Source organism: Zingiber officinale, chromosome 1B (assembly GCF_018446385.1).
Source record: "Zingiber officinale cultivar Zhangliang chromosome 1B, Zo_v1.1, whole genome shotgun sequence".
NCBI lineage: Eukaryota > Viridiplantae > Streptophyta > Magnoliopsida > Zingiberales > Zingiberaceae > Zingiber > Zingiber officinale.
The window spans coordinates 153739315-153811403 of record NC_055986.1 but is presented as its reverse complement, the minus strand read 5'-3'; the positions used below and the strand labels follow the sequence as shown (position 1 = coordinate 153811403).

General features: G+C 36.1%; 2 protein-coding genes across 3 annotated transcripts in view; both read right to left on the bottom strand.

Annotated features, from left to right (window-relative positions):
- Positions 1–24403: 24403 nt before the first annotated feature.
- On the bottom strand, positions 24404–51837 carry LOC121985480 (pre-mRNA-processing protein 40C-like). 2 transcript variants are annotated; one of them, XM_042538964.1, is made up of 17 exons: positions 51692–51837; positions 49191–49590; positions 48949–49095; positions 48604–48855; positions 47856–48519; positions 47626–47789; positions 47484–47521; positions 46558–46636; positions 42499–42960; positions 42176–42259; positions 38306–38446; positions 38080–38186; positions 37839–37950; positions 36268–36411; positions 35982–36128; positions 35566–35688; positions 24404–24901 (listed from the first exon to the last, which is right to left on the bottom strand). In XM_042538964.1, exons 2-17 carry the CDS (start codon positions 49581–49583, stop codon positions 24575–24577), a joined length of 3384 nt encoding a protein of 1127 aa, XP_042394898.1. In that variant the 5' UTR covers positions 49584–49590; positions 51692–51837; the 3' UTR covers positions 24404–24574. The 2 variants fall into 2 exon arrangements, with proteins under 2 accessions (XP_042394898.1, XP_042394906.1); XM_042538972.1 differs by having other exon boundaries at positions 47856–48516; positions 51692–51836.
- A 3652-nt stretch (positions 51838–55489) lies between these two features.
- The window catches only part of LOC122043510 (pre-mRNA-processing protein 40C-like), a 19054-nt gene continuing 2454 nt past the window's right edge, over positions 55490–72089 (bottom strand). The window contains exons 2-13 of the mRNA XM_042604146.1: positions 66870–67269; positions 66628–66774; positions 66283–66534; positions 65535–66198; positions 65305–65468; positions 65163–65200; positions 64241–64319; positions 60183–60644; positions 59860–59943; positions 55990–56130; positions 55764–55870; positions 55490–55634 (exon numbers count right to left, since the gene is read on the bottom strand). Of these exons, the coding sequence (XP_042460080.1) occupies positions 55490–55634; positions 55764–55870; positions 55990–56130; positions 59860–59943; positions 60183–60644; positions 64241–64319; positions 65163–65200; positions 65305–65468; positions 65535–66198; positions 66283–66534; positions 66628–66774; positions 66870–67262 (2676 nt within the window). The 5' untranslated portion in view covers positions 67263–67269. The remainder of the gene's footprint in view (positions 55635–55763; positions 55871–55989; positions 56131–59859; positions 59944–60182; positions 60645–64240; positions 64320–65162; positions 65201–65304; positions 65469–65534; positions 66199–66282; positions 66535–66627; positions 66775–66869; positions 67270–72089) is intronic.

Genomic DNA, 72089 nt, shown 5'->3' with positions numbered 1-72089 from the left:
GAACATAGTCGATCGAGAAATCACTTGAAGTGACCCGGACGAGCCTTCTTGGGAAGAACCGGAGACTTTAAACTAGCATGAACACAGTCGATCGGGAAATCACTTGAAGTGACCCGGACGAGCCTTCTTGGGAGGAACCAGAGACTTTAAACTAGCATGAACACAGTCGATCGGGAAATCACTTGAAGTGAACCGGACGAGCCTTCTTGGGAGGAACCAGAGACTTTAAATTAGCATGAACATAGTCGATCGGGAAATCACTTGAATTAACCCGGACGAACATTCTTGGGAGGAACCGGAGACTTTAAACTAGCATGAACACAGTCGATCGGGAAATCACTTGAAGTGAACCGAACGAGCCTTCTTGGGAGGAACCGGAGACTTTAAACTATCATGAACACAGTCGATCGGGAAATCTCTTGAAGTAACCCGGACGGGCCTTCTTGGGAGTAACCGGAGACTTTAAACTAGCATGAACACAGTCGATCGGGAAATCTCTTGAAGTAACTCAGACGGACCTTCTTGGAAGGAACCGGAGACTTTAAGCTAGCATGAACATAGTCGATCGGGAAATCACTTGAAGTGACCCAGACGGGCCTTCTTGGGAGGAACCGGAGACTTTAAACTAGCATGAACACAGTCGATCGGGAAATCTCTTGAAGTAACCCGGACGGACCTTCTTGGGAGGAATCGGAGATTTTAAACTAGCATGAACATAGTCGATCGGGAAATCACTTGAAGTGACCCGGACGGGCCTTCTTGGGAGGAACCGGAGACTTTAAACTAGCATGAACATAGTCGATCGGGAAATCACTTGATGTGACCCGGACGGGCCTTATTGGGAAGAACCGGAGACTTTAAACTAGCATGAACACAGTCGATCGGGAAATCACTTGAAGTGACCCGGACGGACCTTCTTGGGAGGAACCGGAGACTTTAAACTAACATGAACATAGTCGATTGGGAAATCTCTTGAAGTGACTCGGACAGGCTTTCTTGGGAGGAACCGGAGACTTTAAACCAGCATAAACATAGTCGATTGGGAAATCACTTGAAGTGACCCGGACGGGCCTTCTTGGGAGGAACCAGAGACTTTAAACTAGCATGAATACAGTCGATCGGGAAATCACTTGAAGTGAACCGGACGAGCCTTCTTGGGAGGAACCAGAGACTTTAAACTAGCATGAACATAGTCGATCAGGAAATCACTTGAATTGACCCGGACGAACCTTCTTGGGAGGAACCGGAGACTTTAAACTAGCATGAACATAGTCAATCGGGAAATCACTTGAAGTAACCAGGACGAGCCTTCTTGGGAGGAACCGGAGACTTTAAACTAGCATGAACATAGTCGATCGAGAAATCACTTGAAGTGACCCAAAAGGGTCTTCTTGGGAGGAACCGGAGACTTTAAACTAGCATGAACACAGTCGATCGAGAAATCTCTTGAAGTAACCCGGACGGGCCTTCTTGGGAGGAATCGGTGACTTTAAACTAGCATGAACACAGTCGATCGAGAAATCTCTTGAAGTAACCCGGACGGGCTTTCTTGGGAGGAATCGGAGACTTTAAACTAGCATGAACACAGTCGATCGGGAAATCTCTTGAAATAACCCGGACGGGCCTTCTTAGGAGGAACCAGAGACTTTAAACTAGTATGAACATAGTCGATCGGGAAATCACTTGAAGTGACCCGGACAGGCCTTCTTGGGAGGAAACAGAGACTTTAAACTAGCATGAACACAGTCGATCGGGAAATTTCTTGAAGTAACCCGGACGGGCCTTCTTGGGAGGAACCGGAGTCTTTAAACTAGCATGAACATAGTCGATCAGAAAATCACTTGAAGTGACCCGGATGGGCCTTCTTGGGAAGAACCGGAGACTTTAAACTAGCATGAACACAGTCGATCGAGAAATCACTTGAAGTGACCCGGACGGGCCTTCTTGGGAGGAACCAGAGACTTTAAACTAGCATGAACATAGTCAATCGAGAAATCTATTGAAGTAACCCGGATGGGCCTTCTTGGGAGGAACCGGAGACTTTAAACCAGCATAAACATAGTCGATCGGGAAATCACTTGAAGTGACCCAGACGGGCCTTCTTGGGAGGAACCAGAGACTTTAAATTAGCATGAACACAGTCGATCGGGAAATCACTTGAAGTGACCTGGACGGGCCTTCTTGGGAGGAACCAAAGACTTTGAACTAGCATGAACATAGTCGATCGGGAAACCTCTTGAAGTAACCTAGACGGACCTTCTTGGGAAGAACCGGAGACTTTAAACTAGCATGAACATAGTCGATCGGGAAATCACTTGAAGTGACCCGGATGGGCCTTCTTGGGGGGAACTAGAGACTTTAAATTAGCATGAACATAATCGATCGGGAAATCACTTGAAGTAACCCGGACGGGCCTTCCTGGGAGGAACCCAAGACTTTAAACTCGCATGAACATAGTCGATCGAGAAATCACTTGAAGTGACCCGAACGGACCTTCTTGGGAGGAACCGGAAACTTTAAACTAGTATGAACATAGTCGATCGGGAAATCTCTTGAAGTAACCCGAACGGACCTTCTTGGGAGGACCGTAGACTTTAAACCAGCATAAACATAGTCGATCGGGAAATCTCTTGAAATAACCTAGACGGGTCTTCTTGGGAGGAACCGAAGACTTCAAACTATCATTAACAAAGTCATGCAGAATTGAGTACCTGATCAAAATATGATAGAGCACAGGACTCTATTGACTCAAATCGATCGGGATTACACGCCCGATTGAAAACTCAAAGGTTGATGAAGTTCTTCATATTAAATCGATTAGGATTACGCGCCCGATCCAAAACTCGAAGGTTGATGAAATTCTTCATATTAAATCAACTAAGATTATACGCCCGACTAAAGGTTGATAAAATTCTTCATATTAAATCGTTCGGGATTATATGCCTGGCCTAGACTCAAAATTACCTGGATTTCTTTATAAAGATCACTCGACATTACACTCCCAACCAGGATTCCAAGTTCAAAGGGATATATATATATATATATATATAATCCTTCAAAATTACATTCCCCATCAAAAGTCACGATCATATGAAGTCCTCTATTTAAAATCGTTCGGGATTGGACGCTCGACCAAGAATATACAAATCCTATGGAGTTTTTCATATAAAGTTGCTCGGGATTACACGTCCCTCGGAAACACTGAGGTCTTTAGAATTCCTTATATACAATCAGTCCTGAGTAGAGATCAAAGAGTTTACAGAAAAGCCTTATTGTTCAGAGCTATATGATCAATTAAGAGACCACAACAGGAAAAGCTTTTAAGCAAGACAGTACTTATTCTCAAGAAACATCAACTACATAATGAAGGTCGGAAAAACAGGTAAGTACAAATTTTTACAAATATTGCAAGTACTTAATTACAAGTCTTTTAATGTCAAGTCTTTTATGAATACATAATCATGCTTACTCAAAATGCCTCGTCAAATTTTCGGGTAATTCCTGGTTAAGTTTGCGACGGTTTATGAATAGAGAGGGGGGTTCTCGAGATAGATAACTACCTTCCCTCAAATGCTGGATAACCCCTGTCACAGAATGATTCAGAGTCCCTATGATTCGACGAACATATTCTTTAACAAACGCTGGAGACCTTAAATAAGTTGAGCACCTATCTTCCCATCGGTCTTCCTCCTGCTCCTTATAACTTTAAAATTCAGTTTGTAGTTTAGTATTTTGATCTTTGAGAGTGTCTCTCTCCAATTTAAGTTGTTCTAGTTCCTTTTGGAGTGAGGATATCTCTACATCCTGAGCTTTTCTTTGTTCTTGCTCTTGTAGAAGAGCAAACTGTTTTGAGGCAGAATCTTGAGCTTGATCAGAAAGAAAGATATTGTGAAGCCTCTCCACTTTTTCTAAAATAGTGTTCTTATGAGAAATATCTGAAATAGCTTTGTCTTTCAAAGCAGTTTCCACCTAGAGGCTGGAATTTCTCCGATCCACCTGTAGCTCCAGGGTTTTTCTTTCAAGCTCTTTGTTTTTCAAAGACTGTTGCTGATGTTGCAATTCCTTTTTCATAATCTCTATTTGTTGAGTCTGTGAAGCTATCTTCTCTCGTAATTGAGTAAGCTCAAGGTGGGAAGGAGGAAGATTGGCTTTCAGTGCCTCTACTTGAGCTTTTAACTTGCTATTTTCCCTTTCCAGAGCAATGAGTAGCTGGTCTAGATGAAGACTTGAGGTAAGGAACTAAAATAATATTGCAGTTAGCGGGAAATAATAATGCGTTAACAATACATAATGAAAAAAACTTACGGCAACAGCTTGACGACTATGACTGTCAACGCAGTTTGAAATACTGGTGCCCCTTAACAGCTCTTGGCTATGTAGCTTAGCCAATGGGCCTTGTAGCTGTAGAAAATCGTAACTAGGAGGATCTGAAGCTTGTCCCATTTGAGAGGGCAAACCTATAGCTTGTCTAAACAGAGGTGAAGGGACAGAAGGTGAAGAAGGTCGGGTGGAAGAAGAAGGAAGAGAAGGATTGGAAGTGGTAGAAATGAAAACAATAGAGGAAGAGCTAGAGGGGATGGAAGATGGCAGAGCAATGAAAGTGGATTCAGTTGTTGAGGCACGGATAGATGATGGTCCTGGACTCGGAGAAGATCTCCTGCAAGGTGTTCTTTTAGCTCGTGGTCCAGAAGTCAGAGGAGGTAAGGCTAAGGAAAGGGGTTGAGAGGATGCAGAAGTAGTAGTAGTCATCTGAGAAGCAGAAGTAGTTAAAACAATAACAAAAGATGAAGGAATAAGTAGACCTGGTCTTATCATATTAAGAGAAAGGTTGGAGACAATGTGAGTAGGAGGCATTGGTTCTTTACCTCTCTCAAAAGAAATAGGAGAAGGAACAATGAGGATCTACACAAAAGAAACAAAAGTGTCACGAAAGGGAACTTCCTCAGTAAGCCTGGGTTTCTTGTGTATGGCAACAAAAGGTTGTTCTTCTTCCTCTTCCAAAGAAGCAATAGCTTTTGCTGCTTGTTCTTCCTTAGATAATAAACCCAGAGTAGAGGTAGTAGGATTAGCTCGACGAGCTTGTAACAATTTTCCTCCAAGTTTATTCAAAAAAGACTTGGTCACAGTTGGGTTCTTGTACATGAGAGCAGGTAGAAGAGCATCAGCTGAAATATAAAAATTAGACGTTATTATAGAAAATAATTAACAAATGGCTAATAAACATAGTCGAGAATGTCTGAACATACCAAAAGAGACATCCAAGGGGGTTTCGATGGAGCTTATTCCAAAGGAAAACATTAGACCTTCTACAATCAAGGCTGGTAACTAAAATTTAGCCCCCTTTAACTTGGGTAGGGCAGAAGAAACTGAGGGATCAGTAAGGAAGCCATCAGTGCTAGGAACTGGAGGAAGGTCATATATCCAGTTGGTAAGAAAAGGAGGGGGAGAAGGAAGACGCATAAAAAAAAACTTGTGATGTCATTCCTCTTGAGGAGGAATCCCACTAAACAAAATAGCCTTAGGGCGAGTCTGAAATTTAAAGACACCAATGTCTACTTGGTGGGGAATGAAGAAGTAGTGGAAAAGGTGAGGGGATAAAGGAAAATCTAATAGTTTAGATACCCCAACAAAACCCACAAGAATAGAAAAAGATTGAGGAGTAAGTTGATTAAGAGGAATCTCAAAGTAGGTACTAACATCAACAAAAAAGGGATGAAGAGGGAATCGGAAACCTTGTAAAGCTTGATCACAAAAGATAGATACACTTCCTAGAGGAGGAAGATGCGGACCACTCTGAGAAGTAGGGCAAACTATATAAGAAGGAAAATCATAGTTCACTTGTAACTCCACCTCCTCTGGCTCGATAAGGCTAGAGGCGCACGAAAGAAACCACGCTGGGGAAGGAGTGGCCATGGCTGAATAGCAGAAGGAAGTTGAACAAAGGAAGAAGAAGGAGTAGTCGGGGAGCAGAAGATAGCGTCTTAAACCTTTGCTTTTCTTCTGTGCCCTATACCAAAAACCCTTAAAAAGATAGGGAAAAATCGGAAAAGAAGAAACCCGAAGATCAATAATAATTTGTGAAAAACTTAAGTACAAAAAAGGAGGGGATCAAATTCAAAAAAGAAGACCGAATCCTAAGGAAAGAAAGGTAAGCTTAACAATCATCTTCGGGAAACGCGACAAGTTTTTCTCTCTCTCTCTCTGCACTTGATTTTAAAAAATCAAAAAGGTACGAGGAAAATCGGTCGGGTATAACGACGATCAAATAGCTCAAGACCACTTGCTTGGCTAAACAATAATCCCGTACAAGTATACCAGATCAGATGAAATTTGGCTAAATATAAAGTATTGAACGATATTTGTAAACATAAGGATAAACCGATCGAGATTGATGATGCTATACTAGATCAATCGAGATTGATGATGCCATAGTAAATCGGTCGAGATTGGTGATGCTATAGTAAATCGGTCGGTTATAATAGACCAATCAAGATTAAGAATGTTATAATAAACTGATCAAGATTGATAATGCTATAGTAGATCGATCGAGATTGATGATGTTATAGTAAATCGGTCGAGATTGATGATGCTACAGTAAATCGGTCGGTTATAATAGACCGGTCAAGATTAAGAATGTTATAATAGATCAATCGAGATTGGTGATGCTACAGTAAATCGATCGGTTATAATAGACCGATCGAGATTAAGAATGTCATAATAAATCGATCGAGATTGATGATGCTATAGTAGATCGATCGAGATTAATGATGCTATAGTAAATCGGTCGAGATTGGTGATGCTACAGTAAATCGGTCGGTTATAATAGACCGGTCAAGAGTAAGAATGTTATAATAGATCAATCAAGATTGGTGATGCTACAGTAAATCGGTCGGTTATAATAGACCGGTCGAGATTAAAAATGTTATAAACAGTTCGAGATTGATGATGCTATAGTAAATCGGTCGAGATTAAGGATACTATATTAAATCGATCGAGATTACTGGAAAAAATTGGGTCCTTGTGTAAATAGTAATAGAGTAGTAAATATGACAAGGATAAGGATGAGAAGCCAGTTATGAAAAGGGGATAAATTTAGAAAGGGGGCAGCAAACCACAAATAATAATAATAAAAGCATGGAATAAGCATACAAACCAATTGGTCAGATGAATTCATTAACACAAAAAGATTAAACCTTTCACAAATAAATCAGTTGTTGATTAAAATTGTCATAACCAGCCACAGTTAACTTTACAATAAGCAGAATTAAAGTCAAAAGGTTACTCTATAGATAGTTGAGGAAACAGATCGTCAGGCCTATTGGTAATTAGCTTGCGTCAATCCAAGAAGTTAGGAGGAGGATCACGAGATAGGAAGCCCTGCTCCTGTAACTGCTTAACAACTCCCTCAGCTCCTGCAGTATAAGCTGCCAAAATAGATTTTACAATAGGCCTGTTGAACTTAGTAGATCTGATTAGGGTCGTGGCCCGATCCTTAAAGCGATCATCTTCACCAGCTTTGTATTCAACCATAGCTGTCTGGGAAGACCTCAGTTAAACATTTTTTGTAGAGGCCTCTATCTTAGCTGTATTCAGGGAAGTGTTTAAAGAAGCTATTTCATTATCCTTTAACTGTAAAGCTTTGAGTTTGTAAGCTAAGGTGGACTCATAATCATACTTCAATTTGTCTGTCTCAACAATCTGTTTCTCTAATTTGGAAGATAATTCAGTGTTGAGGTCCGTAGCCGATTTAAATTGAGATTGAAGGCTTTCAAGTTGAGCTTCATATTGTTTCTTAGATTCTTTTGAGTGGGCGGTAGAGGACATCTCAACAACTTGTTGTTTCAGCTTCTCGTTCTCACAATATAAGTTATGCATTAGTCGAGCTAGACCCATATTGGTCATCCATCACTACGAACATAAGAAGGGGTCATCAAGCAGTCACGAATAAATAATAAATGAGTAATAGCAGACATACCTTTGTTTCCTTATGAGAGAATTGATCGATTACCTCGGGAGGGGTAAGTTCTCCAAAGAGAGGGTGAATTTCCTCCCGAGCAGTGGTGAACCTCCTAGCAGTATAGGAAGAATTAACAGGGATAGAAGAGGAAGTGGTACAAAGAGAGGAAGTTGGAATAGAAGAGGGAGCAAAAACCAAATAAGAAGAGGATGAAGTAGGTAAAGACCCCGACTCTAGAAGAGATAGGGGAAAAGTAAAAGAAGTACTACCAGAGGTAGTACTGCTAGAAGAAGGAGAATAGGAAAAAATAAGGGAAGGATAGAGATCAGTCAAAGTAGACTCGGCAGAAGGAAGGGTAGCAGAAGCAAGATCTTCTGAGAGTAATTCCTCAGCAGGAAGAATGAGTCTCCTTTTAGAAGGGGGAGCTCTAGTGAGTTTGCGCCCCAAGCGTTTGCTAGGGGCAATTTCAGCAAGGGATTTTTCTGAGCTTACAAGGGATGTAAGCTCGATAACAGGAAGGGGAAGTGGCTACTGAAGAAGCAACGACCACTGATGAAGAAACAATTGGCAAAGAGACAGCAGGAGTTCCTGCCGAAAGAACCTCAGGAACTTCAAGAACCACTTGAGAGCTAAAAGCTTCAACCAGAGGAACTGAAGCTTCAATTGAAGATGACGGATTAATGGTAGCAAGAAGCTCTTGCTCTTTTGCATAAAGTTCGGCCTCTTTCAGACGTAGTTCTTTGTCAATCAAAGCAGCCTAAAAACCAACCACTACACAAAATGGAAGAAAATGTTTTAGTTAGTAAAAATTGATAGAAAAAGAAACAAAATTTTACCTAAGCAACCGTGTATCTTATATTTGTCTGGGCTCAAACCAAAACAGATACAGAAGATCGCTCCGCATCCATTTAGTAATAGAAAGGCGACGACATAGCAACTTTTCACAATAAAGGGGAAAAGACGGGTGAAGATGAAACTCCTTGATATCAGGTAAAGGGGGTAAAGAAGATCTCCAAGCATGGGACCAAGGAATAGGTCCCGAAAACTTTATAAAGAAGAAGCAGATTTCCAGGCTTTAAGAGAAGAAGGCATGTCATCAATGAGGTGATCTCGGATGCGAAACGAAGCTCATTTCAAGATCCACACATTTTTATGCTTGCCAATCGATTAGCCAATTGATTGGGGGGGGGAGGTCAATTGATCAGCCAATCGATTGGTTGACACGATTTGGTGCAGAAATAGTTTTAATCGATTGGGTAATCGATCAAAACTTCCCCAATCGATTATTCAAACGATTGAGAGAATTTTTAAGTGAACAATGAGCTTCTGAATCAATCAATTGATTGAATTAAACCTCCAATCGATCGGGTAATCGACTGGGGGGCTGAAAATCACGCGATAGAGGCTGAATCAATCGGGCAATCAATTCAGGCACTTTCCAGAGAGCACAGAGGTACTCTGAATTGATTAGCCGATCAATTCAAAGCCTCCCCAATCGATTGAAAGTCATTCAATCGATTGGGATCCGACCGTTGCGTAGGTTATAGCCGATGGCGAGCGTCTTCTTCGCAGTCTTCCTCTCCAGTGAGCACAACAACTTGTGTGCGATCTCAGCGATTCTCTCCGAGATCTCACCGCTAGTTCTTGAAGGTTCTTGGAGGCAAGTGCTGGTGCACTTCCAAGGTTCAAGAGGCAACAACAAGTAAGCAAGAAGAAGGAGCTTTTTCTTTGTATCTTTGTATTTTCTTCTTGCGTGTGTTGTATTATCGTTGTGTGGGTTTGTATGAGGCTTCTCCGGCTCCGGCTGTGACCGAGAAGGAGTATTTCATTAGTGGAGAGTGAGTCGTGTGTGGATCCTTAAACTAATCACCTCTTCTTGAGATGGATACCAAGTAAATCCTTGTGTTAGCATTGTAGAGTGCTTCGTAGTCTTATTCTGCTACCTATCAACAACAACGAAGCAAGCAATCAAGCACGACGAGCTATTCACCCCCCCCCTCTAGCACATTTCGACCCTAACATATGGAAGCTCCAAAAAAATATTCCTTTTCTTCCAACAACACTTGCACATCCTAATAATGTATTTATTTACCTCATCAAAAATAGGTTGAGATATTGGTAGAAATTCATAATTGTCTATTTGTTCAATGATTTCTTTACCTAAAGTATGGACTGTTGGAGGAGATTTTCTAACTACAACAATCTTTAGATTTTTTTTTTTTTTATTTGACTTGAAAGGGTGATCAACTGGTAAGAATTTACCTTCCCATCATAAGGTAATGAAAATGCACAAGACTCTGTCATGCAGTGTGGTCATGCTAATTTACCAGTCGTGCTCTATCCCGACAAATTTGAATATGTTGGAAAATCATTGATTGTTCATAATAAGGCGGCATGCAGTATAAAATTAGTTTTACTCGTAACATCATAAGTAATTGACTCTATATTCCATAATTCATTTAGCTTGGCAATGAAAGGTTGTAAGAAAACATCTATTTTCTCTTTCATGGACATCTATAGCGATAAATTGTAGGGTGTTAATATAACTTGCCAAGATGAATATTATTGTCCCTACTGACCAAATGGCTGAAATCCATTTGCGGAAAGTCTCAATCTCACATTACATGGTTTCATTGCAAAAGAGAAAAATACAGTATCAAGATGTTCCCATGCAGAGGAATCATAAGGATGACACATAATACCTCCTTTGTGCTCATGCTCATGATGTCACATCATGTGGCAAGCTGTAGCAGTAGATGCATACAATCGTTGAAGTCTAATAATTAAGGGAAAGTAATATATCACTTTCCAAGCAATATTTTTTCTTCTTCCCTGGTATACAAGTATGATGCTTATAACGAGGGTGAGTATAGATTTTGTATTCACTTAGTTTGTTGTCTTCATTCTAAAATATTATGCAGTTGTTTATACAACAATCAACTTCTCTATAGGCAAATCTAAACTCTAATCAATTTCTTTGTAGTGTAGAAGCTATCAATTATTATGTTATCAGCACGGAGCAACTCTGACATTAATTGACATATCATCATAATATTTTTTGAAAAATGATATTCTGCTTTCATATTCAATAACCTTGCAATAGCTGATAGTTGGAAATGACCAAAAGAAATGTCTTCCTACACTTCTCTTTCACTAGCCTTTAATATTTCATATAGTTGCTGATATTCATGTGTTGGTATTTCATATATATTGGAATAATCAACTGCATTCATCACATCGTGAACCATTAATTATATTATAATATCATTAGTTGATAATTCCCCAACAATAGTTATGTCAGATGACAAACTACTAGAAGGCTCAATTGGTTCATATAAATAAGGCTCTCCATGGCAGTATCAATTGTAGTAATTTGGCACGAACTCATTTCTACATATATGTACTTTTACGGTATTTTCATCATGGAAGGCTCTATTTTTACATTTAGAATAATTGCATGGACACTATAACTCAGTACCATTCATACATCCTGGATAACTCTTAGCAAAGTTTATAAACTATTCAACTTTAGCAATAAAATCATCTCTAATAAATTTCTTTTCTAATCAATTATACATCCAAGCTTTGTTTGTAGAGATTGTCACCTCATTAGGATACAATTTCAAACAATTTGTTATAAAGCATATGAGTTTCACAAAATAAGAAATTATACTATCTTTCATGTTGCAACCAAAGATAATGAGATCTAAAATTATCTTAGATGTAAATATATCAATACTAAAATAACAAAATGACTATATCATGCATGGTATAGATACAAATACTAAAGTAACATAGGTAATGTTTAATAAATTATAACCTGAAAATGAGTAGTACATATAGTCAGAGAAGAGCAGCAAATATAGCAACCTACATATCAAAACAAAAAATAGCTAAAATTAATCACAAAAAAATGTCAAGTTAAGAAATTCATGGTCGGCCAAGCCGTCGAATGTGGCCGGCCACGTAGGCAGCGACCTAGTTGCTAGTGACGGTTAAGCTGCCTACCGCGGCCAATAGCTACCCATCACCCAAGTCATGGCTTGCTCGACCAAGCTGTCAACCGTGTTCTGGTGATCGACCACGCTGCCAGCCACTACTGATCGCATTCTACCGACCGACCAAGGCGCTAGCCGCCAGCTACCGGTCGCGTTCTACCGGCCGACCAAGGCACCAGTTGTTGGATCGTAGACGTTCGATAGAGGGGGGTGAATATCGAATGTAAAAAATTAGTTCGAGCATAAGCGCAACGGGAATAGAAAAACAATGCTAACACTAACCAATTTTACTTGGTTCGGAGCCTGTGTCGACTCCTACTCCAAAGCTCGCGGTCGTTGACCGCTTTCGGTGGGCAATCACTAGCAATTCGAATTTTATTACAAACTAAGTACAGAAAAAGCTAATGAGAAATGATAGCAATACCGACAACGGAATGAATCGAAAAGAGAAACGTGTGTTGTCGGAGCTTCGTTAGCGTCGTAGGAGCACAAAGCAGCAGAGCAAGCAGTAGAAGATCTCTTTTTTTAGTTGTATCTGAAGCTCCTCTCTGACCCTCCTTTATAGGATGCTCGGGGCGCCTGGATCCCTTCCGGGCGCCCTGGTGTGACGTAGCCCGCCCAACCAACAAGCTCCACGTGTCGACGCACGCCAGGGATAGAAATTGCCTCCCGGGCGCCCGGACCACTTTTTCTCCAGAAGCTCCTTTATCTGCAAGAAAGAGTTAGTCCGAGGCAAACAATATGTATATCCTGTAAAATAAGATGTTAGCACAGTTTATACTTTAATCAAAGAAGATTATGACTTAAATTCCGTCTTTCCGAGACCGGAATCTAGTCACGATCTCGACTTAGATATCCGAAATGGATCTAAGTCGGATCGACGCCTAATGTTCCCTTCCCGAGAACGCGTCCTCACAGTCACTCCCTTCCAGTGACTTACCTTTACTCACCTGCCAGACGTCCGGTCAGCCCTTCGACCCGTCTGGACTTCTCGCCAGCTATCCGGTCAGCCCATCGACCTAGCTGGACTTCTCGCCAAGCGTCCGGTCAGCCCGTCGACCCGCTTGGACTTCTCGCCAGTTATCCGGTCAGCCCGTCGACCTAGCTGGACTTCTCGCCAAGCGTCCGGTGCCAGACATCCGGTCAGCCCGTCGACCTGTTTGGACTTCGTCTGCACACTCGGTCAGAGTATTAGATCACGACAAACCTAACTTAACCCAATTTATCATTCATCAAAACCTGAGTTAGACCGTTAGTGCTAACCGCACCAACAATATTCCCCTTTTTGATGGAATGACAACCTGGTTAAGTTAGTAAAAATATGCGAGTAAAAAAAAATTAAGCATTTTGTTCTAGCATGAGGTTTAAGTTAGTTTGTAATTTTATTTTATTTTTCTAACTTAGCCCCTATCCCTCCCCCTTTGGCATTCATCAAACAAGGATATATTTTAAACATTCAAAAATACAGAACACATAAAAAATATGTAGGAAACGATGTCAAGTTAACTTGGGCGAGTTTGAACTTTCAAAGATTTGTTTAAAACATTAACTTAATTTTTAAGACTAAGTTTTTAGGGTAGCTAAAGCATGTAAAACAGTCTTTTGGAAAATAGCTAAGTTTTGAAAGAGTGGCTAAATATAAAGCATTTAAAGATTTATTTTTGCAGAAGTTAATTTTCAAAAATGACTTTGCAAATTCATAGAGGATTTTCAAATCAGAAATTTGAAAAGCTAATTTTCTAATATAAGTATAAGTTTTAAATGTTAGGATCAAGGTGAATTTTCAAAATATGTTTCAATTTTGAAGTATTTTTCAAACATAAGTTTTGACAATCAAAATTTTAAGGCTAAGTTTTCAAGGTTAAATTTTCCAAACAACATTTTTCAAATTTGAAAAAATTTCAAAACTGAGTTTTAAAAGATATTTACATTTCAAAACTGATTGAAACTAAGTTTGAAAAAAAATCTGAGTTTATAAAATCTAATTGAAGAATTTAATAAAAGCTAGTTTTAAGAAAAATATTTGAAAAATAAGATTTCAAAAACTAAGTTTGAAAAAACTTTTCTTTTCAAGACTTATTAAGTTTGTAAAAATTTTAAATTTGAAACCAAAGATCAATTTGAATACTGAAAAAAATATTAAAAAAAATATTATGTTTAAGGTGGAAAAAATAATTGTTGGAGTTAAGTGTTAATTTAATCCTCCCCCTGAACCGGACATCTAAAGTAGTTGTCTAACCAATTAGGTACTTACTAACTATCAGAAGATAGCAGCTTTCACTTGGTTAGTCAAGTTAAGTTTGATGTAATCAGTTAGTGGTTGACTTAACTGAGTAACTTAGCTTGATCAATGTATGTTTTGTATTTAACGCCCAGACCTATGTCGATGCACTGATATAAGCATCTTAAGTCCAGGCAATCGGCCTATACATCTCACCCCTTTCTATGTTTGTCAATCACAAGCAAGGTAATCTTAGGGTATTGGTGAGATGCTCAAATGCTAGTCCTGGGGGTACATGATTTCTAAGGGGATTTGTCTAGTCTAAGGCTAAAGTTGTTTTGAAATTCTAAAAGTAGGAAGGTTTTAAAAAATAAAACAATTTTAACCTAGAATTTTAAAACAGTCAATTTTAAAACAGTTTTGAATTTTGAAAATCCTAGTCTATTAAATTAGAGTATAACCAATCAGATCTAAAAATGAAGATCAATAGAATAATATGTACTACAAAAGTTGTAATAGTGTCATAACAGTGCCATGTGATAATCACGACTGCTGAGACGATGACGGAGGTGGTCCGGAACCCAATGACCGAAGCAGTGCCAATATCTCAGTGTGACGAGTCCGGTCGTCCTCTCGTAGGTCGCGTCGCAGGTTGGAGATCTCCTGCCGCACAACTCGCCGTAAATCAGAGACCTCCTGTCACACCTCTCGTCGGAAATCGGAGACCTCTCGTCGTATGTCTCGGTGAAACTCGGAGGACTCCTGCTGGAGGCTCGACATAGCTCTCTCTAGCCCAGATACTCGATCGGCTAGAGTGCGAGGAGCGGGATGTGGGGCTCGAGCTGGCGCTGGGGCAGGAGCGGCCTCGTCAGGAAAGAGTGCGAGAAACAACTCATCGACCTCCTCCTGCTGTGCGTCTGGGTCGAGCTGGTGTTGTGCTCCCCTCTGCCAAGTCATGATACCCTCATCATCTATATGAATACTAGCTAGGGAAAAGTTCCTAGATCCTATAACGTCAAACTCGGTCATATAGCGGATGTCACCTCTGGTGACATCAATGCCCAAAGAGGACATATATGCTGTCAGAATGTGACAGTAGGGCATATGAACTCGTCCACTCGTCACATATCCGGCCGAGTAAATAATGGTGGAAAAGATATGCAGGCTAATGTCAATATCTAGCCTATGACACAGACCATAGAGGAGAAAGGAATGGAATGGGTGCATCATCGCGATGTCGTGAGTGCTCAGTGGTAGAATGCAAAAGACTAAGACCCTATAAAGGGCGTAGCCCTGGACTCGAAGGGTAACTGAACTAAACTGGGTCACTGTGGGTACTCGCTCGCCCCCGAAAAAATACGAATAAATCGTATCAAGAGTGATTTGTGAGTAGGGATCTCCAAAGGGTAGCTCCCTGGGAGGATAGCACAGAAAGGGACAGGTAGACTCCCGTAACTCCATAAACTCTCGGATGGTAGTAGGGGACAACGTAATATCAGTCCCAGTTGCTCCAGTAGTATAGGTAAAGTCGTCTACTTTCACTAGGTTGTTGTAAAATTCTGCACACAAACTTATGTTTACTGGGCTAGTACATTCAACAAGGTTCTGAAGGTTGTAGTGGTTTATGGCCTCAATAGCTGGAATGCAAGAGCGTAAAAAGAACGCTTTATCTATACATTTGGTCCTAATGGCCATGTAGATGGTTGACTCAAACTTAATCCTAAGCTCATCAGTGGGAAACCTAGGATCAACACTGGGAGTAGAGGGCCCAGCACCAGATTTAGAACGTTTCCTAAATTATATACCAAAATTATACTAATTAAAGAAAACAAATATGCAATAATATTCTTGAACTTTAAATAGAAGACAAGAATTTTACCGAGGAGCTATTGCTAAAATATTTTTAGAACTGACGACCTCGGTTGATTCGCGACCGCGTATTACCCGTAGAACGAGAGAAAATTTTAACTTTGAATGCTTTCGTAGTAAAGCTTGGAAGAAGTTTGAACGAAAGCTTGGAGGAGGAGGTGCAAGGGTAGGGGGCGCCCCTGCCCCCCTATATACAGGGGAGTCCGGCCGCCCGGACCTGTTCCGAGCGCCCGGGGTCAAGTGGGGAGGGGCGCCCGGACCTGTTCCGAGCGCCCGGGGTCAAGTGGGGAGGGGCGCCCGGATCCCCTCCGGACGCCCCGGGTCCGTATACCAGGGGCGCCTGCCCCTGGTTTTTGACTCCAATATTGTTTTTTTTTTAATTTAAGTTTTTTATTTTTAAAATAAATTTTTAAGTTAAACAAATTTAAGTTTTAATTTTTAAAATAAATTTTTAAGTTAAACAAATTTAAGTTTTAAGTTTTTAAAATAAATTTTTAAGTTGCAAAAGATTTAAGTTTTAATTTTTTTTTAAAATAAATTTTTAAGTTAAAAAAAAATTTAAGTTTTAATTTTTTAAAATAAATTTTTAAGTTAAAAAAAATTTAAGTTTTAATTTTTAAAATAAATTTTTAAGTTAAACAAATTTAAGTTTTAATTTTTAAAATAAATTTTTAAGTTAAACAAATTTAAGTTTTAATTTTTAAAATAAATTTTTTAAGTTACAAAGGATTTAAGTTTAAATTTTTAAGTTCAAAAAAAAAATTTAAGTTTTAATTTTTAAAATAAATTTTTAAGTTAAACAAATTTAAGTTTTAATTTTTAAAATAAATTTTTAAGTTACAAAGGATTTAAGTTTTAATTTTTAAAATAAATTTTTAGGTTCAAAAAAAAATTTAAGTTTTAATTTTTAAAATAAATTTTTAAGTTAAACAAATTTAAGTTTTAATTTTTAAAATAAATTTTTAAGTTAAACAAATTTAAGTTTTAATTTTTAAAATAAATTTTTAAGTTACAAAGGATTTAAGTTTTAATTTTTTAAAATAAATTTTTAAGTTCAAAAAAAATTTAAGTTTTAATTTTTAAAATAAATTTTTAAGTTAAACAAATTTAAGTTTTAATTTTTAAAATAAAATTTTAAGTTAAAAAATTTAAGTTTTATTTTTTAAAATAAATTTCTAAGTTAAACAAATTTAAGTTTTAATTTTTAAAATAATTTTAGTTTAATTTTAATTTAATTAATTTTATTTTTATTTTAATTTTATTTTATTTTATTTTACTTTAATTTAATTTAATTTAATTTAATTTAATTTTAAATGTTCTTAGTCATCTCACCCAATCTATGTTTTCAATCAGGGAATCCTATAATTTTGTGAGATGAATTAGATTCAATTTTGGAGTTTGTTTTTAACTTGTGTTAGATTCAGGTTTAGCTTTGGGTTCAACAAATAGGTGTTCTCTGGATAAACTTCTAGGCTATGGTGAGTCACTCGGATATCATTAAAGTAACCATGCCTTCGAGGTTTTCCAAATAGTTCTATCCACTGGACTTAGTACAAAACCTTGGTCTAACTCGTTAGGATTCATAAAGGGTAGCTTCGATCAGTTCCACTTAGCCAAATGCACCAAGTCGAAGCCATATCTTCCTAGACATGCATAGACTAAGCTTCCCTAACGTACTATCATCCAATATTTCACCAGTACCATTTTTCAAGTTAAACTTGAACCCTTTTTAACTAATCCTAATTACCCTGTCGGGTAGGTTGGTTAGGGTTACCCTGCCGGGTAGGTTAGTTTTGGAGGTGCCAGCTATTCTGGAGCCTCCCCTTGAATTAATTTAATTTAATTTTGTTCTTGGTTTATGTCTATTCCTTTTGTAATTATATTTTACTTGGTGATAGTTTACATTTTGTTGAGTTTTACTATTTTTAGATTTTAAATTTTTTAGTTTAGGTTTGTATTTTGGTCTTTGACTTGATTTCTTCGAGTTTATATAAATTATTTTTTCTTTAGGTATGTAGTATTGATTAAGTCCTACTTGCGTGATTAAACACGCTTTCGGAACCCAAGCTTGTTTTGTTGATTTGTGTTGGGTTATTAATGACTTGAATGTTTTATTTGAGCTTGACTTATAGTCAAGTCCGGTTTTATTATAAATTACTTTTTGATTATTTAATATTAAATCTAAGTTTTTGGATCTTGTTGTGAATTTTTCTAACATTTCTTTTAAATTATTAATTTCTAATTTTAGAGATAAATTCTCCTCCTCAAGTGTTAGATTTTGAGTTGGATTTGAATTTTTTATTTGTTCCTTGAGATTTTGATTTTCTTCAAAGAGCATCTCATTTTCTTTTTCTATTTTAACTAATTTATTGTTTAAGCAAGAAATAATTTAAAAAAATTTCCGGTTTAAGTTTAGGAATACCTCTTCGGAACCTTCGGAAACGAGTACGGACTCGTGGCTCGATTCGGGTTCGGACCCGTCTTCCGATTCTTCTTCACGGGCCATTAGCGCGAGGTAACTCTTGTTCTTCTGTTCTTCGACTTCCGATTCATCCGAGGAAGTGTCGTCCCACGTTGCTTTAAGGGCCTTCTTTTTGGTCGTCCTTGGTTTCTCATTTTTCAATTTCGGACACTCGTTCTTGTAGTGGCCCTTTTTGTTGCATCCAAAGTATGTCACGCTCCTCGGGTCAGTTGGAGAATTGATCCTCTGAAGGTCCTTTTTGCTGAAGCTCCTTTTCCTCCTGGTGAACATTTTCCTAACCAAGTTCACCAGGTGCTCTTCATCTTCAGAGTTCTGATCTGAGTCATCTTCAGGTTTAGACTTGTTCTTTATCTTCTCCTTGGAGGAACCTGTAAACAAAGCTACACCCTTCTCGGCCCCGACGTTAATTTGTTCGTGTAGTTCTAATTCACAAAACAACTCGTCTAATTTGAGTTTAGATAAGTTTTCAGAAATTTTGTAGGCATCCACAATAGATGCCCACAAACTATTACGTGGAAACGCATTCAGTGCATACCTTATTAAGTCCCGGTTCTCCATTTGGTGGCCTATTGCGTGGAGCCCGTTGAGGATGTCCTTGATCCTCGCGTGCAGCTGACTTGCAGTTTCCCCTTCCTGCATTTTTATATTAAATATTTTATTTAAGAATAAGTCCCTTTTTGTTACCTTAGCGTCGCTGGTTCCTTCGTGCAGCTTGATCAGTTTGTCCCACAGCTCTTTGACGTTCTTATGTGGTCCGACCCGATTTAGTTCTTCTCTAGTTAATCCGCACTGTAGGGTGGTGATTTCCTTGTTCTCTGTTGATGCCTTCTTTTTTTAGGTCTGATGTCCAATCTTCTGGATCCAGTAGATTCCCGGAACTGTCTACTGGAATTTTGTAGGGTCTGGTGACGCTCATCCACTGGTCGAAGTCCGTTTTGAGATATACTTCCATTCGCTTCTTCCAGTACGGGAAATCGTCCCCGTTGAAAAGAGGAGGTCGTATTGTGCTGAAGCCTTCAAGCTGAGACATTTTAATCCCTGCACACAATCAAACAAATGGACAGGCAAATTCCCAAGACTTAGTCTTGGATTAGCAGTGCGGGAGGAATTAAAAGATAATAAAGGAACTAAATTGGTGTTGCACCAATTTAGATTTAATTGCAACGAGAAAACTTTCCAAAAAGATAATAGTATCAGTTTGGAATTAAACGTAAGACTGAAAGCGAAAGAGAAAACAAAAACAAAAGAAAATTTCACCCCCTTATCTGATTGGTGGTTGCACCAAATTATAGCGGTACCTGCTCTGATACCACTTGTTGGATCGTAGACGTTCGATAGAGGGGGGTGAATATCGAATGTAAAAAATTCGTTCGAGTATAAGCGCAGCAGAAATAGAAAAACAATGCTAACACAAACCAATTTTACTTGGTTTGGAGCCTGTGTCGACTCCTACTCCAAGGCCCGCGGTCGTTGACCGCTTTCGGTGGGTAATCACTAGCAATTCGAATTTTATTACAAACTAAGTACAGAAAAAGCTAATGAAAAATGACAGCAATACCGACAACGGAATGAATCGAAAAGAGAAACGTGTGTTGTCGGAGCTTCGTTAGCGTCGTAGGAGCGCAGAGCAGCAGAGCAAGCAGTAGAAGATCTCTTTTTTTAGTTGTATCTGAAGCTCCCCTCTGACCCTCCTTTTATTGGATGCTCGGGGCGCCTGGATCCCTTCCGGGCGCCCTGGTGTGACATAGCCCGCCCAACCAACAAGCTCCACGTGTCGACGCACGCCAGGGATAGAAATTGCCTCCCGAGCGCCCGGACCACTTTTTCTCCAGAAGCTCCTTTATCTACAAGAAAGAGTTAATCCGAGGCAAACAATATGTATATCCTGTAAAATAAGATGTTAGCACAGTTTATACTTTAATCAAAGAAGATTATGACTTAGATTCCGTCTTTCCGAGACAGGACTCTAGTCACGATCTCAACTTAGATATCCGAAATGGATCTAAGCCGGATCGACGCCTAATGTTCCCTTCCCGGTAACGCGTCCTCACAGTCACTCCCTTCCAGTGACTTACCTTTACTCACCTGCCAGACGTCCGGTCAGCCCTTCGACCCGTCTGGACTTCTCGCCAGCTATCCGGTCAGCCCGTCGACCTAGCTGGACTTCTCGCCAAGCGTCCGGTCAGCCCGTCGACCTTCTTGGACTTCTCGCCAGCTATCCGATCAGCCCGTCGACCTAGCTGGACTTCCCGCCAAGCGTCCAGTCAGCCCGTCGACCCGCTTGGACTTCGTGTCAGACATCCGGTCAGCCCGTCGACCTGTCTGGACTTCGTCTGCACACTCGGTCAGAGTGTTAGATCACGACAAACCTAACTTAACCCGATTTGTCATTCATTAAAATCTGAGTTAGATCGTTAGTGATAACCACACTAACACTAGTCGCTAGCCGCATGCAGGCAAAGCCATGGTTGGTAGCCAACAATTAAACAAACAATGTACTAGCGACCGACAAAGCTGCTAGTCGTCAGCACGCTGGAGGTTGGGGAAGAGGGAGAGATTGGCGCAGGCTGAGAAATCTTATTGGAGATTACTGGCGGGGCTGGAGAGATAGCGGGGCTCTGGAGGGGGCACACGCGTGAGTGAAAATTAGGGTTGTGGTCTAGATTTATACTAAGGATCACCGACTGAATTGGAATTCCGTTAATGATTTCTGACGGAATCTAATTTTTGTCGGTGTTTATCGATAGAATTAGAATTCTGTCAATAACCCTGTGGGAAATTAGGGTTTCATGGGGGTTATCGACAGTAATAATAGTCCCTTTGTAACCACTCTTCTGACAAAAGAGTATTTCCGTCGATGGATTCCTTCCTTCCCGACGGAAATAACAATCCGTCAAGAATTTATTTTCCGATAAAATTATATTTTCGTCGGTATTCTCCAAAAATGATTATTGATTTGAACCTTTTTCAATGAAAATTTTCTTCTGTCTGATATATTGAACACTTAGTGAGAAGTTTCGCTACAATCTCCACTAAAATGTAAGTGAGTCTGCTTCTCTCAACTCAGTCCATCCTTATTCTAACACTGTATAGTAAGCACAGTCATGAATTGTTATAATTGTTACATTATGTTAAAAGTGATTAGCTCTAACTTTTTATTTTTTATTTAACTTGGTCCAAATTACAACATATAGAACATTAATATGCTAAAATATTATCTATCAAGCCTAGGCAGAAAGAATATTATTTATCAAGTTTGGATGTAAAAGTAAAATTATTGTTATATGATCTTAAAGTTATGAGTTCAGTTATGAAAATAGTCACTTATAAAATATAAGATAATGTTGCATATAGTATAAAAAAATCTAAGTGGCGGCCAAAATATCAATCGCGGCCAACAACTATCAACAGCCCAAGTAGCAGCCAACCAAGCTACCGGTCGCGAGCTGGCGACCAACCAAGTCGTCGCCCGTGCTCTGGTGGCCGACCAAGCCGTCACCAGGGTTCTAGCGGCTGATCACATTGCTAGCCGCGGCCAATAGCTGGCGGCCGACCAAGCCGCCGATTACATTCTAGTGATTGACCAAGTCGTTGACCTCATTCTAGCGGCTGGCAAAGCCACCAATGCTTGATGGCAACCGACAAAGCCGTCAGCCGCTACCGGATTTGGGAAGAGGGAGAGACAACTGGGCGGAGAAAATTTATCGGAGATCACAGAGCAGCTGAAGATTCAGGAAGAAGAAGTCGCGTGCGTGTCCAAAAATTGGATTTGTGCACTAGATTTTTCACTAAGACTCACCAACGGAATTGAGATTCCTTCGGAGATTACCAACGGAATCCAATTTCCATCGGGGATTTCCAACAGAATCTAATTTTCATTAGAGATTTCCAACAGAATTGGGATTTCGTCGATAGCCTAATGGAAAACTAGGGTTTGCAGTGTCTTCCCCATGAAAACATCAATCCGTTGGTAACTCCCTTTCCGATGGAACTACAATTTTGTCAGTAGCCTTCGTGGAACGGGTGTCATATTGTAACTTTCCTAGCGGAATTCATATTCTGTCATTAATCTCCGATGAAATATGACTTTCATGGGTATTCTATGACGGAAATCATATTCCGTTGAAAAATACCGATAAAATTAATTTCCGTCAGTAATTTCGTCACTATTCTAATTTTTTTTTAATAGTAATATAATAAACTCAATACAATAATCCAACCCTTCCTCAAAATCCACGTCGATAAGAACTTCAAACGGTCCTCTTCATATTATTTATAAATTTCATTAAAATTATTCAAATTTAATCAGAACTCTCGCATTTAATTTTTACTGGTTTATCTAATATCGAAGTTTTTTCTTCCATCAAACTAGATTGTAATTAAAAGTCATTATACTCATGTTGTAATTTATATCGATCTTTTGCTGATAATTAATTTTCATCAACTACACCTCCACGTTAGACCTGCCCATCCCAGGGGGGATCCGGGGGGCGGGGCGGCCCCCCTCTTGTGTCTTCGGTATAATCCGTAGTATTATGATGATTTATTGGTGGAGATGGAGGATACCGTCCCTTGTTCCATATAAAAATTAGTTGCACTCAGTTCAGATCATGATTGTCTCTCCATATTTAAATTCTTGAATCCGTCATTGCCCATAATCATAGGCTAGGGTCAAACTAAACCTAGCTTCATTAAACTAGCCAATTATCCATTGATCTAGTTTGATAGGCCGAAATCATAATCAACTGGTCTAGAAATGAGTCGATTAAGGTTCAGGTCCTTACTATAACTGAATTGCCTATTCAAACCGATAATTTGAATTGTCGGTTCATGTGGTATTTTTATAAAAATAAACATTGAATGAACTTCTTTATTGTTAAATTTTTATTAATGAAAAAATAATCATTCATTCAATAATATTCATAACTTATTAATAATTTTAATAGCATTATTCAATATAAAACAACTCATTTATCTTATTTTTTGATTTGAAACTATTCTACTATCTATTTGACCTAATTTTTCAATACATTTACCTTGAATTTTAAATTAGGCTAGGAAATGATTTGTAGGCAAAAATTAAAATGTTGAGTAGCTTTAATTTAACATCATCAAATTGGAATCGGGAATTCTTGCATCAATCTTAGTTTTAACTAAATTAATTTGCAAAATAGATTACATAATTTAAAATGACATAAACAACTCTTATAAATAACCTAGCTTATATATATATATATATATATTTATATATTTGACAAAGATTAAAAAATAAACCCATCATTATTACTTCACATAAGGTGAAATTGTCACATTATGGACCCTTCAAGACCACCTTACACATTTTAGAATAAGATAAATCATGAGAGATATTTATTCTAACATAACGACTCTTTATATGAAAAATATCAGTCATTCAGAGAGAGGTATTTTTACATTCGCTAAAAATTTACTTCAAGGTCTATTACATTAAACACCCATGCAAATATTAACTTACTCCAAGACCTATTACATTAAACACCCATACCAATATTAACTGTGCCAATTAAGTACACTCCAATCTAATTCTATTTATTTGCATCTGCCACACCTTGATAAAAAAAATAAAAAAAAATTAAGTCTGCTAATTAATTTTTGCTCATTTTTCTTAGTATTCATAAAGATGCTGGTTATCCAATATCTTTTGTTGTAATTCAAACCGCTTTACCCACAGAAAAAAGGCATGCAATAATCCAAAAAAAAAGTTGTTTAACCATAAAAAAATAATGGCACGCGGTTTAACTCAAGACTAGTTCATTTCCGAAATATTTTCACATGAAAAGAAAATGCGACTACTACATTCAGTAGATATTGTCTACTATAATTTTGTGGCTACGACAAGTGCGAATTGGCTCCCAGTAAATAATTATGTAAAAAATTAGTAAATTGTACAATTTTGTTACAAGATGGCCAACCCTGATTCAAAAGAAAAAAGGTTCTCAAAGATGAGTTAACACTGTTTGCTCTTCATTTCAAAAGAATACGCGAGTGAGCGGAGATAAAACATGTAGCTACCTACGTACATGGGATCGGTGAGGTGATCTCCGAGGTGACTTCTTTGAATGCTCAGCAGATGATAATTTATTCTTGCCATCTTTATCTAACTTCTCCTTTGGAGGTAATGATGATTTATGTTTTCGTAACAAATCCTCCGCATGTCGATGCCAAAGAGACTCGCGATCTTTGCTTGGCAGCTTGGTATACCTAGCATCAGCCTTGAGAAGGCGTTTTGCTTCAGACCAAGAAGTCAGAATAGTCTTTCCATCATCTTTTGCTGCATCAGCAGCTTCTGCAGTAATAACTTCAGCAAGGAGCGAGCGGTAGTCGTTCACACAACGCTGAACCAGAAACATGATACTAAGTGCAAGGATGAATCGGCAGAATGTAAAACAAGTCCTATTTACTCTGAGATTTTTAAAAGTTCCAAATAGATATTTACATAAAACAAAGTCCTAATATGCACACACATACATACATTATGCATATGCTTCCTTTTGAAATTACTCACGAGGATAACATGACATTTATCATTTGTTCAATAAGTAAACTATAACTTATTCTTAGGTTCTAGATCCACGAGTGAGAGAGATTAGATAATGAGCATAAAAGAAAATACAAGAAAATGATTAAAAAAACCTACAAAAACACTAATAACAATCAGAAAAAAAGAACATGATTAGGCATTCAGCACATTTTCAAGGAAAAAAAATGCATGCATAACATAACAAGTAACCAAGACAACAAGCTAGTCAAAGGCAGTTTACTGCAGCCAATAGATACTTAGCCGACAGTGCCTAAGCAATAGGTGGACAGACGTCTAGGTGATCGATGCTAAAATAATATTAAAATAGAAAAGAGAAGGATATTAAATTAACAATGACCAACATCACGGATTAATCTCTAAGTCATTTCGTCGATATAGGCGAAACATCTCATTCCGTTTGAGGACCGACACCGGCACAAGCATACCCCGGTGCTAATGCACCGCAACACTTCCGAATGCGTCGTCCGAGCCTGGCGATGAGTCCAGATGCATCCCGCGGGCCGCAATGCCCACAATCGTGGCGACACGGGACATGGGTAAGGTAGCTTAGGTTTAATTAAATAATTTAGGTTAATAATTTTAATAAACTCCTAACTATACAACAACAACAAACCAAGCATTTTCCCACTAGGTGGGGTCGGCTAATATTTGCCATAGTTTGACGCTGGCTGGCAACCTAATGCAATAATTGAGATAATTTAAATAGACTTAATTAAAATCTAATAGAATTATCCCATTGATTTTATATATATATATATTAATTTTTTATTTTTAATTAATATGTTTAATATTTAAACTATATCAGCACTGTACAATACTGTACCTAACCTGTATCGTTCCGATCCAAAATTGAAACTTTGACACAACTCGAGATTTTAAACCATGACCTACATTAATATGTATATAGATATAACAACCATAATTAATCAATCAAAACACGTTTACAGTTACAAATAACAACTCATAATTGTTAAACACTAATCACATAATAGCAACCAAACATTTGCTATTTCACATTGCAACAAAAAGAATACAATAAAATATTCTAATATGCTAAGATTAAATGATGAAAAAGTTACCAATGAATGAGAAGAGTCGAATAACAAGAGGCAAGAAACATAGGAAATCACATCTAGGAAAAAAGGACAAAAATTTCATTTCTGGCAAACATGCTACCCACATCCGGTGAAAATACGAGGTAAAAGCTACATGAGATGGAAGGCTAAAGTTACTTTCTAATATCAAATGATCCAACAACTTGTTAAAAAACTTAACTTCATTCCTCAATCCTGCCTAGGTAGTCGGTGTGTGTCCTTTTTAAAAAGGTTATCTAACCAGGATTGCTAACACTAGGTGAAGTGACTCCCTAGTCAAAATCAGCCTTGAAACTGCCTAGGTGACTGCCTAATAGGCCTTTTAGAATTGTAGAATCTGTTAGTCTTCAAACGGTAAAGACTATGTAGTGTCTTCATAGAACCCAGCGTTTTGAACTATAGAAGCATGGTTTAAAATCTTGAACCATGCCGAGGTTTCGATTTTAAATCAGAACAATACAATTTCGGTGCCGTATTGTGTCTTGCCAATATGATTTCGGTATTTTTTAAATATAAATATACTAATTAAAAAATATATTAAAAAAACAAAAATGAGATCGTGGTTGTTTTATATGATAAATAAATAAATACAACAATAAAAATAACAATTCCACTAGGTAAGATCGGCTATATTCCTTTTACATCATTGGGCTATATCCCCTATAATATTATCATCCATACTTAAATAAATTTTATTTTGAATTTATTGTAGGGGTGACAATTCGGGTCGGATTCAGACTGGTGGGTTCGAGTTAGCGGGTTGACAGATGGAACATCAAAACTTAAACCCAACCTGATTAATATTTCAGGTCAAATTGTTCGACCCAAACCCGACCCATTTATTAATCGTGTCAATCAGATTAACCCAAACCCGACCCATTTATTAATCGTGTCAATCAAGTCGACCCAAACCCGACTCGAGCCCAATAAGACCTGAACCTAACCTGAGTTTTTCGTATTCAGTTCGGGTCGTGTTTTCGTGTCGAGTCAAAAATCGTCGCCCCTAATTTATTGTTGCTAACCAAGTATTACTTGGTCTTCCTCTTCCTCGTTTGATGTGTATATTTGTCATAGTTTCTCATTGCCTAACTGGAACATTTTTTGGCCGCCTAAATGCATACCTGTATCATCTTCAACGTATCTCTCGGAGTTTTCCCTCAATACATGCAACTCCGACTTTCAGGACCATGACAAGGAGCATTGAGGTGCAACATTGACAATTAACTATAGAGAAGGTGAACTATAGAGGTGGAATGTCAAGGATAACAAGTGCATCCAAGAGATAAGAAACTTAATAATAAATAAACATGGTAGCAAAGTCAAGTTGCATTAAGTTATGATGGTGAGCTAGGAGAGTTGGGAGATCAGTACCCTTGGGGGAAGATAGATCTCAATTTAAGCAAAACTCAATGATCAAATAATCTAGTAGGGTTCTAGTGGATTGGAATTGAGTCCCATTTGAGGGTTGAATTAATTAAGGAATCAACTCAAAGTGATTAACTAATAAATAAAATATTTTTATTCATGTCTGAGTCGACTTAGCAATCATTAAACTAGATTGATATTAGAAACGAGTTATATGTTATAGAGTATAAATACAACAACAATAACCAAGTCTTATCTTACTAGATAGGTTCAGCTATATGGATCTTTTTACATCATTAAGCTTATCCTCAACTATATCATCATCTATACTTAAATAATTTATCTTATTTTATTGTTGTTAATTAAGTCCTTTTTTATTTTCCTCTTCCTCATTTGATGTGTGTATTTGTTATAGTTCACATCACTTAACTTGAGCATTTATTGGTCATCTAAGTATATGTGCGTAGTTTAAGATGTATCTCTCGAAGTTTTCTCTCAATATGCAACTCCAACTTTCTCTCTAATCATCTTTACAACTCTCATCTTCTACTCATGTACTCAAATTATAGGGCAGCCCGGTGCACGAAGCTCCCGCCATGCGGGGTCCCGGGGAAGGATCCATTGTACGCAGCCTTACCTGCTTTTTGCAAGAGACTGTTTTCAGGATTCGAACCCGTGACCTTTTGGTCACATGGAAACAACTTTATCGTTGCGCCAAGGCTCCCCTTCATATACTCGAATTATAGCCCAACAATAATCCTCTATTTACTCCAAGGAGCGGATTGAGAAAGGAAAGGATTCTTTGCGGAAAAAAATTCTTTCATAGGAAGAGAAAAAAAAAATGAAAGAAGGAATAGAAGAAAATCCTCCAGGAAAGGAGGAAAAATAGAGAAAGAAAGAAACTCACCAAGGAAAAAAAGAAAAAAAAAAAAATACGACGTCAATGTGAGGAGTTTGAGTTGGGTCAATCAAGATTTCGTAGTTGGAAGCTAAGCGCTTCTTGCTCGACAACGATGCGGAGGTGGTTGAGTAGGACCTCGCTTCTGAGGGTTTGGAATCATTTGGTAGCGCAATCTCCCCCCACTCACCTGCACTTTCATGATCATTCTTGGATTCCTCGCTCTTCCTAGCTGTTGTCCTCTGTTCACCATCACTTCAGCCACAGATATCCCTTCCTCCACCTCTCTCCCACCACCCAACTAATGAGTATATCTCAGTGCTCCTATTAGTAGCCCTATGACGTGTTTTCAATTCGCTCTTCCTATGACGTGTTTCAAGTGTGGGATTCTTACTGAAGGAGGAGAAGGTGGAGGAAGGCAGACCTTCGATGAGGGACTGTTTGAGTACGACAAAGTAACCTGCGGGTCGTCCGATTTCACGAATTTCTCATAGCGGCCAAAGACATTGCTCGCCGTCTGATGGGTGGCTGAAGTTTCTTTCCTTCGACAGTGATGGGGAGGAGGTGGACATTCAGCGACACTGCAGAGCTGGCAGCTACAAGGGAGGAGGTGCACATGGCTCGCGCGATTGAGGGGAAGGACTTTGCTTCCACCTGATTTGGGTGGATAAAAAAATCTCAAAATTGGCATGCAAACGGATCCCTAAATCCGTCCGTCTATTATTTCGGACCAAGTAAACAATAGAATGGATAAATAATCCATCCTCACTTATGAAATAAATAACAAGAAGTTTTCTGCGCGGAAAACTTTCCTTAATTTTTTAAATCCATCTTCCCAAGTAAACAGAACATAAGCGTCATATAACATACCATGTACCATTTTGTAGCACTTCCCTTTAAGTTTTAAAGGTACTTTACAATCACATAAAACACCCGATGTTCTCCTCCATTTCAATCATCCTACTTATATTCTATGTAAGGCATCTCTCTCAATCGCTCTTTCATTTTGTAAAAATGATCCTAAATACTTAAAGCTCTCAGGTACAGACAACTCGTTATCTCCTATCTTAACAATTGTCTAATTACATCTAATATTGTTATACTTAAATTCCATATACTTTGTCTTTACTCTACTAAGTCTAAAACCTTTCACTTCTAGTGTTTACCGTTAATATTCTAGTTTAGCATTTACTCCTTCACGTGTCTCATCTACCAAAATAATATCAAACAACATACACCACAGTACTATGTCTAGTTCGTCCATAATTAGTGTAAAAAATAGAGACATAGAGTTGATCCTTAATATAATCCTATCTTATTAGAAATGTCAGTTAATCTGTCCGAAGTTGTCATTACATCTTCATACATATACTTAATTAGTTCAATATATATTACACTAACACGTCAATTTTCTAGAATTCTCCATATAATTTTTCTTGAACTCTATCAGAAGGTTTTTTCTAAATCAAAGAATACCATGTATATATATTGTTTTTGCTCCGATACTTTTCAATTAGTTGCATGAGAAGATGTATAGCTTCTATTGTCGACTTTGCATGAACCCAAATTGATTTTCGATCACCGTGTCTTCTTTCTTGATCTTTTTTCTATTATTCTTTCACAAAGTTTCATGGTATGACTTATTAATTTAATACCCCTATAGTTTGCATAATTTTGTACATCTCCCTTATTTTTATATAAGAAAACTAAAATACTTATCCGCCATCAAGTTTTTTTTTCATTTTCAATATCAAGTTAAATAATTTTGTAAATCATTTAATACCTTGTTTCCCTAGGCACTTTTATACCTCTATCGGAATATCATCTAGTCTTTTTCGTTGTGCATCCAAATTAAAACTTTTTCTATTTCTAAAGTTTGAATTCTGCGATAAAAATTTAAATTTCTATACTCATTCAACCTACTTAAATTATCTAAGTTTAGTTGGTCACCTAAATCTTCATTAAAAAGTTAATGAAAACACATTTTCCACCGCTGTTTTATTTCTCTATTGTTTATTAATGTCCTATTGCATTCATCTTTAATAAATTTTATTTGGATAAAATCTCGTCTTTCTTTCTCACTTTAACTATTTTATAAATGTCTCTTTCCCCTTCTTTTGTATCCAAATTTCGATATAACCATGTAAAAGTTTTATTTTTTGCTTTATTTACTACTTGCTTAACCTCTTTCTTGACTATTGTATATTTTTTTAAAGTTTCCTTTGTTAGGAGCCTTGGCACAACAGTAAAGTTGTTGTCATGTGACCAAAATGACACGGGTTCGAATCCTTGGAAACAGCCTCTTGCAAAAAACAGGATAAGGTTGCGTACAATGGATCCTTCCCCGAGACCCCGCATGGCGGGAGCTACGTGCACCAGGCTACCCTTTTTTTTTTTAAGTTTCCCTCGTTACAAATATATAATTCCTTATTTTTCCTTCACTTTTTCTTATACTTTCTCATTCCACCACCAAGGTTCTCTACTTAGTGGTGCATGTCTCTTTATCTCACCGAGTATACTCTTAACTACTATTTTCAACTTTGATATTTTATCTCATGTCGTAGTAGAGTCACCGTATATTTCATCTAATACTTGTACTTTTTCCTTCTCCTTAAATATGTTTTGCAATTAAAATAAATTTTATATATATATATATAAAAATTAATAGGATAGTTTTATTAGGATTTGATTAAGTCTCTTTATATTATTTATTTATAGTTGGGAATTGATTGAAATTATTAATTATAGTTTTAATATTAACCAAAGTTATTACTTAGACAACACGCCCGTGGACGTCCCAACTGCGCGATGCAAGCATCCTTGCTGGGGTTGCATTACAACCGCCACAGTTCGCGGAGGTCACATTGAAGCCGCCACGACCTACGGAGGTCACGCTAAAGCTTGCGGTGGCCTCAGCGACTCGGCAGTGCATTAACGGGCGCCCCAACAACATGCTCGTGGACGTCCCAACTGCGCGCTCCCGACATCTCGACTGCACCCGTGAGCATCCCGACTGCACGCCCGTAGGCATACCGACTACAAACTCGCAGGCATCCCAACTGTGCACCACGACCAACTATGCAGAGGTCACGTTAAAGCCTACTACGACCGCCGCAACCCACGAAGGTCGTGTTGAAGCCCACGCTAGCCTCCGCGACCCCGTAGAGTTCGCACGCAGGACCACAGAGTCATGCAACGTGGAGTTTGCAGTGGAATCGCAGCGTTGCCGCGACTCTACGATAGCCCACAGTGTCGAAATGATTTTGATGCTAGGCAGTCATGGTTTTCAATAGCGGCGAATAGCGAACGGTTCGCTGATTAGCGATTGTCCCGAATAGCCCACGCTATTCGGGACAAAAGCGTCAATAGCGCACATAGGTGCGCTATCGTGACCTATCGGCACATAACAGGCGCTATAATTGCAAATTACTTACAAAATAGCTAAGGCAAAAGCGAGGAGGCAAAGGCGAGTGGAATCGTGATCGTTAAGATGGTAGGGCAGAGTCGACAGGTGACTAGCGACGGGCGATCGGCGAGCGACAACTTGTGAGCGGCGAGCAGTGACCTGTGAGCGGCGGCGAGGGACAGCGATTGGAGGTCAGATTTTCTCCTTCCTTTCGTTTTCTTCATTTAGTTTTTCTTTTTCGTTTGTTGTTTCTCGAAGGAGCAAAAGCGATTTCGCGATTTCCATAAGTCGGGCATCTGGATCAATCGAGTGATCGATTGAGATCCTTTCTGTTCGAATAGAAAGGATCTGGATCGATCACTCGATCGATCCAGGGCGATCACAGCCAGATTCCTTGGATCGATCCAGATGCCTTAGATAGATTCCCATTTTTTTTGCTGATTTGTTTTTAATTAATTAATTATTTGTTCTGATTTTTTTTCTTTTGTTTTTCTAGGATTTTGATTGTCTAGATAGAATTTGCAATGTCTACGAATTTGTCAAAAAAAAATAAAAAAGATATTGGTTGGAAGTATTGTTATCAAAATGAGAGGGAAAAATTTGTTCGGTGCAAATTTTATCATCATATATCGAATGGAGGGATTACTCGCTTGAAGGAACATTTAGCTCAAATCTATAAAGGGGTTGCACTTTGTGTTAGTGTTTCAGATGATATTAAGAAAGAAATTAAAGAATCACTTGACAAAATTAGAGCATCTAAAAGCAAACCAACCGAATTGTTACGAGAGATTGGTGAGGTCCCCAGAGTATGAATACACAATCATCAAAAATTGGAAGTGTAGAGGGAAATTCAATTGGATGTTCTGGTAATGGTGAATCAAGGTAAAGGTACTCTTCATGGGTTTGTTAGTTCCGAACCTAATCAAACAACCCTAAATTCGACATACAAAAAAGATTTGCTAATTGATGTGAAGCGTAGACTTGGTCGTTTTATTCTCTGTCGCACCTCCGTTTAATGTTATGAATGATCCTTATTGGTTGCCTATGGTTGAGGGTATTGTGGGGGAAGAGTGTTCAAGTCTCCTTCAATGCATGAGTTAAGAACTTGGATACTTAAAGCTAAGGTTGATGGCATCAACCTAATATATGAGGAGCATAAAAAGGCATGGAAAAAATATGGATACACTATTATGTCCGATGGTTGGACGGATGGAAAGAATATAAGTTTGCTCAATGTTTTGGTAAATAGTCCTGCTGACACTTTCTTTTTGAAATTTATTGATGCATCAACTTTTATTAAAAATGGAGAATTGATCTTTAAATATCTTGATGATGATGTTGATGAGGTGGGAGAGGAAAATGTGATTCAAATTGTCACGGATAATGCTTCGAATTGCATTAAGGCGGGGAAAAAAATTATGAAGACTAAACACAGAATTTGGTGGACACCTTGTGCGGTGCATTGCATTGATCTAATGTTGGAGGATATTGCAAAGTCGAAGATTTTTTTTGATACAATTGAGCATGCTAAAATGGTTGTGAAGTTCCTTTATGATCATGGGACTATACTTTCTTTGATAAGAAAGTATACAAACAGTAAAGAATTTCTCCATCCCGCTGTTACTCACTTTGCTACTTCATTTCTCACTCTTCAGAGTATGTATAAGGTTACAAGGCCACTTGAACAAATATTTGCTTCCGAAGATTGGGTTAGTTCACCACTATCTCAAACAACTCAGGGGAAGGTCGTGAAGAGAATTGTTGTTAATGATCCCAACTTTTGGCCACATGTTGCATTTTGTGTTAAGAGTGTTGTTCCTCTTGTAAGTGTGTTAAGGGAAGTTGATTCGGAGGAGAGATCGGCCATGGGATATATTTATGAACTTGTGGATAAGGCAAAAAAGTCAATAAAATTTAATTGTGGGGGAGTTGACAGAAAATACAAGACCATTTGGAAAAAAAAAATTTGATTCACGATGGACTCCACAATTTCACCATCCTCTACACACGGTCGGGTACTATTTGAACCCACAATTGCGTTATGAAAAAAGATTTTCTGATTGTGATGAAGTTAGAGATGGATTGTATACTTGCATGGATAGGATGTTGTCTTTTGATGATCGTCTTAAAGCGAACATCCAATTGGACTTGTATAACAATGCTCAAGGAGAATTTGGAACTCCAATAGCAAAACGAACAAGAATGTTGCGAACTCCAGGTAAAATTTTCTTCTAGTAAACGTTCTTGCAAAATTATACTAGCATTCGTATTTTAAAATTATATACACTCTTGTAATTTTTTTTTATGTTATTACTTATTAGTCTCGTGGTGGGAACGTTTTGGAAGTAAGACACCCGAGCTTACTACATTTACAATTCGAGTGCTTGGTCTCACTTGTAGTGCTTTGGGATGTGAAAGAAATGGAGCACTTTTAAATCGGTGAGTATTCTAAGCTTCTAACTCTACTTGAATTTTAATTGTTTTATAATTTTCATATCATTGTTTAATTTTTTATATATGTTTTCTTCTTTGTAATATTAGATTCATACAAAAAAGAGGAATAGGCTTGAACATGCAAAGTTGAATGCGTTGGTGTTTGTGAAATATAACTTTAAGCTTAGGGAGAGAAGCATTAGGAGGAGAGACAAGATTGATCCCATTGTAGTTGATGACATTAATTCGGATAATGAAAGGATAACTGAGAAAGAAGCTCCAATCCTCCCCATAACTACTAAATGGCTTGAAGATGATGAATTATTTGAAAGTGATCCTATTCTGAGTGTGCCGTCGGCTACCTTTGAAAGTATTTTCGACTCAGATAAGCAAGTCGAAGATGTTGAGGATATAGTTGAAGTTCCTCCTACGAATTCAAAAAAAAAGTGGTTGAAAATTCAAGTAAGCACTAAGCATATGCAAATTATTTACTTATATCTACTTCACCTATAATTGATTCTTAAATATCGTATCTCTTATATAATAGGTGGAAGCAAAGACAAACAAGCAAGGTTGAGTCTTGTTGATGTGGAAGATAATCATCTTGATGCTGAAAATTATGGTGGAGTAATTCCAACAACTTTTGATAGTGGAATATTTTCAACCATAGACACTATTGATGATGATAGTGATATAGAATTAGATGATACTGATTATTTTTGAGTTATGTTGTTTTAATTATAAGATTTTTTAAATTGTTGTTATGGGATATTTTGACATGTAATGAATTATTATGATTAATTTTAGGTTATGTTATTTTTATTTTACTTATATAAGTATATTTTGTTTTTTTAAATTTAAACATTGGCGTGCACAAAAAGGTTGCACTATGCGTTTCACTATTTACGCTACGCGATGACAAGACAAAAACGCTATGAACCAACGCTACGCGATTCAAAACACTGTAGGCAGCATGCGGAAAGGTAAATTCCGCCCAGTACGAAACCAAATTTTAAACTATGTATAGAAGTGTTTACTTGACCTAAGTTATCTTATATGAACCAAATTCACTTATAGAAGTTCCATCTACATAGCTCATAAAGTAAACAAAAACCATAGCCTGTTGAGCAATAAAAGCTACTTTCAGAATGGCATTAGCTTAGTTTAGTTGATTGTAGTTTACCTTATGGGAAGCATAGTTGACTAAAGTCATCAAGTCACTGATTTTCTAACTAAAATTAACAGGAAAGAATGTTATTCACCTCATGCAAGTCCTTAACATGCTCGCGGAATAACTTCTCAGCATCTTCTGGGGCCAAATCAGGGTTTGTTAAACGCCCTTGGGTATCCTTCTCAAGTTTCGGCTTTGATTCAGTCCAGGTTGCCTGAGGAACAAAAGGCACTTTTGTTAAGGAATAGAAGACGGTGGCTATGAGTAGAATCCTCACAGCTATTTATACTTCATGCAAGGACTATTTTATGATGCTGCTAAAATCATCAAGTTAAAAAAAAAAAGTGAATAAAGAATATTGAATAAAAAACTTTTAATATAGAGGAATCCAGTTTGTACATTACATTGAACTTAAGCACCATAATAGTGACAGACCAGACAGAAAATGTTGGAAGCAGTATGGAAATAAGCAAAATAAATAACGCTGAAAGAAAGGACTATCTTGACCTTTGGGTCTTTAATCATCTCAACAAGCAAAGCTCGATAGGTGTATTCAACCTCTTTCCTACGAACTTTTATTTTAACTCTCTCCATTTCTTGTTCTTCTCTTTCTTTTCTTTTCCGCAACTCCCTCTCTCTCTCCTTCAATTTCTCCTGTAAAGTAAGTAAAAGATTTAGATGCATAATTGATACACCAGAAGAACATACCAATGCAAATACTACAGTAATAATACATTATGCTGATTTTTTATCTATAAAAGTTAAATTTTTTAAGAAAGTTAATTATGCTTACCTGCTCATCTCTTTTAGCCTTGGCTGATCTTTCTGCCTCTTCTTCAGCAGCTTTCAGTTCAGCTATGTACTCATTGAATAGAAGTTCCCTGTCTTCATGTTTCACAACCTTGTATCTAGGATCCTCCCTGAAACTATCTTTTACCTAAAAAAAGATGTCAGTCAAATTTTGTGCCAAATATATACCCAAAACAGTCAGATGCCCTTGCAAGCTAAACATTGAAAGTCAAAAAGATAATGGACTGTTAAGCAGACAAGCTAAAAGGAAGATCTAACAGAACATGTAGATTTGTTTCCTTAAAATGATCCAGAAGCCATATTTGGTTCAGAAAATTAGACGCTTGACAAAACATAAGAATTTACTTTAGATAAAAACTAATGTCATTTTGAAGTCAAAGTAGTAAGCTATGGTTCCGCTCCTATGTAGAAAATAAGATCATGGCACCAAGATGAATGCCCAAATGATAAGCAAATGTTTGCAATAGATTGGTATTTTGAAATTAATAATTAGCAAAATGAATACTGAATGAGTTTGGGGTAAAGATGAGTTTTAGAGTAACTCAGAATGATTTAGATTAGAAAGTAAAAGGCATATAGAAAATGTTTCCTAAAAGCATCAGTTTTCTTGAGAGTGTTTGCAATAAAAGGATCAAGAATAACAAACCAACTTCAAGATATATTTTCAGAATTCAAATTCCAACAGGATTGTTGACTTCACACAGAACAGAATATGACAATTTCTGAAATTTATAAACCTAAGTATATTTATAACTGATCAATTCATCTCAAGTAGCAAGGGCATGCTAAACCAGCACCCATATAAGCAAATACAAAACTCAATATCAGTTGAACTGGCTGAAATGAACGAATTGGAATAATCACAAACAACTGTTTGCACTCAAAAGAACAATTATAAAAAAAATCATGAATATATTTAACAACAAAACATGCTTTTGTTTGTATGTTCTGTATTTCCACATCATTTTGTTTTGAAATTCAACTTGAGTTTGAAGTTAGTGTCTAGTTTTACAAGGTGATGCCTAAAATAGCTACAAAGTACAAATAACACTGACAAAATATTCCAATCATGGTCCCACTGAATGCATTTGCTTGTAGTTTCCAATCATGATACTCCTGAGAGCATTTGCTTGTAGTTAAGTGTTTTGGCTGAGTTACCTGGGCAGAAAGAAAGGTGGGGGCAGGTGAGGGGAAGTAATATCAAAAGGCACATGAATAATTCATGTTCTGTATGTAGTTTTTGGCCATTTTCAGTCTCTCCCCCTCCATCTTTCTACCCAAGTAAACCAAGCCTCAGAGTTGAGTTACAAATAAAAGTGGGAAATTTGGCAGGGCATGTTTCCTTAATCTGCTTGAAAGCATTTCTTTCCTGTTTTTTGTTTTTGTTTTGCTTTATTTCTTTTAAGTTTTTTTTTTTCCTTTTTTTGGGTACTAGGAATTTCCTTTCCTGTTGATAGAGGATTCTCAACTTTATTTCTTAACACAACTAGATATTGGAAAGATCAACTAGCATTGAGATAACTAATAAGAAGCAATATTGAAAAAATAACTTACCCTGGACCATCGGCTGTTCAGTGTAATATTTTGATTATCACGAAGCATACACTTAAAACTACTGGAAGCAGCCATGCGTAGGGCTTTTATCCTCTCATCTGCAGCCTTCACTCTTTAGACAATAAATAAAAGTTAAATGCTTGCAGAATACCTGGTTGAAATTCAAAAGCAAAAACAAAAAATAACAAAAAAAAAACACATAAATAGAATTGATTCAAATTTTCACATAGCAGAAATATACTTCTCATTCAATAGAAGCTCTCGTTCCTTGCGATCAATGGCCTCAAATCGGGGATCACCACCCCATTTTTTTCTAAATGAATGATAATCAGTTTTGTGATCGATGTCCTGTTCATCATATAGTTTGTCAATCATTTTAAATTTTAAAAGTATTCAAAGAAAAACTGCCAAATGATCCAATACTTTCTCTTTGTGTGTGTGTGTGTGTGTGTGGGATAGGGGGAAACCTCTGTAGCTTCTTCCAATAATTGTTTAAAAGCATCAAGTGCAGCCTTCTGTGCTGCTCTTTTCTCCTTGCGCTCTTCTTCAGCTCGTGTCCTAACGTAATGTTCAAACAATGCCCTTCGAGTAGAATGACTTGGAACCCCCTGCAGTACCATTTGGTCAAAATGAGCAAACAAGAACACTAGAAAATGTAACATAATATGTGATAGCAGCCAAATCCAAAAGTCCCTGACCTTATCACATGTAACCATTATTAGCTAATTCGCAAATTGAACTCGTCTTACAAAAAAGAATATACTTATAGAAAAATTATTTTTGGACAAAAGAAGGGTAAACCCACTAATTATCTAAAGATGCCTAAACAGAAGGTGTACTAGTTGTAATGTACATGTGGAACAAGAGTATTGTAACTTTTTTATGGCACCTAATCATTAACTGCATTGAATCAACAAGAGAGGAGCTTATAAACTGCTTATAAAAGTATCTTCTTCCCTGATACCTGAAGATTACCCCTTGATTTACCATTTTTTAAAACCTGTGAAAAATAATATTGCCACCCTACCATATAGTCTGATCAATTAGCTTACCCGCATTGCACTACCAACCATTACTGCACATTTCAAAGCAAGATCTTGTTGGTGCAATCAAGCCATACTAAGGTTTGTGTTTTGATGTTTAAGTAATATGTTTATTGTTTGGGCATGTCAGTAGGTCAAGGTTGACTGACATTGGACAAAGTCCAAATAAGTCAAGAACACTTGGAAAAAGAGGGAAGTCCAACCGAGCTTAAGCAAATGAGAAATCTACCAGGGAGTTAGGAGATGGGAAATCCAACATGATGCTGGCAAGTGACAAGACCAATAAGGAGTTGTCAAGTGAAGAAAGTCCAAGGAGTTCCAGGTCGACTAGGTGTTTGGTAAGTGATGAAGTCTCGATAAATGTCAGGCAATGGAGGAACTCTTAGAGAAGTGCATTTTAGCAAAGTAAAAATCCTAGTGAGTCAAGATTGAAATGAGACGGGATACGTGGAACTCCTAGCAAGTCAAAGTTGACTGACACTAGACAATAGAGGAAGGCATAGAGAGATGGACTTTAAACATTAGAAGTCATGGTAAGTCGAGATCAACTTATATAAGGGAATAGAAGAAATCATGGAAAAATGATCACTAGGCATTGAAAGCCCTTGTATAGGCAAATGAGGAAGTCCTAGAGACAGTCTCTTGATGCCTAGGCAATGGACTGGAGCATGATCAGTCATTTGTAATGGTGATCAGTCATTGATGCATGTAGCACAGCAATCTAGGAAGGGGGAGGTGGTTTGAAAAAGTAGCATTGCTACTATTAGCTACAGTAATTAGTTGACTGATAAAGTCAACTAATGAGTGCAACCAAATCAGTCGACTAATTGATAAAATTTAGAAACAGAAAGCAGCCTATAAAAGGAGGAAAGCTTAGGAGTTTTTCAGAGTAGTTCTTTGGTCAATGCAGCAGCATTCATGAGCCATCTTGAGCAACCAAAAGCAAAAGAAAGCTAGCAACAATAAGAGAGAGAAAAATCAATTGTGTCAAGTGTTCTTGTATTATTTTTGTTATTTGTTTAACAAATGGTACTCTCTTGTTGTCATTGTGAAAGCACAAATTTATAAGAGATTTCTCTGCATATGGAAAGTATCCGAGAAGAAGAAATTAAATGCATTATTTATTAGCTATGCCACTTAAATTCATATTCATTCTTACCAACAAATATTTGATTTAGGGATTGAGAAATGCTTAGTTGTAGTTGATGGTACCTTCAAGAAATACTGGGAACATCCCTTAAGCACAAATTCAACTACTTCAGGCAATTCAGCATATTTGGCAATTTTAGGTAAATAGGGTTGCCTAAGAGGTCAAATGAAATTTCATTAAAGACTTAATACTTAGAAAAAATATTAAATTTGTTCAATATGTTAAAATCCTATTGATTATTATCTCTTGAAGCTCAATATTATACTTGTGTAAAGGACTTCTTCTGACACAATGATTCAACTAGAGATAAATAAATATAATAACAAGCAAGTCTTATCCCATAAGGTGGAGTTGGTTATATGGCTCTATATTTAAATAAATTTTATCTTATTTGATAGTAGCTAACCAAGTCTTCTTTGATCTTTCTCTTCTTTGTTTAATATGCATATTTATTATAGTTTCACATCGTCTAACTGAAGCATTTATTGTCGTCTAAATACATGTTTGTAGCATCTTAAATGTGTTTCCCATAGTTTTCTCTAAATAAGTGCAACCCCAATTCTCTCTAATATTCTCATCTTTTATCTAGTTTATCCTAGTATATCCATACATCCACCTTAACATCTTTATCTCAACGAGTCTCATCTTCTACTCATGTACTCGAGTCATAGATCAGTATTCAACTTCATATGATATAGCAAATCTAACTGTCGTTTTGTAGAACTTCCCTTTAAGTTTTAAAGGTATTTTACGATCGCAAAGGATAATTAACGCTCTCCATTTTAATCATCCTACTCATATTAAGACATCTCTCAAATCTCTTCATTCTTTTATTAAAAAATTCATAATTACTCATCTCCTATGTTAACAATTGTTGCATTAGGTCTAATATTGCTAAACTAAAATTCTATATATTCTATCTTTCATTTCTTATGTTCTCGCCGAGATTCAAGTTTAACATTTACTCTTTCATGTGTTTCTTCTACCAAAATAATATCTACATACAACATACACCATGGTATCGTCGTGTCCTGGATGTGTCAAGTGAATTCATCCATGATTAGTGTAAAAAGATAGGGTGTACCACTATCTATGGAAAAGATTCTTAGAATTGTTGGTCCTTGATGTAACCTATCTTTATGGGAAAGATTTTGATTAATCCGTCTAGAGTCTTCGCTCTTGTCGGAGGTTTAAAATCTCATACCATGCTAGATGGCAAGGGCAAAATTTACCATTCCACTCACCGTCCGACACTGCGGGCTATAATCCCACGATTAATATTCCATATTTGTTTGAATTGTTGTTTGGCATGTTATTGATAGAGATTCAATTTATGCTACACATGTCAAAGTTGTTTAGAAGCTACAACTTTCATCAGCTAGGAAAATTTAATGTTCAAAAATGACATGAAAGATGAGATTGATGAAAAAAGGCAGAAGATTCGCATCAGAATAATTAACTACTACAATAGGACAATGAGCTAGGAGGATTGTGCAGTAACAAAGGAAAGATCATCAAAATTCAAAAAGAGAGGTTGAAGAGATTTCAATTAGCCAATTGGGTGCTAGAAACAATTATTAACAAAAATCAAATAAAACTCAACCAAATTAAAATTGAGAAATATATGACTTAACTTCCTGAATCATGGACATTTGATTTGAGCCTTCATATTTGGCTTCCAAAATTGTACAAAAAATAGAAATTTGATAAAAGTGTTTCTAATATTACACATGTAATTAAACTTGAACTACAATGTAACTACAACTTGTTACTTGTCCTTTCATATCTTGTGTTTGCAACTTTGCGTCCACTAACAAGAAAAGTCAAAATGTAAAATAGTAGAAGATATTCATGACATGTCCATGAAAAACTAAACCAGCTTTACCCATCAACTTAACTAAAATTAACAGAAACAACATTTATGAAAACAAAACAAAAAATAAAAACGATGTTGAATAAATTCAACAAGTGACAAATAATTATAGCACATCAACATAGAGGTAAAATATCTGGCACAAACAAGGACAAAAGAAAAAAAGTCATCCCTTTATAAGCAAGCACAATAAACAAGTCTAACAAACCTGAGACATGGAGTTCCAGTTGTAGGAAAGGCCCAAAATTCATAATCTTTAGACTCAACAAACCTTAAAGCGTGGATCAAACACTATCTTCGGCAGTTCTTTCTCCCATTTTGAAAAAGGTGCAACTCCTCGTTCTTTAAGCATTTCCTATGTATTGAAATACATATTGATCAAATGTATTGGAAAAGCAACATTCACCATAAATAGAGTAGCATGGATGTACTAGTTTAACAATAAAGTGGTTAAAAAGACATTTTACACCCCCAAATTACTAAAATACCAATCAGTTGCAATTCCATGTGCATCTCAAAATTTGAAGTTCAAAAATGATTAATTCCAAGAAACTGCACTACAACAAAATCATGAATCATCAACAATAAAATTACCTTGAATTTAATAATGCATTCTTCTTTGCTAGGTCCACTTTCCTCATCATCTGATTCAGATGAGGAATCTGACATATTAGCATCACCTGCAGCATCTTTTGCTTTTTCTTTACTAATAGCAGGCTTTTGTCCCTTGACAGCTGACTCAACAGCTTTCAATCCATTTGTATCTGATGCAGTAGGGCCAGAAGTTGAATGAGGTGATGTTATCGGAGAGCCTGTTTCAGGGAGCAACTTCTTCTTGATCAAATCCAATGCTGATGATGGAACAGGTTGTCCAGAACGAAGGGCCACAGATTCACGACCACCAGTCTGTGCAGCTGGAGTATCAATACTAACAGATGCAAAAACTTTATCTCCTTGCATGCCAGCCTCTGGTGGAGCTTCATTTCCTTCTGTTGAATTTATTTCTTGACCTTTCCTGAGTTCTGCAACCTCTGCTGGGGCATGCCAACTACTAACCTGATGTTTACAAAAAAATTATTAGTGGAAAGGAAAGAGAAATAGCAGCAGCTGATGAGTGAATATTATCAAGGTACTTACTGTCCTGGCCTCCTGTGATTAAAAAAAGTTGCATAAACTCATGGCCTAGGATTGTCAAATCCACAACCTATGAATATTAATTTCTAAACTGGACCATTATTTATTAGTTTTAGCATTTGCCAAAACTAAAAGTTTAAAGACCACAATATATGTGTAGCTTAGTCTATCAAGTTGCGTTTGTCCCAACTATTTAAGGTTGGCTACAAGAATCTGATCCATGCATTAAGCTCTATGCAGGATTATAATAATCATATTGGTTAACATATAAAAAATTATTTATAGTTTCCAATAAACACTGCATTACTTTTTGTTTTCAAAAAAGAACAAACCCATTGTAGTTTATGCCTAATATGTGAGTAAATTTATTTCTTCAAATACATTAGACAACTATATAATTTATATATAAAGTTCAATGTCATAATTGAAATTATTAATTTAGTGTTTCATATGAGCTTTGACACAACGATAAAGTTATTCATGTGACCTTGAGGTATCGAGTTCAAATCATGGAAACAGTCTCTTACAAAATACAAACTAAGGCGTACAATGGACCCAATGTGGTCCAATCCTTTTCCGAGACCTCGCACGGAGCTTCGTACACCGATTGCCCTTTAGTGTTTCATATGGAAGGTAATCACATGTATATTATAATAATATAATATGATTTCAATTAATTTAAAATATAAAATAAAATGCTACCAATGTCCACCTTTTCAAGATTCTTGCTATTATGTATAGCATCATGCAAAATTTCCTAGAAAATTATTTGTTGCAGAAGATCTCTAAATAATATCTCTATAGAAAAATGCTAACACACATATCATCAATAAGCCATATTACAATTATAAATATAAAAAAAACAACCTGGTGCACCAAGTTACTGCGAATGCGGAATCACAGGGAAGAGTTGGATTATATTGGATCTATTGAATGCAATCTTATCTTGCATTTTGCAAGAGACTATTTCCGCAGCTAGAACCAATAGCTCAACCAACCTCAAGGTCATATAACAATTTTACCATTGCGTCAAGGCTCCCCTTCCCATATTAGATCTAAAACAATTATTCTTAAGTATAGTGGACTAGCGATACCACTTTGAAATTCGTAAGTATAGTGGACTAGTGATACCACTTTGAAAATTTATACAGGGATTAGAGCTTAGGTTAACACCTAATTCGTTAGGGGACAACCAAAGTTTCAAAGAGAACTAAAAACTATGTTCCATTACTTCAATTATAGAGTTCATAATAGAACCCAGAAAGCACAGACTACCTTGGGCACAAGGAAGTCCATCATGATTCATAAAGCCATATAGAGTAAACATTGTGCCAAGCATATAATTCCACAAAACAATAACACACTCAAGTTGAAAAGAACATCAAAACCTGACACCTGAAAAGAGGAAACCCAGAGCCTCTACTTCATTTAGTTACCCTTCTCTAAAATCAAAAACCCTCTAAGCAAATCATATAACTAGGTCTCTTTAAAAAATCTCTCTAACTACCTCTACTAGTGACCCTTCAACTGAGAATAAAGTATATATAATTGAAGAACAAGATTTTACTATAAAGAATAAGTCTATCATGATTCATAAGCCTATTCAGAGTAACAACTGCTCAGAGCACAAAATACAATAGAACAATAGAACACAGACCCAAGTGGAATAAGAAATTAAAAAAAAGGACCTCAAAAGATGGCATCACTAATTGCACATGCTTCATATATTGGACCTTCTCTTAATTCAAAAGAACATCTACACAAGTCATATAATTTGGTTCTTTAAAAAGTATCTCCAATAATTATATGATAATCAACAATACTATCTTTACTACTGACACTTCCACTAAGAATAAAGTATATTTAATATAGCAATATGACTTGACTATAGAAAGAGCCACTATATGACTTAACATATCTAGAGAATGTTTGACATGCTACAAACTATAAGGATAACTCGTTTATACTCCCTAAGAGACCATTAGAGAAAACTGAACAAGACAAATACAAAAAGATGAGGACGAATGAATACCAAGCCTTCATGGATTCTAGAAGAGCTTCTACAGGTGGATCATTAGACAAGTTACATTGGAGGAACTCTAGCTCGGGGAAGACCTAAGAAAGACCTAGCTAGCAAATTCCAACTCATAGAAGTCTCTAGTAGAACTTTTGCTCGTGCAAGCCTCAAGGAAGAAAGCATGCTTGTAGAAGTTTCACAAGCTGACAATCTTAGGTGTATCAAGGTCTTCATATGCCGGTCGGTGAGTAGAATGCTAAGTTTCACCCATGTCAATCAGTACAGTTGTAAATTTATTCAATTTAAGAGATTATCCTCTCTATTTATAAACTCACAAATAGTCCTATAAAACTCATATAAAAACTACTCTATGAGCCTTCATGTCCACATTATTAAGTCATAATGCATATTTGTTAAGCATGTAAACTCATATTTGAGTAATTCAGAATAAAAGATTTGTTGTCTAAACAAGTCCATACCCTTTCAATTTTGGTGCCAACGGTCTCATCCACAACACCATTATTTGCAAAGACTATAGTGAAGCAACAAGTGAATCCTTGCCTCTTGATTAGTTAGTGTTTCTTAATACATTGAATAGACACACAAAATGTTGTCAATGATATCGATGCTCAATTACTCAAAGATAAGGTATTTATTCCTTAATGCAAGGGAGAACCAAAAAACAAGAGGATAAATAAACTATATTCCTCGAAATTCGAAGTGAAGATGTAGAATCGACTATTCCTTGTACATGGGAAGAGTGACCAAAGGGAAGATGACTACAACTCAATATAATTCAAGTTTTCTTTTAATAATGCAAAAAATAATAGGCCAACAATATAGTAAATTGAATCACGATCAAGATTTTAATTCTACTTAAGAATTTTAGTAATTATATTTTCTTATTTCTAGATAACTTAGTCAATGTTACAGTCTTAAAGGCGGGCCCACTGGAGAGTTTATATAAAAAACATTTCTTTGTTTATGATCAACAAAATTAAGTTCTTACAGTTGCTCCTGCTTCCTTGCAATTGGACAATCGAGAGACAACTCCAACAGATTTTCCAGCTAAGGCACACAGGTTTGTCCAATCCAGCTTGTGTTGCATTATGGAGTTTGTAATTTGTTGCTTATCTAACCCTTCTATTGCATACAAACATAATGGAATCTTTTGGTTTTAGACTGTATTATGCCTTTTGGAAGGTTTAGCATCAGTACTTTTGAGGGATAAATGAAAAAATACACTTTATAACCAGAATAATTAACTTTCTAGTATATAAGTAGAAATTTATTCGAATTGTCTTCTGTCCACACAAATAGCAAATACTGACCATCAACTAAAATATTGTAACTACGAGACAACAAGGGACAAACATAAAATCAGGTCATAATCTTTTGATTGATATGCCTCTAACAACTGCAACAATTCAGATACTACAAAACAAGTGTCCAACATTGGAAATAGAGAAAAAAAAAACTGTTCAGTATTAAAATAAATATACCTTGTTCTTGGTATCATAATAGTACTTCCTCCCATCATTTGTCGTTACAAGTGTCCAATCAGTACCAGGTAACTTTTCCCTGTGCAAATCATGAAGGCAACAGAATCAATGACAATGAATAATTAACTTGAGTCATAAAAGTTGTAACATTCAAAGAGACACACTAAATAAATTAAGTCAAATTGGAGAAGTTGTTGTGCATTTCCTGTAAAAGGTCTACTACACCCTTGTAGTTGCTCCGAGAGAGTATTATAGTAAAACATCATTACTAGTAACAAATAGTAAAAAAAATGTTTATTCCCAGATTAGCAAGGACTTTTGTTACTCTCTTTTTGATCACTCACTCTTTAAGTAAAACATCAAGTTAAAAAAAAAGTATAACTAATATTTTTCATGCTTTTCATAAAACAAGTATTTGAAATAGATATTACATTTTTTAAAAAAAAACATGAAGGTTGATAAAAATGGATATGGTTATTCCTTGAATTAGAATTGAGAAAGAAAGTCAAAGAATATGAAACAAAAATTCAGAAAAATGGTAGCACATAACCCATTTGTTTAATGGAAATGCAAAGTGTCATATTTTGCAAGCACTTACATAACATAGTCAAGGACAAAGTTACTAACCACAACAAAAATGATTAATTTCAATTTGAAAAAAGAAAAAAGAAAGTTATATCCATACAGTCAAGTCCTTAGGTTTCTGAAATAGTGTAATGTAAAAAAAAGTGCTTTGAATCATTACTATTTGACTCGGACCAGTTCTAAAATAGTCAAGGTATTCCAAGGAAGGAATTTTAGGATAATTTGTAAATCCTAGTCTCTTGAAGACGCCATACATCTCTCAACCTATTAGTCTTACAGAGTATGCAATGCTATCAAACTTGATGTGGAACTAAAATAATTAACAATTGGACTGTGCATACCATGAAACTGGACCTGACTGGTTGGTGGCTTTCTCTTGCTGCATAACATAAAAGTAGAATATTTTGATCAAATCATTGAAGACTATATTCTAAATTGAAATACAGTGACCATTTTTTGATATGGCTTTCCTTTTGTCATTACCTCTCCCTTAAAACTTGAGGGTTTTTCATATGTTGATTTTCCAGTAATAGAATTATAGTAGTAGACTGCACCGGTCTCTGTCTTGTGGGATGTCCATGCATTTTCTATTTCATTATTAGTATCTCTTTCTGCCTTGTCAGCAATGATGGATTTTTTACCCTGATCTGCAGATAATAAAATAATGAATTGGAAAAACATCAATGCAAAGGAACCAAAAGGGAAAACCATACCAATATCTGATGAAGGTAATTCTCCTATCGAGCTGCTTTCAGGATGGAGACATCCTGTTGTTGGTTCAACTTGGGATACAACTGGAGAGACACCAGGAGGCTGAACAAACACCGAAGGAACTGTAGGAGGTATTCCCTGGACAGATTGAGGAAAAGGTGCAGGAAGATAGCCAGGGTAAGGTGAAAATGGTACATGCTGCATCTGACCAGCTTGAGGTGGATGCGACCAGAAGAATTGAGGGGATGGAGCCATTGTAGGTTGTAATGCATAAACTGGATTTGTTGGCTGTTGAAGGTTTTGATGAACAGGAACTGGTACAGGAACAGGAATTGTGGGGGGTAGAGTAGCAGGAAGAGGAACAATGGGCTTCAGTGGTGAAAAAGAACTTGTGGCTGTTGGTTTTATTGTGGCAGCATTTGAAACCACAGCAGAATTAGAAATTCCCAAAAATGCTTGGAACCTGTCACTGCTTGGTATTTCAGCATGCACAGTAAAAGATGGAGCAGCTGGAATCGACATGCTTGTTGAACTGGAATTGACACTTGTACCAGGGGCCATCGAGGTACTAGATGGCAAACAATGAGACGTTTGTACAGAGAAAGAACTAGCCAGACTTGAGGAAGTGCTAGTAGTTACCATTGCAACAGCATCTGAGGTATTCTGCTATAATTCAAAAACAGTTTATTGTATATATACAAAAGTAAAAGCATTTGGACAAAGACAAGCTGTTACATTTTTGTAGCATACTTTTTCAGTAGATGGGGTTGTTTCAGATTTCTCTGCAGTCAAAAGTTGATTGTTCCCACTGAACAAGAAATTCCTTTGCTTTGTAGCATCTCCTCTAGGAACAGACAAAGGAAACTGCGTAGGTGCAGGTGAATTTGAAGATACAGCACCTGGGACAAAAGCAGCACGGATGGGTTGTCTTGGAATTGGTGGTTGCAAGGAAGCACTGGAAGGAGTAAACCTTCCACCTTGAAACTGTACTTGTACAGGAGCCTACCAACAATATCAAGTAGTATCCTGTCAAGAAACTTAAAAAAACTGATACAGAAATAAGAGATGATTAACATCTAAAGCCATGAGAATTACGGTTTCAAGTTGAATCTGCTGACCAGATGCTGGGACAACATTAGCATGTGGGACTACACTGAATGAAAAAGGTCTGTTGCCTAAAAACTGGCCAGGAACAGGGGGTTGTAGAGCTGCAGCAGGCATTGGTGGTGTCCACTTAAAAGCCTGCAATTGGATTTTTTTTTCCTTTTTAACCGACTACAAAGGATAATCACTGTTTGTAAATATATGTTAGATAAAGATACTACAGAGAAACTAACAGGAGAAGATGACGGCTGCTGAGCATTTGAAGGGGTTGAATTCATTCGAGGAACCACATTGTAAGAAAAAGACGGTGCTGGAACAACATAGCCTGATGATGAAGTAAATTTAGCCCTAACAGAATCTTGAGCAGGCTCATTTTGCTTTACAAGAGAACCCGTCTGGGATAATGAGCTTTGAGCAGGAGTTCCAGAAGCTGCAACAGTAGATTGAATGGACTCTGGCAATGAAGATGATGCAGTTGTCCCTTGAACTGACAGACCCATTGTTGGAACAGTTGCAGATGTAGGTGTACCATCAGCTGATCCCGCAACAGGTTCTGTGCTTTCAGAATTTGAAACCAAAGGAGGGGGAGCTTGCATCTCATGTACAGGTCCTGCTGTTGCAGACATTGTGAATCTAAAATAAAAGGTAAATAAAATCATTGTACAATACATAATCAAGAGGCATCAAGATTTATAAGAGATGAAAGAAATAACTAATCTTCATTATTATTCACTAGTGAACTTAAGCTGTGGGTATGTTTTTGGTGAAAATAAATTTGACAAAAATGTCTTCCACCCGGTTCTTTCTTGGCATATATAAGAGTTAAATAAAGTTAGATCTAAGCCAGTGTAAAAATATTGGGGGTCAATGGTTGAGGAGAATTGGCCACTACATTTTTTTCTTCCTAATCAAAATATCTTCCACCGTTCCACCCATGTTTCATTTCCAAAATACAAAATACAAATCTCCTAGTTTGGATAAATCTACAAACATTCTGCTTGCCAAGCATATGCAACTTTAAAGGCATGATAAAAGAATGATAAAAGAAAAATTGCAGAACCCACATCACTGACTCCCAACAGGCTCACAGCATCAGCTATTTTAACAAAAAGCATGATAAAAGAAATACAGTCATGTGTATTATAACTAGAGTCACTAGACTCACAACACCAATTATTCAAAAAAACATCATGAAAGAAACAAAGTTTTCAATTGTTAAGAATAAATTTGGATACTGACCAACATTGTGAAGGAGGCACACAGCCAAGGTTCAAAATCCCAAGCCATGCCAGAGTTTTAGTCGTCTTTGACTAGAAAGATAGCGTTTTCATATTATGTCGATGTTCTAATATATGGTGCAAATTAGAAGTGGAAAAAGGAAGGAAATAAAGACGAAAATAAGGCCAACTTAGACTTAGACTTTATGCTCCATCTAAAATGGTACTAATTTAACTGAAGTTTAAAATTTTGAGGCATGCCCAAGTTTTGATTTATGACTGACTGGAATGATATATAGTTTTGGTACCATATCATGTAGTGCCGATATGATTTCAATACTTTTTAAATATAAATAAAAAATATTAATTAAAAAATATTTTTATTGATTATTATAGATACTTATTATTAAGATATATTTGAGATGTTGAATACAAGTTTTAATATTATTTCATAAAATATTTGATGTTTATTAAGTAAAAGTCAATTTAGGATTAGATGAAATCTACCAAATAGACATGATAGGATCAAATAAGTTTAAATTGAATTTAATTTAGATTTATTTTGATCAATTTAAAATTAAATCAAATTTATATAGATATATCATAATTTAATTTATAGTATAATATTTTATAAAGTAAAAAAATTATATTATATTTATTTTTCCTAACAATATATTCCCTTAATCTCAAAGAGGTTTATTTTTCTTTATTTACCTCATGGACACATAGAAGGGAAAAAAATAACCATCATTTTCTTTGTCTATCTCTTAGATGAATGGAGGAGGAAAAAATTAATCATTGTTAAAGAGGTAAAGATATTTTTTTCCTCTTGTTTACCATCGTAGAGGTAGGAGAAAAAGAATTAACAAAAGATAAAGAGGGAGTGACGAAGGACGAAATAAATAATGGAAAAGAATTAACCCTCATTTTTTCCTCTTTGGAAGGACGAAGGAGGAAAAAAATTAATAGATAAATAGAAATATTAAAAGAGAAAGGAACAAGGAGAAGAATTTAAATTAATAATAATAAATTAAAACTTTAAAAAAAAAGACACCATGATGTTGCACCTGCCTTCACAACCATGTTGCCAGTCAGAAGAAGGAACAAAAAATTCAACCAATGTTGATCGGCGAAACGAAAATTTTCACACTTTATACCATGATTTTAACATTATTTTTTATGGACACAAGTTATAAACAAAAATAACAACATTATCTTAATTCATCTTAATGTATGTTATAGCATGCCAAAGGCTGCCAAGTGCCAACATGGTACGATACTCATTAAAATGATTGATATAGTAGAACATCAAACATTATTTGTGCTTAGTAGTATCGAGTTTCGATAATTTATTATAGTATGTTCAACCATGCCACCGAGTATGATACGACATTTCAAATCATGCTCATAGCATCTATTATTTAAAAAACAAGGACACGAAATATTGTTTTTTAATTCTCAAGAATAAGTTTAAATACATATGCATGTTTGATAACTCATTTTTTAACAATACTCACCAACATTGTGAAGGATCAATCGCTATTTTTGACTATTAAAAACTCATTTTGGACTATCATACTCCAATCGACAAGCCAGTGAACACCTTTTGAATCCACTTACACTTGTTGACTCCTAATTTTTTCTGTGCTTCAACTGAAATAAGATTAAAAAAACCATAACAAGTGCATAAAGACATCTCTCCTTGGAGAGAGCAAAACCTCATAGAACACTAAAAAAATTAAGAGAACATTGATGTTGCAATTACATTATGTGCTGAAAATTTATGAAAACTATAGAAAAAAGAAACTTAAAAAAAATATGCCTAGAATATAGTGGATTTACTATAAATACCAAAGTACATATCATCTTCATCATCAAGTTGAAGTTGTGTGTCTCAACTAATTGGTTCTCAACATGATTTTGTAAGTAAATCCAACATAAGAGTATAGATTTTTAGCATGACTTTGCGTTTATCAAAAGAGAATTATGGGCTACTCACAAATTTAACAATAAACCTAATTATTGTCAAAATGGGGATGGAATGAGATCTAAGATAAAAGCATTTCTAGGAAATTCGAAGTCAAAAGAAAGACCTTGAAAAGCTAACTTACAGTTGATTAATTAGCCAACATGGCCAAAAATGAACCAACACAAGGTATTACTAAGAAAATCACCAACAAATTTCAAACTAGTCTGATCTAATTCACAATCACTTTGATACTTAAATTTTTAGAATTTCAGAACATATATTCAAGATGGATTGCCTAGATCTAAAAAAAACAATAAGAAGCATTCAAAAATTTAAATTGCTTCTTTAAGCTTCCATGACCTCAATTTTGATGGCAATTGTTCGTGTGCAAAAAATCATTTTTTAATTAGCATATTCACTATAATCCATCCTTAATCCAGCATCTACTCCCACAAAACCAACTACCCGCCACAATCTTTAGAGATAGGTAAACCACAAAATGGCCTCAACCCCAGCAATGTTAATCTATAAGTTGACAAATATTAAATACAACTAAAAACCTTAAACTCGCCCTTTTCAAGGAAAATCACAATTCCATAGAGTCACTAAATAACACACAGACGCTCACTTTATTATTCCATCAATCAGGAAATCCAACAACCACTAAAAAGGATAAGAACTTTAGCTATGTAGAAGAAAATTTCATTAGAATAGAATAGACAAGAACAATATAAAGCTACTCCAAAGGACCAAGCAATTAGTTTGGGCACCAAGACCTTTCACAAACTTGCTACTATGCTTTCAAATAACAAGCCAAAAAAACACGACAAGAAACAAACGAGACTTCGAGGTTCTGCGATCAAAAGATGCACTAGTCGAAACGCCTGAGTTGTTCTCAATCTCTTGGCGCAAGGTAGGATAACCTTCGCAACGTGAAGGCGGCTCCGATGGTCAGCGACACGGTGAAAGCGACCAAGAAAAACCTGGGATCGGTATTGCTATGACGCACAGACGGCCTCGATTGTTTTAGACCGTTTAGGGCATCGAGACTGAATTTAGACTTAGGCTAATTTCATTTAGACCCAATAATTTTTCATAATTTAGATACCCTATTAATTGTTACCATAAAATTTCACATTATCATTTTTATAAAAAATTTAAAAGATATTTGGCAGGAGAAATTGAATATATTTTAAAAAACATATAGCTACTTATAAGTTATAACATAGTTATCCTTATCGAATATATATTCGATAATAACAAGATAGAGCAAAGCAATCTTTTTAAGTTCCCATGGAATAGAAGAACATGAGGGTTATAAGATAAACTCTTATTCTTAATTGTAAACTCTCATTCTCAATTATATTACAATGTGAAATAAGGTGTAATAATAACCATTTTTGACATATTATTTCTCTCTTATACTTGACGTTTAAATCCTCTCATATGCTTAATTGTTGATTCATATTATGTTTTATGAGCAAAGGTTTATTTGGTGATGCAATTCTCATACAATTAGAGCATTATTTACTAAGATTTGAATCTTATTTTGTAAGGGATCAAAGGAGAGCGAAATTGGAATCAAAAGAGAAGCTGGAAGCCAACACGGGCTGGGCATGTCCCACATGAAGCACACTCAAAGTTCCACGGCAAAGTTCAAAACGACCTGATCATGCCGTTGGGCATGGCCGTGCTACCATTCACAACAGCCGACACAGCCTGGCGGTGTTGATGGGCAAGGCTGTGTCGGGTGGAAGTAGCTCGGAAGCCCTTCATAGCGATTGACACGGTCGTGTCGCAAGCCAATTCAAGGGTGCATAAACGCTAAACTCAGATCTAGGGATGGGTGAATCTCTCTGGAATCGCCTCCTTCAACCTCCATCAACCCTAGCCACCATCTCCACCTCCCTTCCTCTGGATTAGGAGGAAGGGAGGTCATTTCCACCTCTCCTCAGATTAGAGAGAAGAGTCAGCTCCACATCCGAGGAACCTGCAGTGATCCGCATCCACCACTTCATCAACATCTTCACCTCTCCTTCGAATTAGAAAGGAAGAGGATTCATTCCATCTCCGACGACATTCTCCTGAGCTCAAACGAATTGGGAGATCAAATTCTCCACCACATTTCGGGATTACGAGCGTGTTGCATTCATCAACATCATCTCTTCTTCGGATTAGAAGTAGTGGATCCATCCGCATTGACGAGCTGAGCCCTGGTCCGGATTAGGAGAGGCGCTTCCCCCTTCATTGTCGGAATCCACATCCACCATTGGAGAGAGAGATCTCCAACCTAGTCTTAGCTTAGCTTAATTTTTATGTTTGTCATGTGTTTGTTGTTACGCCTCTTTCATTACTTTGATTTCTGTTAATGCATTGTAATGAACTTAATTCTTGATTTGTCTTGTTTCGTTTAAATGTTTTAAGTTCTTGTCATTTATTTGGATGCACGTAGGTTAAGTTAGATTAGGTTTCATTTTATACTTGTGCTTCCTTTAATTCTCTTGCAATTGTAGTTTAGATTATATTAGATATTAATTACTCGCATTGTTTTTCATTCCTTAATCTTAGCAACTCAAAATCAAAGCCCTCAATTACAACATCAAAAACCCAAAGCAATAAAGCGATCAGAACTATCATCCTACCATTACATTCGTTGGGAAACGACCCGAGTCATCTATGTTACATTAGTAGAAAAATTCGGTAATTAATTGAATTTGAAATCATGGTATGAGACATGGTTATCAAGGTGACCTTAGTTAGAGTGAGGTGGACAAATCTTAATTAGAAAAAAAATATTAAAAGGGAACCTCATTTGATTTTTTCGGTCAAATTGACCCCTCATTCGCTTGACTAAAACAATCTGATCAGCCCCCTTTCAGCGTAATCTGCCATTCAAACACTTATGAATTTGGCTTAAATAGTATCATTATCCTGCCTAAAGCGTATCCTTTTTCTAAATCGTAGGTTATGCTACAAATGCTATATCATCTCCTTGCAAAGTTATTTCTTCTCCTAATTTTCAGTTAACTTTTCTCATTTATTCTCTAATTTATATTTTCATTCTTCTTTGTGTATTTGTCGGTCTCTCCCTCCATCTTTCTACCCAAATATTGAAGCCTCAGAGTTGAGTTACAAATAAAAGTGGGAAATTTGGCAGGGCATGTTTCCTTAATCTGCTTGAAAGCATTTCTTTCCTGTTTTTTGTTTTTGTTTTGCTTTATTTCTTTTAAGTTTTTTTTTTTCCTTTTTTTGGGTACTAGGAATTTCCTTTCCTGTTGATAGAGGATTCTCAACTTTATTTCTTAACACAACTAGATATTGGAAAGATCAACTAGCATTGAGATAACTAATAAGAAGCAATATTGAAAAAATAACTTACCCTGGACCATCGGCTGTTCAGTGTAATATTTTGATTATCACGAAGCATACACTTAAAACTACTGGAAGCAGCCATGCGTAGGGCTTTTATCCTCTCATCTGCAGCCTTCACTCTTTAGACAATAAATAAAAGTTAAATGCTTGCAGAATACCTGGTTGAAATTCAAAAGCAAAAACAAAAAATAACAAAAAAAAAACACATAAATAGAATTGATTCAAATTTTCACATAGCAGAAATATACTTCTCATTCAATAGAAGCTCTCGTTCCTTGCGATCAATGGCCTCAAATCGGGGATCACCACCCCATTTTTTTCTAAATGAATGATAATCAGTTTTGTGATCGATGTCCTGTTCATCATATAGTTTGTCAATCATTTTAAATTTTAAAAGTATTCAAAGAAAAACTGCCAAATGATCCAATACTTTCTCTTTGTGTGTGTGTGTGTGTGTGTGGGATAGGGGGAAACCTCTGTAGCTTCTTCCAATAATTGTTTAAAAGCATCAAGTGCAGCCTTCTGTGCTGCTCTTTTCTCCTTGCGCTCTTCTTCAGCTCGTGTCCTAACGTAATGTTCAAACAATGCCCTTCGAGTAGAATGACTTGGAACCCCCTGCAGTACCATTTGGTCAAAATGAGCAAACAAGAACACTAGAAAATGTAACATAATATGTGATAGCAGCCAAATCCAAAAGTCCCTGACCTTATCACATGTAACCATTATTAGCTAATTCGCAAATTGAACTCGTCTTACAAAAAAGAATATACTTATAGAAAAATTATTTTTGGACAAAAGAAGGGTAAACCCACTAATTATCTAAAGATGCCTAAACAGAAGGTGTACTAGTTGTAATGTACATGTGGAACAAGAGTATTGTAACTTTTTTATGGCACCTAATCATTAACTGCATTGAATCAACAAGAGAGGAGCTTATAAACTGCTTATAAAAGTATCTTCTTCCCTGATACCTGAAGATTACCCCTTGATTTACCATTTTTTAAAACCTGTGAAAAATAATATTGCCACCCTACCATATAGTCTGATCAATTAGCTTACCCGCATTGCACTACCAACCATTACTGCACATTTCAAAGCAAGATCTTGTTGGTGCAATCAAGCCATACTAAGGTTTGTGTTTTGATGTTTAAGTAATATGTTTATTGTTTGGGCATGTCAGTAGGTCAAGGTTGACTGACATTGGACAAAGTCCAAATAAGTCAAGAACACTTGGAAAAAGAGGGAAGTCCAACCGAGCTTAAGCAAATGAGAAATCTACCAGGGAGTTAGGAGATGGGAAATCCAACATGATGCTGGCAAGTGACAAGACCAATAAGGAGTTGTCAAGTGAAGAAAGTCCAAGGAGTTCCAGGTCGACTAGGTGTTTGGTAAGTGATGAAGTCTCGATAAATGTCAGGCAATGGAGGAACTCTTAGAGAAGTGCATTTTAGCAAAGTAAAAATCCTAGTGAGTCAAGATTGAAATGAGACGGGATACGTGGAACTCCTAGCAAGTCAAAGTTGACTGACACTAGACAATAGAGGAAGGCATAGAGAGATGGACTTTAAACATTAGAAGTCATGGTAAGTCGAGATCAACTTATATAAGGGAATAGAAGAAATCATGGAAAAATGATCACTAGGCATTGAAAGCCCTTGTATAGGCAAATGAGGAAGTCCTAGAGACAGTCTCTTGATGCCTAGGCAATGGACTGGAGCATGATCAGTCATTTGTAATGGTGATCAGTCATTGATGCATGTAGCACAGCAATCTAGGAAGGGGGAGGTGGTTTGAAAAAGTAGCATTGCTACTATTAGCTACAGTAATTAGTTGACTGATAAAGTCAACTAATGAGTGCAACCAAATCAGTCGACTAATTGATAAAATTTAGAAACAGAAAGCAGCCTATAAAAGGAGGAAAGCTTAGGAGTTTTTCAGAGTAGTTCTTTGGTCAATGCAGCAGCATTCATGAGCCATCTTGAGCAACCAAAAGCAAAAGAAAGCTAGCAACAATAAGAGAGAGAAAAATCAATTGTGTCAAGTGTTCTTGTATTATTTTTGTTATTTGTTTAACAAATGGTACTCTCTTGTTGTCATTGTGAAAGCACAAATTTATAAGAGATTTCTCTGCATATGGAAAGTATCCGAGAAGAAGAAATTAAATGCATTATTTATTAGCTATGCCACTTAAATTCATATTCATTCTTACCAACAAATATTTGATTTAGGGATTGAGAAATGCTTAGTTGTAGTTGATGGTACCTTCAAGAAATACTGGGAACATCCCTTAAGCACAAATTCAACTACTTCAGGCAATTCAGCATATTTGGCAATTTTAGGTAAATAGGGTTGCCTAAGAGGTCAAATGAAATTTCATTAAAGACTTAATACTTAGAAAAAATATTAAATTTGTTCAATATGTTAAAATCCTATTGATTATTATCTCTTGAAGCTCAATATTATACTTGTGTAAAGGACTTCTTCTGACACAATGATTCAACTAGAGATAAATAAATATAATAACAAGCAAGTCTTATCCCATAAGGTGGAGTTGGTTATATGGCTCTATATTTAAATAAATTTTATCTTATTTGATAGTAGCTAACCAAGTCTTCTTTGATCTTTCTCTTCTTTGTTTAATATGCATATTTATTATAGTTTCACATCTTCTAACTGAAGCATTTATTGTCGTCTAAATACATGTTTGTAGCATCTTAAATGTGTTTCCCATAGTTTTCTCTAAATAAGTGCAACCCCAATTCTCTCTAATATTCTCATCTTTTATCTAGTTTATCCTAGTATATCAATACATCCACCTTAACATTTTTATCTCTACGAGTCTCATCTTCTACTCATGTACTCGAGTCATAGATCAATATTCAACTTCATATGATATAGCAAATCTAACTGTCGTTTTGTAGAACTTCCCTTTAAGTTTTAAAGGTATTTTACGATCGCAAAGGATAATTAACGCTCTCCATTTTAATCATCCTACTCATATTAAGACATCTCTCAAATCTCTTCATTCTTTTATTAAAAAATTCATAATTACTCATCTCCTATGTTAACAATTGTTGCATTAGGTCTAATATTGCTAAACTAAAATTCTATATATTCTATCTTTCATTTCTTATGTTCTCGCCGAGATTCAAGTTTAACATTTACTCTTTCATGTGTTTCTTCTACCAAAATAATATCTACATACAACATACACCATGGTATCGTCGTGTCCTGGATGTGTCAAGTGAATTCATCCATGATTAGTGTAAAAAGATAGGGTGTACCACTATCTATGGAAAAGATTCTTAGAATTGTTGGTCCTTGATGTAACCTATCTTTATGGGAAAGATTTTGATTAATCCGTCTAGAGTCTTCGCTCTTGTCGGAGGTTTAAAATCTCATACCATGCTAGATGGCAAGGGCAAAATTTACCATTCCACTCACCGTCCGACACTGCGGGCTATAATCCCACGATTAATATTCCATATTTGTTTGAATTGTTGTTTGGCATGTTATTGATAGAGATTCAATTTATGCTACACATGTCAAAGTTGTTTAGAAGCTACAACTTTCATCAGCTAGGAAAATTTAATGTTCAAAAATGACATGAAAGATGAGATTGATGAAAAAAGGCAGAAGATTCGCATCAGAATAATTAACTACTACAATAGGACAATGAGCTAGGAGGATTGTGCAGTAACAAAGGAAAGATCATCAAAATTCAAAAAGAGAGGTTGAAGAGATTTCAATTAGCCAATTGGGTGCTAGAAACAATTATTAACAAAAATCAAATAAAACTCAACCAAATTAAAATTGAGAAATATATGACTTAACTTCCTGAATCATGGACATTTGATTTGAGCCTTCATATTTGGCTTCCAAAATTGTACAAAAAATAGAAATTTGATAAAAGTGTTTCTAATATTACACATGTAATTAAACTTGAACTACAATGTAACTACAACTTGTTACTTGTCCTTTCATATCTTGTGTTTGCAACTTTGCGTCCACTAACAAGAAAAGTCAAAATGTAAAATAGTAGAAGATATTCATGACATGTCCATGAAAAACTAAACCAGCTTTACCCATCAACTTAACTAAAATTAACAGAAACAACATTTATGAAAACAAAACAAAAAATAAAAACGATGTTGAATAAATTCAACAAGTGACAAATAATTATAGCACATCAACATAGAGGTAAAATATCTGGCACAAACAAGGACAAAAGAAAAAAAGTCATCCCTTTATAAGCAAGCACAATAAACAAGTCTAACAAACCTGAGACATGGAGTTCCAGTTGTAGGAAAGGCCCAAAATTCATAATCTTTAGACTCAACAAACCTTAAAGCGTGGATCAAACACTATCTTCGGCAGTTCTTTCTCCCATTTTGAAAAAGGTGCAACTCCTCGTTCTTTAAGCATTTCCTATGTATTGAAATACATATTGATCAAATGTATTGGAAAAGCAACATTCACCATAAATAGAGTAGCATGGATGTACTAGTTTAACAATAAAGTGGTTAAAAAGACATTTTACACCCCCAAATTACTAAAATACCAATCAGTTGCAATTCCATGTGCATCTCAAAATTTGAAGTTCAAAAATGATTAATTCCAAGAAACTGCACTACAACAAAATCATGAATCATCAACAATAAAATTACCTTGAATTTAATAATGCATTCTTCTTTGCTAGGTCCACTTTCCTCATCATCTGATTCAGATGAGGAATCTGACATATTAGCATCACCTGCAGCATCTTTTGCTTTTTCTTTACTAATAGCAGGCTTTTGTCCCTTGACAGCTGACTCAACAGCTTTCAATCCATTTGTATCTGATGCAGTAGGGCCAGAAGTTGAATGAGGTGATGTTATCGGAGAGCCTGTTTCAGGGAGCAACTTCTTCTTGATCAAATCCAATGCTGATGATGGAACAGGTTGTCCAGAACGAAGGGCCACAGATTCACGACCACCAGTCTGTGCAGCTGGAGTATCAATACTAACAGATGCAAAAACTTTATCTCCTTGCATGCCAGCCTCTGGTGGAGCTTCATTTCCTTCTGTTGAATTTATTTCTTGACCTTTCCTGAGTTCTGCAACCTCTGCTGGGGCATGCCAACTACTAACCTGATGTTTACAAAAAATTATTAGTGGAAAGGAAAGAGAAATAGCAGCAGCTGATAAGTGAATATTATCAAGGTACTTACTGTCCTGGCCTCCTGTGATTAAAAAAAGTTGCATAAACTCATGGCCTAGGATTGTCAAATCCACAACCTATGAATATTAATTTCTAAACTGGACCATTATTTATTAGTTTTAGCATTTGCCAAAACTAAAAGTTTAAAGACCACAATATATGCGTAGCTTAGTCTATCAAGTTGCGTTTGTCCCAACTATTTAAGGTTGGCTACAAGAATCTGATCCATGCATTAAGCTCTATGCAGGATTATAATAATCATATTGGTTAACATATAAAAAATTATTTATAGTTTCCAATAAACACTGCATTACTTTTTTTTTTCAAAAAAGAACAAACCCATTGTAGTTTATGCCTAATATGTGAGTAAATTTATTTCTTCAAATACATTAGACAACTATATAATTTATATATAAAGTTCAATGTCATAATTGAAATTATTAATTTAGTGTTTCATATGAGCTTTGACACAACGATAAAGTTATTCATGTGACCTTGAGGTATCGAGTTCAAATCATGGAAACAGTCTCTTACAAAATACAAACTAAGGCGTACAATGGACCCAATGTGGTCCAATCCTTTTCCGAGACCTCGCACGGAGCTTCGTACACCGATTGCCCTTTAGTGTTTCATATGGAAGGTAATCACATGTATATTATAATAATATAATATGATTTCAATTAATTTAAAATATAAAATAAAATGCTACCAATGTCCACCTTTTCAAGATTCTTGCTATTATGTATAGCATCATGCAAAATTTCCTAGAAAATTATTTGTTGCAGAAGATCTCTAAATAATATCTCTATAGAAAAATGCTAACACACATATCATCAATAAGCCATATTACAATTATAAATATAAAAAAAACAACCTGGTGCACCAAGTTACTGCGAATGCGGAATCACAGGGAAGAGTTGGATTATATTGGATCTATTGAATGCAATCTTATCTTGCATTTTGCAAGAGACTATTTCCGCAGCTAGAACCAATAGCTCAACCAACCTCAAGGTCATATAACAATTTTACCATTGCGTCAAGGCTCCCCTTCCCATATTAGATCTAAAACAATTATTCTTAAGTATAGTGGACTAGCGATACCACTTTGAAATTCGTAAGTATAGTGGACTAGTGATACCACTTTGAAAATTTATACAGGGATTAGAGCTTAGGTTAACACCTAATTCGTTAGGGGACAACCAAAGTTTCAAAGAGAACTAAAAACTATGTTCCATTACTTCAATTATAGAGTTCATAATAGAACCCAGAAAGCACAGACTACCTTGGGCACAAGGAAGTCCATCATGATTCATAAAGCCATATAGAGTAAACATTGTGCCAAGCATATAATTCCACAAAACAATAACACACTCAAGTTGAAAAGAACATCAAAACCTGACACCTGAAAAGAGGAAACCCAGAGCCTCTACTTCATTTAGTTACCCTTCTCTAAAATCAAAAACCCTCTAAGCAAATCATATAACTAGGTCTCTTTAAAAAATCTCTCTAACTACCTCTACTAGTGACCCTTCAACTGAGAATAAAGTATATATAATTGAAGAACAAGATTTTACTATAAAGAATAAGTCTATCATGATTCATAAGCCTATTCAGAGTAACAACTGCTCAGAGCACAAAATACAATAGAACAATAGAACACAGACCCAAGTGGAATAAGAAATTAAAAAAAAGGACCTCAAAAGATGGCATCACTAATTGCACATGCTTCATATATTGGACCTTCTCTTAATTCAAAAGAACATCTACACAAGTCATATAATTTGGTTCTTTAAAAAGTATCTCCAATAATTATATGATAATCAACAATACTATCTTTACTACTGACACTTCCACTAAGAATAAAGTATATTTAATATAGCAATATGACTTGACTATAGAAAGAGCCACTATATGACTTAACATATCTAGAGAATGTTTGACATGCTACAAACTATAAGGATAACTCGTTTATACTCCCTAAGAGACCATTAGAGAAAACTGAACAAGACAAATACAAAAAGATGAGGACGAATGCATACCAAGCCTTCATGGATTCTAGAAGAGCTTCTACAGGTGGATCATTAGACAAGTTACATTGGAGGAACTCTAGCTCGGGGAAGACCTAAGAAAGACCTAGCTAGCAAATTCCAACTCATAGAAGTCTCTAGTAGAACTTTTGCTCGTGCAAGCCTCAAGGAAGAAAGCATGCTTGTAGAAGTTTCACAAGCTGACAATCTTAGGTGTATCAAGGTCTTCATATGCCGGTCGGTGAGTAGAATGCTAAGTTTCACCCATGTCAATCAGTACAGTTGTAAATTTATTCAATTTAAGAGATTATCCTCTCTATTTATAAACTCACAAATAGTCCTATAAAACTCATATAAAAACTACTCTATGAGCCTTCATGTCCACATTATTAAGTCATAATGCATATTTGTTAAGCATGTAAACTCATATTTGAGTAATTCAGAATAAAAGATTTGTTGTCTAAACAAGTCCATACCCTTTCAATTTTGGTGCCAACGGTCTCATCCACAACACCATTATTTGCAAAGACTATAGTGAAGCAACAAGTGAATCCTTGCCTCTTGATTAGTTAGTGTTTCTTAATACATTGAATAGACACACAAAATGTTGTCAATGATATCGATGCTCAATTACTCAAAGATAAGGTATTTATTCCTTAATGCAAGGGAGAACCAAAAAACAAGAGGATAAATAAACTATATTCCTCGAAATTCGAAGTGAAGATGTAGAATCGACTATTCCTTGTACATGGGAAGAGTGACCAAAGGGAAGATGACTACAACTCAATATAATTCAAGTTTTCTTTTAATAATGCAAAAAATAATAGGCCAACAATATAGTAAATTGAATCACGATCAAGATTTTAATTCTACTTAAGAATTTTAGTAATTATATTTTCTTATTTCTAGATAACTTAGTCAATGTTACAGTCTTAAAGGCGGGCCCACTGGAGAGTTTATATAAAAAACATTTCTTTGTTTATGATCAACAAAATTAATTTCTTACAGTTGCTCCTGCTTCCTTGCAATTGGACAATCGAGAGACAACTCCAACAGATTTTCCAGCTAAGGCACACAGGTTTGTCCAATCCAGCTTGTGTTGCATTATGGAGTTTGTAATTTGTTGCTTATCTAACCCTTCTATTGCATACAAACATAATGGAATCTTTTGGTTTTAGACTGTATTATGCCTTTTGGAAGGTTTAGCATCAGTACTTTTGAGGGATAAATGAAAAAATACACTTTATAACCAGAATAATTAACTTTCTAGTATATAAGTAGAAATTTATTCGAATTGTCTTCTGTCCACACAAATAGCAAATACTGACCATCAACTAAAATATTGTAACTACGAGACAACAAGGGACAAACATAAAATCAGGTCATAATCTTTTGATTGATATGCCTCTAACAACTGCAACAATTCAGATACTACAAAACAAGTGTCCAACATTGGAAATAGAGAAAAAAAAAACTGTTCAGTATTAAAATAAATATACCTTGTTCTTGGTATCATAATAGTACTTCCTCCCATCATTTGTCGTTACAAGTGTCCAATCAGTACCAGGTAACTTTTCCCTGTGCAAATCATGAAGGCAACAGAATCAATGACAATGAATAATTAACTTGAGTCATAAAAGTTGTAACATTCAAAGAGACACACTAAATAAATTAAGTCAAATTGGAGAAGTTGTTGTGCATTTCCTGTAAAAGGTCTACTACACCCTTGTAGTTGCTCCGAGAGAGTATTATAGTAAAACATCATTACTAGTAACAAATAGTAAAAAAATGTTTATTCCCAGATTAGCAAGGACTTTGTTACTCTCTTTTGATCACTCACTCTTTAAGTAAAACATCAAGTTTAAAAAAAAGTATAACTAATATTTTTCATGCTTTGGATAAAACAAGTATTTGAAATAGATATTACATTTTTAAAAAAAAACATGAAGGTTGATAAAAATGGATATGGTTATTCCTTGAATTAGAATTGAGAAAGAAAGTCAAAGAATATGAAACAAAAATTCAGAAAAATGGTAGCACATAACCCATTTGTTTAATGGAAATGCAAAGTGTCATATTTTGCAAGCACTTACATAACATAGTCAAGGACAAAGTTACTAACCACAACAAAAATGATTAATTTCAATTTGAAAAAAGAAAAAAGAAAGTTATATCCATACAGTCAAGTCCTTAGGTTTCTGAAATAGTGTAATGTAAAAAAAAGTGCTTTGAATCATTACTATTTGACTCGGACCAGTTCTAAAATAGTCAAGGTATTCCAAGGAAGGAATTTTAGGATAATTTGTAAATCCTAGTCTCTTGAAGACGCCATACATCTCTCAACCTATTAGTCTTACAGAGTATGCAATGCTATCAAACTTGATGTGGAACTAAAATAATTAACAATTGGACTGTGCATACCATGAAACTGGACCTGACTGGTTGGTGGCTTTCTCTTGCTGCATAACATAAAAGTAGAATATTTTGATCAAATCATTGAAGACTATATTCTAAATTGAAATACAGTGACCATTTTTTGATATGGCTTTCCTTTTGTCATTACCTCTCCCTTAAAACTTGAGGGTTTTTCATATGTTGATTTTCCAGTAATAGAATTATAGTAGTAGACTGCACCGGTCTCTGTCTTGTGGGATGTCCATGCATTTTCTATTTCATTATTAGTATCTCTTTCTGCCTTGTCAGCAATGATGGATTTTTTACCCTGATCTGCAGATAATAAAATAATGAATTGGAAAAACATCAATGCAAAGGAACCAAAAGGGAAAACCATACCAATATCTGATGAAGGTAATTCTCCTATCGAGCTGCTTTCAGGATGGAGACATCCTGTTGTTGGTTCAACTTGGGATACAACTGGAGAGACACCAGGAGGCTGAACAAACACCGAAGGAACTGTAGGAGGTATTCCCTGGACAGATTGAGGAAAAGGTGCAGGAAGATAGCCAGGGTAAGGTGAAAATGGTACATGCTGCATCTGACCAGCTTGAGGTGGATGCGACCAGAAGAATTGAGGGGATGGAGCCATTGTAGGTTGTAATGCATAAACTGGATTTGTTGGCTGTTGAAGGTTTTGATGAACAGGAACTGGTACAGGAACAGGAATTGCGGGGGGTAGAGTAGCAGGAAGAGGAACAATGGGCTTCAGTGGTGAAAAAGAACTTGTGGCTGTTGGTTTTATTGTGGCAGCATTTGAAACCACAGCAGAATTAGAAATTCCCAAAAATGCTTGGAACCTGTCACTGCTTGGTATTTCAGCATGCACAGTAAAAGATGGAGCAGCTGGAATCGACATGCTTGTTGAACTGGAATTGACACTTGTACCAGGGGCCATCGAGGTACTAGATGGCAAACAATGAGACGTTTGTACAGAGAAAGAACTAGCCAGACTTGAGGAAGTGCTAGTAGTTACCATTGCAACAGCATCTGAGGTATTCTGCTATAATTCAAAAACAGTTTATTGTATATATACAAAAGTAAAAGCATTTGGACAAAGACAAGCTGTTACATTTTTGTAGCATACTTTTTCAGTAGATGGGGTTGTTTCAGATTTCTCTGCAGTCAAAAGTTGATTGTTCCCACTGAACAAGAAATTCCTTTGCTTTGTAGCATCTCCTCTAGGAACAGACAAAGGAAACTGCGTAGGTGCAGGTGAATTTGAAGATACAGCACCTGGGACAAAAGCAGCACGGATGGGTTGTCTTGGAATTGGTGGTTGCAAGGAAGCACTGGAAGGAGTAAACCTTCCACCTTGAAACTGTACTTGTACAGGAGCCTACCAACAATATCAAGTAGTATCCTGTCAAGAAACTTAAAAAAACTGATACAGAAATAAGAGATGATTAACATCTAAAGCCATGAGAATTACGGTTTCAAGTTGAATCTGCTGACCAGATGCTGGGACAACATTAGCATGTGGGACTACACTGAATGAAAAAGGTCTGTTGCCTAAAAACTGGCCAGGAACAGGGGGTTGTAGAGCTGCAGCAGGCATTGGTGGTGTCCACTTAAAAGCCTGCAATTGGATTTTTTTTTCCTTTTTAACCGACTACAAAGGATAATCACTGTTTGTAAATATATGTTAGATAAAGATACTACAGAGAAACTAACAGGAGAAGATGACGGCTGCTGAGCATTTGAAGGGGTTGAATTCATTCGAGGAACCACATTGTAAGAAAAAGACGGTGCTGGAACAACATAGCCTGATGATGAAGTAAATTTAGCCCTAACAGAATCTTGAGCAGGCTCATTTTGCTTTACAAGAGAACCCGTCTGGGATAATGAGCTTTGAGCAGGAGTTCCAGAAGCTGCAACAGTAGATTGAATGGACTCTGGCAATGAAGATGATGCAGTTGTCCCTTGAACTGACAGACCCATTGTTGGAACAGTTGCAGATGTAGGTGTACCATCAGCTGATCCCGCAACAGGTTCTGTGCTTTCAGAATTTGAAACCAAAGGAGGGGGAGCTTGCATCTCATGTACAGGTCCTGCTGTTGCAGACATTGTGAATCTAAAATAAAAGGTAAATAAAATCATTGTACAATACATAATCAAGAGGCATCAAGATTTATAAGAGATGAAAGAAATAACTAATCTTCATTATTATTCACTAGTGAACTTAAGCTGTGGGTATGTTTTTGGTGAAAATAAATTTGACAAAAATGTCTTCCACCCGGTTCTTTCTTGGCATATATAAGAGTTAAATAAAGTTAGATCTAAGCCAGTGTAAAAATATTGGGGGTCAATGGTTGAGGAGAATTGGCCACTACATTTTTTTCTTCCTAATCAAAATATCTTCCACCGTTCCACCCATGTTTCATTTCCAAAATACAAAATACAAATCTCCTAGTTTGGATAAATCTACAAACATTCTGCTTGCCAAGCATATGCAACTTTAAAGGCATGATAAAAGAATGATAAAAGAAAAATTGCAGAACCCACATCACTGACTCCCAACAGGCTCACAGCATCAGCTATTTTAACAAAAAGCATGATAAAAGAAATACAGTCATGTGTATTATAACTAGAGTCACTAGACTCACAACACCAATTATTCAAAAAAACATCATGAAAGAAACAAAGTTTTCAATTGTTAAGAATAAATTTGGATACTGACCAACATTGTGAAGGAGGCACACAGCCAAGGTTCAAAATCCCAAGCCATGCCAGAGTTTTAGTCGTCTTTGACTAGAAAGATAGCGTTTTCATATTATGTCGATGTTCTAATATATGGTGCAAATTAGAAGTGGAAAAAGGAAGGAAATAAAGACGAAAATAAGGCCAACTTAGACTTAGACTTTATGCTCCATCTAAAATGGTACTAATTTAACTGAAGTTTAAAATTTTGAGGCATGCCCAAGTTTTGATTTATGACTGACTGGAATGATATATAGTTTTGGTACCATATCATGTAGTGCCGATATGATTTCAATACTTTTTAAATATAAATAAAAAATATTAATTAAAAAATATTTTTATTGATTATTATAGATACTTATTATTAAGATATATTTGAGATGTTGAATACAAGTTTTAATATTATTTCATAAAATATTTGATGTTTATTAAGTAAAAGTCAATTTAGGATTAGATGAAATCTACCAAATAGACATGATAGGATCAAATAAGTTTAAATTGAATTTAATTTAGATTTATTTTGATCAATTTAAAATTAAATCAAATTTATATAGATATATCATAATTTAATTTATAGTATAATATTTTATAAAGTAAAAAAATTATATTATATTTATTTTTCCTAACAATATATTCCCTTAATCTCAAAGAGGTTTATTTTTCTTTATTTACCTCATGGACACATAGAAGGGAAAAAAATAACCATCATTTTCTTTGTCTATCTCTTAGATGAATGGAGGAGGAAAAATTAAAGAGGTAAAGATATTTTTTTCCTCTTGTTTACCATCGTAGAGGTAGGAGAAAAAGAATTAACAAAAGATAAAGAGGGAGTGACGAAGGACGAAATAAATAATGGAAAAGAATTAACCCTCATTTTTTCCTCTTTGGAAGGACGAAGGAGGAAAAAATTAATAGATAAATAGAAATATTAAAAGAGAAAGGAACAAGGAGAAGAATTTAAATTAATAATAATAAATTAAAACTTTAAAAAAAAAGACACCATGATGTTGCACCTGCCTTCACAACCATGTTGCCAGTCAGAAGAAGGAACAAAAAATTCAACCAATGTTGATCGGCGAAACGAAAATTTTCACACTTTATACCATGATTTTAACATTATTTTTTATGGACACAAGTTATAAACAAAAATAACAACATTATCTTAATTCATCTTAATGTATGTTATAGCATGCCAAAGGCTGCCAAGTGCCAACATGGTACGATACTCATTAAAATGATTGATATAGTAGAACATCAAACATTATTTGTGCTTAGTAGTATCGAGTTTCGATAATTTATTATAGTATGTTCAACCATGCCACCGAGTATGATACGACATTTCAAATCATGCTCATAGCATCTATTATTTAAAAAACAAGGACACGAAATATTGTTTTTTAATTCTCAAGAATAAGTTTAAATACATATGCATGTTTGATAACTCATTTTTTAACAATACTCACCAACATTGTGAAGGATCAATCGCTATTTTTGACTATTAAAAACTCATTTTGGACTATCATACTCCAATCGACAAGCCAGTGAACACCTTTTGAATCCACTTACACTTGTTGACTCCTAATTTTTTCTGTGCTTCAACTGAAATAAGATTAAAAAAACCATAACAAGTGCATAAAGACATCTCTCCTTGGAGAGAGCAAAACCTCATAGAACACTAAAAAAATTAAGAGAACATTGATGTTGCAATTACATTATGTGCTGAAAATTTATGAAAACTATAGAAAAAAGAAACTTAAAAAAAATATGCCTAGAATATAGTGGATTTACTATAAATACCAAAGTACATATCATCTTCATCATCAAGTTGAAGTTGTGTGTCTCAACTAATTGGTTCTCAACATGATTTTGTAAGTAAATCCAACATAAGAGTATAGATTTTTAGCATGACTTTGCGTTTATCAAAAGAGAATTATGGGCTACTCACAAATTTAACAATAAACCTAATTATTGTCAAAATGGGGATGGAATGAGATCTAAGATAAAAGCATTTCTAGGAAATTCGAAGTCAAAAGAAAGACCTTGAAAAGCTAACTTACAGTTGATTAATTAGCCAACATGGCCAAAAATGAACCAACACAAGGTATTACTAAGAAAATCACCAACAAATTTCAAACTAGTCTGATCTAATTCACAATCACTTTGATACTTAAATTTTTAGAATTTCAGAACATATATTCAAGATGGATTGCCTAGATCTAAAAAAAACAATAAGAAGCATTCAAAAATTTAAATTGCTTCTTTAAGCTTCCATGACCTCAATTTTGATGGCAATTGTTCGTGTGCAAAAAATCATTTTTTAATTAGCATATTCACTATAATCCATCCTTAATCCAGCATCTACTCCCACAAAACCAACTACCCGCCACAATCTTTAGAGATAGGTAAACCACAAAATGGCCTCAACCCCAGCAATGTTAATCTATAAGTTGACAAATATTAAATACAACTAAAAACCTTAAACTCGCCCTTTTCAAGGAAAATCACAATTCCATAGAGTCACTAAATAACACACAGACGCTCACTTTATTATTCCATCAATCAGGAAATCCAACAACCACTAAAAAGGATAAGAACTTTAGCTATGTAGAAGAAAATTTCATTAGAATAGAATAGACAAGAACAATATAAAGCTACTCCAAAGGACCAAGCAATTAGTTTGGGCACCAAGACCTTTCACAAACTTGCTACTATGCTTTCAAATAACAAGCCAAAAAAACACGACAAGAAACAAACGAGACTTCGAGGTTCTGCGATCAAAAGATGCACTAGTCGAAACGCCTGAGTTGTTCTCAATCTCTTGGCGCAAGGTAGGATAACCTTCGCAACGTGAAGGCGGCTCCGATGGTCAGCGACACGGTGAAAGCGACCAAGAAAAACCTGGGATCGGTATTGCTATGACGCACAGACGGCCTCGATTGTTTTAGACCGTTTAGGGCATCGAGACTGAATTTAGACTTAGGCTAATTTCATTTAGACCCAATAATTTTTCATAATTTAGATACCCTATTAATTGTTACCATAAAATTTCACATTATCATTTTTATAAAAAATTTAAAAGATATTTGGCAGGAGAAATTGAATATATTTTAAAAAACATATAGCTACTTATAAGTTATAACATAGTTATCCTTATCGAATATATATTCGATAATAACAAGATAGAGCAAAGCAATCTTTTTAAGTTCCCATGGAATAGAAGAACATGAGGGTTATAAGATAAACTCTTATTCTTAATTGTAAACTCTCATTCTCAATTATATTACAATGTGAAATAAGGTGTAATAATAACCATTTTTGACATATTATTTCTCTCTTATACTTGACGTTTAAATCCTCTCATATGCTTAATTGTTGATTCATATTATGTTTTATGAGCAAAGGTTTATTTGGTGATGCAATTCTCATACAATTAGAGCATTATTTACTAAGATTTGAATCTTATTTTGTAAGGGATCAAAGGAGAGCGAAATTGGAATCAAAAGAGAAGCTGGAAGCCAACACGGGCTGGGCATGTCCCACATGAAGCACACTCAAAGTTCCACGGCAAAGTTCAAAACGACCTGATCATGCCGTTGGGCATGGCCGTGCTACCATTCACAACAGCCGACACAGCCTGGCGGTGTTGATGGGCAAGGCTGTGTCGGGTGGAAGTAGCTCGGAAGCCCTTCATAGCGATTGACACGGTCGTGTCGCAAGCCAATTCAAGGGTGCATAAACGCTAAACTCAGATCTAGGGATGGGTGAATCTCTCTGGAATCGCCTCCTTCAACCTCCATCAACCCTAGCCACCATCTCCACCTCCCTTCCTCTGGATTAGGAGGAAGGGAGGTCATTTCCACCTCTCCTCAGATTAGAGAGAAGAGTCAGCTCCACATCCGAGGAACCTGCAGTGATCCGCATCCACCACTTCATCAACATCTTCACCTCTCCTTCTCGAATTAGAAAGGAAGAGGATTCATTCCATCTCCGACGACATTCTCCTGAGCTCAAACGAATTAGGGAGAGATCAAATTCTCCACCACATTTCGGGATTACGAACGTGTTGCATTCATCAACATCATCTCTTCTTCGGATTAGAAGTAGTGGATCCATCCGCATTGACGAGCTGAGCCCTGGTCCGGATTAGGAGAGGCGCTTCCCCCTTCATTGTCGGAATCCACATCCACCATTGGA

Excerpts from the sequence above, each read along its gene's own strand:
- LOC121985480 (XM_042538964.1), bottom strand. The coding sequence starts at position 49,583 with ATGTCTGCAACAGCAGGACCTGTACATGAGATGCAAGCTCCCCCTCCT. Across the intron at positions 42,260-42,498 it reads AATGCATTATTAAATTCAAG|GAAATGCTTAAAGAACGAGG; the intron begins GTAATTTTATTG and ends TTCAATACATAG. Across the intron at positions 36,412-37,838 it reads TGAACAGCCGATGGTCCAGG|GTAAAAGATAGTTTCAGGGA; the intron begins GTAAGTTATTTT and ends ATCTTTTTTTAG.